The 50,620-nt window shown below is 33.5% G+C and overlaps 4 protein-coding genes across 10 annotated transcripts; 1 reads left to right on the top strand and 3 right to left on the bottom strand.

The window, feature by feature from the left end:
• Positions 1-267: 267 nt before the first annotated feature.
• On the bottom strand, positions 268-32,710 carry LOC110995992. Of its 6 annotated transcripts, none has more exons than XM_045633201.1 (11): positions 9,705-9,876; positions 9,257-9,553; positions 7,995-8,288; positions 5,842-6,575; positions 5,491-5,668; positions 5,312-5,369; positions 4,660-5,228; positions 4,288-4,379; positions 3,341-3,673; positions 3,150-3,266; positions 268-1,393 (listed from the first exon to the last, which is right to left on the bottom strand). In XM_045633201.1, the coding sequence occupies exons 1-11, from the start codon at positions 9,741-9,743 to the stop codon at positions 1,069-1,071; spliced, it is 3,036 nt and encodes a 1,011-aa protein (XP_045489157.1). In that variant the 5' UTR covers positions 9,744-9,876; the 3' UTR covers positions 268-1,068. The 6 variants fall into 6 exon arrangements, 3 of the variants coding, with proteins under 3 accessions (XP_045489157.1, XP_045489158.1, XP_045489159.1); XR_006750966.1 differs by lacking the exons at positions 268-1,393; positions 3,150-3,266; positions 3,341-3,673; ... (6 more) ...; positions 9,257-9,553; positions 9,705-9,876 and adding exons at positions 19,492-19,778; positions 20,107-23,365; positions 23,458-24,352; ... (6 more) ...; positions 31,562-31,855; positions 32,491-32,710; XR_006750965.1 differs by lacking the exons at positions 268-1,393; positions 3,150-3,266; positions 3,341-3,673; ... (6 more) ...; positions 9,257-9,553; positions 9,705-9,876 and adding exons at positions 19,492-19,778; positions 20,107-23,365; positions 23,458-24,352; ... (6 more) ...; positions 31,562-31,855; positions 32,495-32,710.
• LOC110995993 lies at positions 11,246-17,859 on the bottom strand. Of its 2 annotated transcripts, XM_045633205.1 has the most exons (9): positions 17,737-17,859; positions 17,233-17,586; positions 16,711-17,004; positions 15,028-15,761; positions 14,677-14,854; positions 14,327-14,384; positions 13,404-14,245; positions 13,037-13,116; positions 11,246-12,002 (listed from the first exon to the last, which is right to left on the bottom strand). In XM_045633205.1, exons 1-9 carry the CDS (start codon positions 17,773-17,775, stop codon positions 11,726-11,728), a joined length of 2,856 nt encoding a protein of 951 aa, XP_045489161.1. In that variant the 5' UTR covers positions 17,776-17,859; the 3' UTR covers positions 11,246-11,725. The 2 variants fall into 2 exon arrangements, with proteins under 2 accessions (XP_045489161.1, XP_045489162.1); XM_045633206.1 differs by lacking the exons at positions 14,677-14,854; positions 15,028-15,761; positions 16,711-17,004; positions 17,233-17,586; positions 17,737-17,859 and adding an exon at positions 14,480-14,667.
• Positions 32,711-33,865: 1,155 nt separating the features above from the next.
• Positions 33,866-47,643, bottom strand: LOC123689112. Its single transcript, XM_045633204.1, has 13 exons — positions 47,431-47,643; positions 46,199-46,492; positions 44,865-45,598; positions 44,548-44,725; positions 44,101-44,158; positions 42,817-44,015; positions 40,828-40,937; positions 39,729-40,043; positions 39,002-39,183; positions 37,760-37,964; positions 36,294-36,477; positions 35,493-35,666; positions 33,866-34,682 (listed from the first exon to the last, which is right to left on the bottom strand). The coding sequence occupies exons 1-13, from the start codon at positions 47,515-47,517 to the stop codon at positions 34,515-34,517; spliced, it is 3,888 nt and encodes a 1,295-aa protein (XP_045489160.1). The 5' UTR covers positions 47,518-47,643; the 3' UTR covers positions 33,866-34,514.
• An 807-nt stretch (positions 47,644-48,450) lies between these two features.
• On the top strand, positions 48,451-49,973 carry LOC110996005 (28S ribosomal protein S35, mitochondrial). The gene is made up of 2 exons (XM_022263484.2): positions 48,451-48,766; positions 49,138-49,973. Exons 1-2 carry the CDS (start codon positions 48,557-48,559, stop codon positions 49,942-49,944), a joined length of 1,017 nt encoding a protein of 338 aa, XP_022119176.2. The 5' UTR covers positions 48,451-48,556; the 3' UTR covers positions 49,945-49,973.
• Positions 49,974-50,620: the final 647 nt, after the last annotated feature.

The following is a 50,620-nucleotide window of genomic DNA, read 5'->3' as shown; positions in this document are numbered from 1 at the left end:
CAAAGCTACAGGTGTGTCAAAGAGCGATGGAACGATGTATGATAGGGAAAACAAGAAGAGACAAAATAAAGAATACAGTATTAAGGAAAATAACTAAGGTAACAGATGTTACAACAACGATCAAGAAGCTAAAGTGGAAATGGGTGGGACACATCGCAAGAGGTACAGAAAAGTGGAGCAAAAAATTGGTTGCCTGTAAAGTCGGTATACGGGCGAAAGTTTTACGTGACAACGACTTTGAGTGGTAAAATAATTTTAATGTGAATATTCATTCGTATAGTAGGAAGAAGGATGAAATAATAGTCACAATTTAAAACATTTATTTATACAAAGAATCTCGCACTGAATTTCATATTAACAAAATTTCATTTTTACCTTTACACATACATACGTATTTATATACAAATATACATACAATAACTTGCAATACATTTGCGTACAATGAAACAGCGTTTACTACAACTTAACTTGTTCCTATCTGAGTGATTTTGTTGAGGATAGGGCGATGATAGGAGAAATATGAAATGAAAGGAAGTGTGTGCTGTAATGTGCCTAGAAAATGTCAAGTCAATGATTGTTCCTTTTAACGTAGTAGACTTAGACATATCTGATACGCAATCAAGATTAAACGTATCTTTAATGAATTTGAGAAACTTGTCATCAGACTTCACGTTTTGGTTGAAGTCACCGCATGGAAGAATCGGCATATTAGGATCAATTTGCAGGAACGGTGGCACGTACTGGCTGTTATGCACGTATGGAAGAAGTGCCTGGTGTAGCAACATTCCAATGTCTTGTACACTTGATCCTGGATGAATATAAACAGCACCAAGCACAAATTTGAAGGTAGTATCAGCGGTAAAGCAAGTAACTTCAGCCAAGCACAAGTCACCGCAGGTTTTGATAACTCGATCAGTGTCTGTGACCGCAACATCGATCACTTTTCCTGTTGATATTGATGATAACCTACGATAGATCGCTACTTCACCTGCTGCGTTGGTGTCTGAGTTTGTTCGATTATTCTTTGATATGCACTCATAATTCTTGATTGGATGTGGTTCACAAGTGTTACTGGGCAGTAACTGTTCTTTCCACTACCACCGGAGCAGACACTGTGGCTGACTCTAGCGTGCCGGTGTCAAGAGCTGAGTTGGCGAGTCTACGTTGCTTGCATCTACGTTGCCTTTCGGCGGCTGCTTTTGCAAAATCTGCTGCCTCTGCTGGAGTTCTTTCTGCGGCCTTACGTTTTCTATACATACTTTGTCGTCGCGCTTTGCCGTTATGGGGTGTGTGTGGCACAGCGAAAGGTATGGCAGACGTTGGTGGCACGATATCATCAGTCTCCATCGGTGTACTGGACGTTGAAGGAATTTGTACATCTGGCTCCATTGTACTAAAATTGAACAAATTATAAATTATTGTTTCTCATATTTTTAAATGTTTTCAAATACAGTGTAAACTCTTTATAACATCATTCTTTATAACAATAAACTCTCTATAACATAAAAAAAAATCACAATTTGGTTGGTTTACCTTAAAACCCATACATTGATACACTCCTCATAGCGCAGCAGCCATTCTCTATTACGAAGAAATGTGTTTATATTTAGACACAGAAAACCGTCATTATCGGTGTTATTGTTTATGTTATCTTATCAAGTTACAAAAGACGCCGACTAAACCTTTGAGGTCCCGAAACTGCTGAGGTCGTAAACAGCCGTTTCGCTTTTGTTATTGTTAATTGCCTTGAACACGTGCTAGGTTTGCTTGAAAATGATGGTCTCGAACTAAACATCTACGAATCGTACCTATTATCAGAAGTACTGGCAAAGCAAAAAACGTCAGGCAAAGTTAACTGACTATATGTATTAATTTTATCAAAAACATATTAAAGATTATAGTTAATTTGGTTGTTTTTCTTTCTTCACTCCATATAACAATAACTCTCTATAACGATAAAAAAAGATCGGTCCCTTGAGTTACGTTATAAAGAGTTTACACTGTACTTATGAATATGAATAGTTACTGGGCAAATGAACAAAATTTGTCACGTCAAAAACTGCTTAACTGGTGCCCAAGGTACAGCAAACGCAAAAGAGGAGACAACTGAGAAGGTGGATTGACCACATTAAAGAAACGGCAGGTGGTACATGGCAGAGAGTGGCACAGTGCAGAGAGGAATGGCGGGATTTGGAGGAGGCCTTTTGCCAAAAAAGGGCACACAGATGCACCAGAATTAGATTAAAATGAAAATTTGTTTAAATGTATATAAAATATATAATGTAAAATGTATCTGAATAAAGGCTATTATTATTATTTAACTATTCAATAAGAAAATGATGACAGCTAAGATAGTAGGAACGTAATTGATCTAGTAACACACGTTCTATCACCGTAACCACTACTGGTGTAGCGGGTGGCCGGCGCGGCGCCGGGTACCGGAAAATATATTTTCTGTATTTGTGCGCCATGGGGTGCACCGGTGACCTCAGCTATGTATTTGACTGTAACTATGTAACCCATGTACAGAATTGAATAAAACTTATTTTCTATACGTATCGTAACATAATAAACAAATTACGACCAAAAGTATTTTTACGATTTTTATTTTTTTCTATCGGCGTTTAACGTATTAAATGAATCTAATTTTACATTTACTGCCAGTTCTCAAATCAGGGCGTAGAACGGAAGAGAAGAACTGGCAATAAACTCTCCGCCACTCTTTTTAATCGCCAAGTTTTTTTACACAATGTTCGTAAGGAGCTGCAACCACTACACCATGTTCCATATGACATATTGAGAAATAAAGAATAAAAAAATAAAAAACAAAGATTTGTCCTATATCAGCAGGAGGCAATTTCATTTCCGATAGTTTAAATCCATTTCCGGATCCGCTTCTTCCTTTATTGGAATAGTATCCCACGTGATTCCGATATCGACATTGTCTCGATTTTCTGTTTTGCTATTTCAGTCGACATCTAACGCACACTAAACACTGAGTAGAGAGAAAAGGAAGCTAGACTAGGCGCCGTAACGCGTTACGTAACGAAGCGGTTTACCCTCCCATAAAAATTTATCACTTCAAAATTGTTATTTCACGTAAATTATAATTCAATATTTGTTTATATTATAATAATTACAAAATTAACCTTTCTGCCTGCGCTTGCTGCGATGTATTAGGCGATTCAAATCTTCGCCTTGCTCTAAACCTGCTTTGTCGTTGTTTGTTTAAATATCGTTTTCGTGCAAGTTCAGCCTGGTCCACACTACAAGATAAACCAAATAAGGCATATTAGTTCGGTTAAAGATTCATTTATATGTAATAATATAAAATTATTACTTTTGCAGTCGATCCATACTGGATGTACGGGGTGTATTACTTTTATTTTGCTGTTGTTCACGTAATGATTTTCTATATTTTCTTTGCCGTTCTGCATTCGACAGTGATTGATGTTTAACAATTTGAACATCATGTTGTGCCTGAACCTCGCTGGATTGATTGAATGTAGCACATGCATCATCTGCATCATGCATTTTATCAGCTGTTCTCTTTTCTCTGTATCTTCTTTGGCGTTCAGCATTTGAATACGGTCGTGTTTGTGTTGATTGTATATTTGTTTCCGACTGTTGCTGATGCTGATGAATATCTGCAACGACTTCCATTTCAATAGAGCTAAAATCATGATTTGTAAGTAAGTAATGACCATTTAAATACGAAATAGAGAAAGAAAACCGGCCTCCGCGTGTTTATTAGCACCTGTAATTCACACATACAACAGCTATATATCACGCAAAACCTAGTCGCATGGATGGTATGACGTACTAAACTTACAGATAAAAAAGTTGAAAGATGTTTATCGAGGCGAAAGAGTAGTATAAACTTTCTGTATATGTGCAGTAAAAATTCGCTCGCACTATGAAGAAAAATTTGTGAGGAAATCGGCTTGCCCGAAAAGTCGACGGCGTGTGTTATGTACAGGGCTGATCACCTACTTGCCTATTGGATTGACAAATGATCATGAATCAGATACAGAAATCTGAGGCCTGGTTTATCTTTATTAAAGGAATGTAGGGCGACATTTAGAAGATAGAGGCGAGAACTATGACTATTGACCGTATATCAAAATCCAAAACATTTTGTATTTTCGGAAGTCAGAATATTACCCTCAGCCGTTGTAATTAAAACTGTACATTACATTTAAATTAAATAATTATCTACATTCAGACTGTAATATTTCATTTAAGTAGAACTAACTATGAAACAGAACAATATAAAATAGAACTCACTTTCCCATCTTCCTGTGTGATCGGTTCCTTTCATCATCGCTATAATCATCGGTATTTAAAGTTACATTCGGTGAGATGGTGATCAAATGCGACTGAAATTTATAAGGTTTAACATAATTATAGGTTTGGAATGTTTCAGCCATTGTCAAAAGGTATCGCTGAGATGGTAGGACGAAATTTGCCTTGTGGATTTGAAATATTGAAAATAATATATATTCGTTGGAAACAAATATTTATTTAAATGTTTTGACATTTGAAAAAAAATGTCTATGCTACAGATTATATTTGCTAAAGTATATTCAGTTTTTGTATTCGAGTCATTTGTCTTAGTCGAGTTATTTTGTCGTTTAGTTCAGACGTTTTATAACTTACATTATTCGCAAAGCTGAACCAATACTTGCTTTGTCCCTTTAGATCGAATTCATTAATTTCCTGCTTAACATCAATTTCGTTTTCACCGACATTACTTAAACTTCTGATATTTGATAATTTGAAATGCATTTCCGGATCAGCTTCTTTCTTTATTGGAACAGTGTGCCATTGGATATCGATTTCGTCAACAGTTTCTTCAAATTTTTCTACCTTTATCCGTCCTGATACTTCTGACTGTTTTGGAGTAATTTGTTCTAAATTTTTAGATGTATCTAACGCTACGTCTTTTGTGTCTTTAGGTATTTGGATTACCATCGTTTTACATTTGAAATCATTTTGTGGTGTATTATTATGTTTTGTTTCAGATGTTTGTATTTCATTTTCAAGTGGTTCGGATTTAATATTAGCAATGACACAAGGGAGATCATCGTTAGGTGCGTCATCAGATGGTATAACAATAACTTTAGGGACATTATCAGTAATGATGACATCATCATCAGCTCTATCATTCGCCGTAACTTGAGGATCATGAGACAATAAGACAGTATTTATTTGACTATCAACCGTTGCTGAAAAATTTAAGTTTCAATAATGGTTATGATATAATTTGATTAAATTTTCAGTAAAATTTATGTTTTACAAGAATACTCACAACCATGTTTGTCTGGCGTAGATTTTAATCTATCTACTATGGTTTTTGGGACGGAAATCTGAAATCAAAAGTATTTTAATAGGTAAAGGCATGACATGAATTATGCTAAGCATAATAATTTGCAGCCACTAGGCCAACTCTGTTTTACCGTATTAAAGTAATGAATAATTAATACTTACAAGATCATAATCAAAATCGCGATTGGAATGATAAAACATTTTGTGGTTTTTAATCTGTTCCAAGTCAAAGATTATAAAAAATTTACAGGTGAGGCACTTATACGCCAATCCATAGTTCATCGTATGACGCAGTGCGTGGAGATGTATTGAACAAGTATTTACTATTTTCAATTTGCATCTAAAAAAAGAAGAAGATTATAATTACTAATATTACTACTACTATTACCAGTTCTAGTCAGTATATATAATAGGGATCTGTTTTCGGGGGAATTTTATAGGGGTTTATGTATACCCCATTTTATATTAGTGTTTTCTGTACTTTATTTATAATGGTAAAGCAAAACAACTTACACAGAGCAGGTGAAGTTCCATTCGATCTGATGGACTGCAGCACTGTTTTCGGTGACCCTTTTCTTACACGCATCACACGTCTTGACATACCCTTTAGCTTCACAAACATGATCATCTTCATATGATATCAGGTCCTTGCACTTCTCACAAACGGAACAGCCCGGTATGGGCACATCAGACCGCACAGAATGCCGCAGTATCATGTGTTCTATACTGTCCTCCTTTTTGAAAAAGTAAAACCGACACAGGTGACATTTGAATATCTTCTCTGCTGACGCGAAAAGGTCCAGATGCATCTTCTTGAACTCCTCGCAGTACCACTGGTGTTGGCGTAGCTTGCTGCACGTGTAGAACCGTTTCTTACATCCGACACAGTTCTTCAATTTCGTATGTTCGGACGCCTTTTCGCCGCATTTCCAGCATTTTCCTTCTATGTTTGCGATGAACTTGTTCGCCGATTTGGTGTAGTAAGCGACAATATTGCACTCGACGAAGTCATTCATCTCTAGAACGACGCGGAGAATCGAAGGTTCGTGGGTTCGTATGTGGTCGCGGAAGTGGGCCAAATGCCACCACGCCATATCGCAGATGTAGCATTTGTAGAATAAAGGGGGATCTTTGGGTTCCTCTGTGAGGGAGGCCCAATCGCACCATCGCGTGAATGCTCGGTCTAATAGTTTCTCGTGAGGCGTTTTTACAAATACTTTTACGTCCGGTTTGCAGGTGTTGAGGACCTGACAATTTATAAAAAAAGATAGAAACAGATATTATGTTATTGGCAAGATCAAAAATGTATTGAAACTGTATCTTAATTCAGGATTCTTGCTTGTACTATCAACATATGGAGAGAACAGAATAAGAAAACAATATTTAGTAATAGTAGCAATATTCAAGATGAGATTGTGCTTTCACAGCTCTTAAAACTAAAATTTAAATTTGAGTGACATTCTAGAATGCTAGCCTAAACTTCGTAATATTTTTGCATGATTACTACTAATGTTTCCTTGAACCTGGCGAAATACATATTTTAAAATACCATAAAAAACGGAGAATCATTCATTTATTAACACTTTGTTACATTACAATTAAAAATTGAACACAATTAAATGAAAAGGAGAGCAACTGGCGGCCTTAGCGCTTTCGAGAGATCTCTTCCAGGCAACCACTGTGAGTGAAGAAAAATTTATTAAATTACATAAGGTAGGCAATAAATGCAAAAATAGATATCACATAAATGTAGTTATTAAGAAGAAACTAAACAGGAATAAAAAAAAATTAACTGATACTGGATACGTGAAAAGTAAAAAGTGTACGATGCTACTTATTTGTATATCAAGCTGTATCTTAATTCAGGATTCCTGCTTATACTGTCGATATATAGAGAGAAAAGCTTCATTTAAGTTAGAATAATAAGTATGTGTAATGTATAAAATTCTCGTCTCACAATGTTCGATCCCATACTCCTCCGAAACGGCTCGACCGATTCGACTCGCATAATCAGTAAGTCTAAGAATCGCACAACATTTATTTTTCATTCCCCTAAATATTAAGGTTGGTCCCACACCAAAATTTTTATTTATATTTATACAACCCTTAATTGTCACCCCTGTACGATCGACTCCAATTTTTTAATATACTCAATATTTATTGAACTACAAAAAATGTTTCCTAGAAATAATATACACGGCAAAACGACGATTGCCGGGTCAGTATTCCTTATAATATAAATGACTCCACAATCCAGGGTTTCAAGAAATTTATTTTAAAATAACTTTAGATTTGATTTATATACTCAATGTTAGTTATAGATGACAATTAAAAACAGCTTGAAGAATGTCAATCTAGGTTTCATTTAATGATTCAAATAAAAATAAAAATTGATTTTATAATAACAATGAAGTTTCTGTTAAAGGGGTATATTTCAACTACCTAAAGAATACCTACCTGAAAAATATAGAAAATAAATTTGTAAGAAACATAATCAGGTCATTTGACAAAATAAGTGTTGTCAAATCTATAAACATTTATTTTTTATGAATCAAACTCGGGCATTTCAGATTATATGTGCCACCATAGATCAAATATCTGTTCAAACAGCAGTATTATGTGTTTAATTATATCGAAATTAAATAATTAATATTTTCAAAACTTACCTGTCCATGTAGAATTTTATCACATATATTATTTGATTGAAGATAAATTTCAGTAGATTTTTTCACAATTTCCCTCCAACTTATTATTTCATGCTGTTTTTCTATTGCATTCTTAACAACATTTTCTACTTTTACCTTAACATCAAAATTCAAAGGCATAATATTACTTTGGTCTGGATTTACTTCCTGAATGGAATTGGTGTTTGTTTGAATAGTTTGAGTAGCAAAAGCTAGTGCAGGGAGTACTTTTTTACATGGTTCTTTAATTCTTGCTAAGGTACTCTCCACAACACTCTAAAAAGAATTATAAAAGAACTGAAATAACATGTGAATTTATAAAATATGGTAAATAAAAATGTTGTAAGATGATTATTTAATTTCATTATAAATCAGAAATCCAAGGCAAGATTCATAAAAACCAGGGGTACAGAAAGAAATTGCCTAATAAATAAAATAATTATCCAATTAATTGTCTAGCATTGTTAAATCTTCTTACTTAAAATTTCCAGCATTGCAACATTCTTATATCATCCAAATTTACTAATGAACAGTGTAAAACACAATACATTTGCTATTAAAATATTAAATCTGTAAATAAAAGATAGGATAGATGCACCCACAAATATGTGCAATAAGTGTTTTAATCACTTTAAATAATATTTTAATAATTTAATAATGATAATAAAAAGTTTAGTAAAATACTGGCTTATACTTTTGAATTACCTACATAACTTATGCAGAGTGGAGCAAGCTTTGTTTTTCTACATTTTTTTCCATCATTATCTATATTTTATGTCACATACACAAATCAATTCACATAGTGAAAATCGTGACAAGACAAAATAATAGATGATGATGAAACACATAAATATAAAAGTTTTTTATTAAACTGATTCATTGATCAGACCGACTGAAAAACTGACCCATTTTTTGTTTCTCTTGTTTTTTAACAGATATAGAAAAATAATATTGAAATATCACTTAATTCAAGAACATGCAATGTCAATTTTAGTGCATGCACAAAGAGGCGCCCCACTATTCCTCCTTACAGTATTATCAGTTTACAGTACACACGCACACTACTGTGAATAGACGAAACAGGAGAGTGTCATGTTCAACGTGAAAGATGCTCTAGTTAAATTTTATAGACCAATATCATATTCGTCTAAATACATTTTTCGTAGTCTTACCCTTCTCTTTTTCATAGGTGATGTAAAAATAGAAGGATTTCTGACTACTAAATTCAAATACGACGTACTCACTTTATTTTCATCTTCAGACTCAATATCCTCTTCTGTAGTCGGCTCTGTTGTACGCTCTGCACTTGGGACTATAGGAACTATAGCATCCGTCTCCATTGTAATATTTGATTCCATAGTAGATACTGTAGTTTGCTTGTTACTACATTCCTTTCTTTCGCGCAGAATTCTAGTCACTGTGCTTTCAGATACTCCAGCAGCCTGTGCGGTTCTCCATCGAGCATCAGTGAGTTTTTCTGCATAATTTTTACTAGCTTCTTTTTTCATAAAATTATAAACTTTAGAAATAATTTCTCTTGCCTAAAAAAACCATAAATTCGTTTTACTTAAGTACTTTTAAACATGAAATGAAGTCTTTTAGTAAAATTTGTTATTTTCAAATTATATTACTTTCCTTTGCTTATTTCATGTGTTTTAGCAACTACAGACGTCTATACAATAATTTACATACCTGGCTTTTCAGTACAACACGCTGAGATTTTCTCGACATTGATAAAATATTAAGTAGAGCAAGTTTTAGTTACGAGTCTGGCTTTTCGCAATGTAGGATATTACGAAATAATAGTGTGCATCAAACCGCTGACGATTCGCAACTGAATAGTTGACTTTTGAATACTCAATACTGATGACAGATGGACTGTCAAGACTCAAGTGTCAACTGACGCTCGCCGCATGGAGATTGGAGACTGGAGAAAACTCGCACCCACGATCCCCTCAACCAAAAATTGCTGGGGCGCGTCTTCGTGAATGGCCCTATCTATAATTCTGTAATCCATAGTATATCTTCATTCTTCACTCAGTGGACGATGTCGCGTGTTTAGGCAGATCTGTGGGTACTGGGCAGTAACAGCGGGTAGTCAGCATATAGTGCGTTCAGAAATAAAATTTAAATGTGTTCCATACCATTTCTCCAAAATCAAACGTTATGAAACGTTTCGTTTTGTTAATACCCTATATTCATATTATGTGGACTAATGCTTTTAAAGATCGTTTGTGTAAAAAGTGTGCCTAACATTTTTGTTTGTAGCGACTTAATAAACTAAAATCATTTATTTTGGGATAGTGATAGTAAGAGTAAAGATTTGATAATGAAATCAATCGATTTTAATTTTATACTCCTATAAATATACCTAGTTATGGTTAGTATGATGTGAATGGGAAGAGAAGGCTGTAATACACAATATACATATTATTATATTGATTAATAAATGAATATGGTTTCATTTCCTTTGATGAGCAATTATAAACTGCATTTTTTAACTGCCGTTGGGACTCAATTCTTATTTCCGTTTATGACTTGAGGTCCTGTGCTAGTAGTTCATAATTCAATAGCAATTAGGTGCAATGATGAGACAATAATAACCTTTGGAACCTAAACTAATTGTTATTTTTAAATAAAAAAATCTCAAATTAATCAATTTGAAAAACCCGCCAAAATGCATTTCTTCAGCACCAGTCCCATTGACGTAAAATGTTTACTATCATTCTCAAACTCATTTTTCTATAAAAACAGTCTTACGAAATGAAACTCCAGACAAATCAGACAGGCGTAAACATAATATTATCTAATTACTGACGTGTAATGTCATATGTCAATGTCAATTTGAGTAATCGGTAACAATTTTGTATGGTTCTTACAGATAAAAATCAATTATGCAATCTTTGATAAGCCTTTTACTTAAGTTATTTTTTTAATTGACTGATCACAATATTGGTTTAAATTAAAAATAATTATAGCGCTACAACCTTTAATAACCATATATTTTAATAAAAAATTTGAACTTTGATCAGCGTTCTGTTCCTGACACAAGTCGATTTTGCCTAAGACATGCCAGAGTTTTAACGATGTTTGCCTTGATCGTATGGGCATTACGCACGTACAATGAACGACCATTGATGCACAGGAAATCGCATGAAGTCAGGGTTAAGATTCGTAATAAACAAAACACTAATCAGTTCATTAGGTTAGTATTGTTTTTATTAACATAACTTTTACACATTTAAAGAAAAACACTTTTTTAACGGATTGAAGTTATGTAAACTTATAATTATTTAAACATAATTTTAAATTTATCCGCATTTGCGTGCTTTACAGCCGTGACCAGTACAAACAATCCAAATCTCCGTAATCATTAGCGCTTGATAGAATGTTATATGCTTCTTGCAGATTGTGGCAGGAGTGAAGAGAAAAAAAACGCGTTTGCTTATGACCACACGACTAAAGTAAAACTTCTTTAGCTCCATCTGTATGTATATGTGTGTGTGTGTGTACAATAGGTACATATACATAGATTAATTTTCTACAAATATTTAAATTTATTATTTTTTTAGGTAAAAAATAATAAATTACAATAGCATATAAATCTTGACCGCTTTGCTGCTCCAACAGTATTTTCTTTGCTCTAAGTAAGAAAATATAAATAAGACTTCTACGAGCCTTCAATGACATAAGTATTATATTTAAATTAATATTTAAATTTTTTTTCTCTTTCGGTATTCTCGCATGCGTTCAGCTGCAGTTTTCGCCTGTTTTTTTGATGACTCACTAACGCCTCTTTTTTTCTCTCTCCAACGCCGTGTTGCCTCTGCAGACTTTGCTCTTTTTTCTATTATCGTTATTTCAGAGGGAACTTGTTTTTTTTCTAATGGACCTGGTTCCTGTTGTTGCTTACGTAGTTGTTTAAGCAGTGCTTTTCGTGCTCTGAATTCTCGACCACGTTCTGCAGAAGTTTTTGGCGCTTTATTCAACCTATAAATCCATTATTTTAGTTTGGTAAATTTAGTAAATTATTATTAGAGTCAAGGATGATCATAAAAGTAAAATAAAAATTAATTTTTTCGGTTTTTGTACATGATCTATAGTCAGATTTCTATCATCAACTTCCATTTGATTATTGTCATGTTCAATCATAATGTCACCAATTATTTGTAATGGTAAGTAAACCTCTACAATTAATAAGTATTTTATAATTAAGCTATTAGTTTCAAATTTCAAATTCAAAATTTATTTATTCATGTAGGTAACAATGTACACTTATGAACGTCAAAAAAAGAAATATTAAATGAATTTAATTTTACATTTACTGCCAGTTCTTAATTTTATGTTATCCTATTTTAAAACTTTGCTGAAGTAAATTGTAGAAACGTGAGGCCAAAATACGGAGGAGTAACAAGGAAAAAGCGGGAGAAAAAGAGAAAGAGAGACAAGAAAAGGACAGAGAATCAAACGCGCCCCAATCTGGAGAGTAGAATGCCGCGTATTAGAGGGAGACAATAGTCAAGGATGAAGCAACGCTGCATATGACGCTACGACGCCAGCAACGCTCTTCAAAAAATAAGAAAATCGTAAAGTAATATTGAGGCATATATAACAATTTGTTATAATTAAATATTAAATCAAATTACATATCCATGTAAGATTTTTCTGCAATACATTGACGAAATTTTCGAAAGAAAAAATCCTTGAACTCTTTGAGCGTACACGTGAAGAAATATTATAGTATATAAAAAGCCAGTTTGTTTCGTATATCTATACGTTTTTTTTATTAAAGGAATTTAGGAAGAGATTCCGAAGATAGCCTAAGGGCGAGCTATGACTATTTACCGTATATCAAAATCCACAACATTTTGTATTTTCGGAAGTCAGAATCCTCAGCCGTTCACGAATAAAAATTGTAATTAAAACTGTACATTACATTTAAATTAAACAATTATCTACATTCAGACTGTCGTTTAAGAATATTTCATTTATTTAGTAATTACAAAATATAATATGGAACTCACTTTCCCATCTTCCTGTGTGATCGGTTCCTTTCATCATCGGTATTTAAAGTTACATTCGGTGAGATGGTGATCAAATGCGACTGAAATTTATAAGGTTTAACATAATTATAGTTTTGCAATGTTTCAGCTATTTTGGAGTCAAGAGGTATCGCTGAGATGGAAGGACGAAATTTGCCTTGTGGATTTGAAATATTGTAAATACTGTATATTTGTTCGAAACAAATATTTATTTAAAGGTTTTGACATTTAAAAAAAAATATGTCTATGCTACAGATTATATTTGCTAAAGTATATTCAGTTTTTGTATTCGAGTCATTTGTCTTAGTCGAGTTATTTTGTCGTTTAGTTCAGACATTTTATTACTTACATTATTCGCAAAGCTGAACCAATACTTGCTTTGTCCCTTTAGATCGAATTCATTAATTTCCTGCTTAACATCAATTTCGTTTTCACCGACATTACTTAAACTTCTGATGTTCGATAATTTGAAATCCATTTCCGGATCAGCTTCTTTCTTTATTGGAACAGTGTGCCATGAGATATCGATTTCGTCAACAGTTTCTTCAAATTTTTCTACCTTTATCCGTCCTGATACTTCCGACTCTTTTGGAGTAATTTGTTCTAAATTTTTAAATGTATCTACCGGTCTAGCTTTTTCTCGTTTCTCTTTATTCAATTGTGTACCACTTAGGCCGACTGTCATTAGTTTCTCTTCCTCCACCACGTCTACACTATTTATAACTTCGATTTTCACATCTGATTCTAAATTCCGTGACACGTCGGTTGGCAGAGTCTGTTTAGTTCTAGGTTTCAACTTTTTTATATGATCAACGGTATTTACATTATATGTTCTTTTAATTTCATTAATACCTAATGCTTTATCATCATTAATTCTGTTTTCACCTGAAAGGCGTTTAAATACGTCTTTTGTGTCTTTAGGTATTTCGATTACCATCGTTTTACATTTGAAATCATTTTGTAGTGTAACATTATGTTTTGTTTCAGATGTTTGTATTTCATTTTCAAGTGGTTCGGATTTAATATTAGCAATGACACAAGGGAGATCATCGTTAGGTGCGTCATCAGATGGTATAACAATAACTTTAGGGACATTATCAGTAATGATGACATCATCATCATTTCTATCATTCACCGGATCTTGAGGGTCATGAGACAATAGGAAAGTATTTATTTGACTATCAACCGGTGCTGAAACATTTAAGTTTTCAATAATGGATTGAATATAATTTGTTGTATTTAAAAAAAAATATGTTTTAAAAGAATACTCACAACCATGTTTGTCTGGCGTAGATTTTAATCTATCTAGTATGGTTTTTGGGACGGAAATCTGAAATCAAAAGTATTTTAATAGGTAAAGGCATCACATGAATTGAAGTAAATTAAAAAAATGTGTAAATTAAAGGCAGTATAAAAAATAAATACCAAAATCATCCATCCGTTTTACATCATTTCTAATAAGCAAGTAGCATCCTTGTGGAGCTGTCACAGGCCGTCACAGGCCGTACCCTGGGGTCTTGGCCTCCTTGATCACCTAGTCATGGCACCTTCCTCACGATAACCTGAAGCCACTAGGCCATTTCTGTTCTACCGTATTAAAGTAATGGATAATTAATACTTACAAGATCATAATCAAAATCGGAATTGGAATGATAAAACATTTTGTGGTTTTTAATCTGTTCCAAGTCAAAGATTATAAAAAATTTACAGGCGAGGCACTTATACGCCAATCCATAGTTCATCGTATGACTAAGTGCGTGGAGATGTATTGAACAAGTATTTACTATTTTCAATTTGCGTCTAAAAAAAAAAGAAGATTATAATTACTAATATTACTACTACTATTACCAGTTCTAGTCCATATATATAATAGGGATCTGTTTTCGGGGGAATTTTATAGGGGTTTATGTATACCCCATTTTATATTAGTGTTTTCTGTACTTTATTTATAATGGTAAAGCAAAACAACTTACACAGAGCAGGTGAAGTTCCCTTCGATCTGATGGACTGCAGCACTGCTTTCGGTGACCCTTTTCTTACACGCATCACACGTCTTGACATACCCTTTAGATTCACAAACATGATCATCTTCATATGAGATCAGATCCTTGCACTTCTCACAAACGGAACAGCCCGGTATGGGCACATCAGACCGCACAGAATGCCGCAGTATCATGTGTTCTATACTGTCCTCCTTTTTGAAAAAGTAAAACAGACATAGGTGACATTTGAATATATTCTTAGCTGACGCGAAAAGGTCCAGATGCATCTTCTTGAACTCCTCGCAGTACCACTGGTGTTGGCGTAGCTTGCTGCACGTGTAGAACCGTTTCTTACATCCGACACAGTTCTTCAAATTCGTATGTTCGGACGCCTTTTCGCCGCATTTCCAGCATTTTCCTTCTATGTTTGCGATGAACTTGTTCGCCGATTTGGTGTAGTAAGCGACAATATTGCACTCAACGAAGTCATTCATCTCTAGAACGACGCGGAGACTCGAAGGTTCGTGGGTTCGTATGTGGTCGCGGAAGTGGGCCAAATGCCACCACGCCATATCGCAGATGTAGCATTTGTAGAATAAAGGCGGATCTTTGGGTTCCTCTGTGAGGGAGGCCCAATCGCACCATCGCGAGAATGCTCGGTCTAATAGTTTCTCGTGAGGCGTTTTTAGTAATACTTTAACGTCCGGTTTGCAGGTGTTGAGGACCTGACAACAGCTTCATTTAAGTTAGAATAATAAGGTTTATGCAAGAGATTTTAGATTAATAATCCATATTATATAATATAAATGACTCCTCGATCCATGGTTTCAAGAAATCTATTTAAAAATAAATTTAATTTGTTTTATACACTCAATGTTAGCTATAGATGACAATTAAAAATGGCTTGAAGAATGTTGATCTAGGTTTCATTAAATGTTTTGTCTAATGTGATGTCGTAAATAATTACATTTTTTCCGCTTACATTGCAAACGCAGGCTGAACCCTACGAGTTTTATCAAAATAATGTACTAAGTATTGTACACATTGAAAAGGTCTACAGAAAAGTCACTGATGGTATATGTCTATCTCTTATGGATAACCCACAATAACTTTTTTTGTCATTTACTTTTTACGACAAATAATGGCTAATTTTCGAAGCGATTTTAACCAATACAGCATTAATCTTTAACCAATTAAATACCTTGAATACATTGTTTATTTAATATAGATCTATACAGCCCATTACAGCTTATTTAGCAGCGACCGAACGCGTATATTATCGGAGCTTTCCAGTGACGGAAAAAACAATACATAATAAAAACCTGCTTTTCATCAGCATTGCACCCGAGTGAAGCTGGGGCGGGTCTCTAGTAATGTATATTTTAACTACCTCAAGAAATGAAAAATATAGAAAATAAATTTGTAAGAAACATAATCTGGTTATTTGACATAATAAGTGTTTTCAAATCTATAAACATTGATTATTTATGAATCTAACTCGGGCATTCCAGATTGTATGTGCCACCATAGACCATAGATCAAATAGCCGTGCAAACAGCTGTACATTATGTGTTTAATTGTAACTAATTAAAATTAAATAATTAATATTTTATTATTAATAGCTGTTCAAGCAACTAACATACACAACAACTAATTAATATTTTCAAAACTTACCTGTATATGCAGTATTTTATCACAAATATTATTTGATTGAAGATAAATTTCAGTAGATTTTTTCAGGATTTCCCTCCAACTTATTATTTCATGCTGTTTTTCTATTGCATTCTTAACAACATTCTCTACTTTTACCTTAACATCAAAATTCATAGGCATAATATTACTTCGGTCTGGATTTACTTCCTGAATAGAATTGGTGTTTGTTTGAATAGTTTGAGTAGCAAAAGCTACTGCAGGGAGTACGTTTTTACATGGTCTTTTAAATCTTGTTAATGTACTCTCCACAGCAGTCTAAAAAGAATTACTTATAAAAGAACTGAAATCACGTTGTAAGATGATTACTTAATTTCATTATAAATCAGAAATCCAAGGCAAGAATCATAAATACCAGGGGTACAAAAACAAAATTGCCCAACAAATAAAATAATTATTCAATTAAATGTTAAATTAATTGTTAAATCTACTTCAATTTTATACGCCAATATCATATTCATCTAAATACATTTTATGTGGTCTTACCATTCTCTTCTTCATAGGTGATGTTAAAATAGAAGGATTTCTGCCTACTAAATTCGACGTCTTCGATTCATTTTCATCTTCAGACTCAATTTCCGCTTCTATAGTCGGCTCTGTTGTACACTCTGCACTTGGGACTATAGCATCAGTCTCCGTAGAAATATTCGATTCCTTAGCAGGTACTGTAGTTTGCTTGTTACTACATTGTTTTCTTTCGCGCAAAATTCTAGTCACTGTGCTTTCAGATACTCCAATAGCCTCTGCGGTTCTCCATCGAGCATCAGTGAGTTTTTCTGCATAATTTTTACTAGCTTCTTTTTTCATAAAATCATAAACTTTAGAAATAATTTCTCTTGCCTAAAAAAACCATAAATTCATTTTACTTACTTTTAAACATGAAATGAAGTCTTCTTTTAGTAAAATTTGTTATTTTCAAATTATATTACTTTCCTTTGCTTATTTCATGTGTTTTAGCAACTACAGACGTCTATACAATAATTTACATACCTGGCTTTTCAGTACAACACGCTGAGATTTTCTCGACATTTAAAAAAATATAAAGTAGAGCAAGTTTTAGTGACGACTGACGAGTCTGGCTTTTCGCAATGTAGGATATTCTTAATTCTACTAGTGTACAATATACATCAAACCGCTGGCGGTTCGTAACTGAATACACTTGTCACTTAATACCTAGTCATTAGTCAATACTGATGACGGTGGAGTGTGGACTGTCAACTGTCAACTGATGCTCGCATGGAGAAAACTCCCCACGATCGTGCGTTCAGAAATAAAATTTAGATCTGTGTTCCATACCATTTCTCCAAATTCAAACATTTTGAAATGGTTCGTTTTGTACCCTATATTAATATTTAGTGATGTAATGATTTGTCTAAAAATGTAGCAAGTGAGGCCTAGATAAAACCTCAGTAAATTCGACTAGACAAGGAATGAAATAACCTTTCGCAATTTCAGTTTCGATTTGACTTTGCAGTCACTAATTATTTGGGTTCTAATCCATAAACCTGTAGGTCTCTCGGAACCTCTTGTCATAAAAGTTCAAAGCTTATCGTAAAATAAAGGAAATAGAAGGAGTAAATCAAACCGAATCTCTAATTTAAAAACGCGTGGTGGCTGGTCAGTTGGACTGAGTGGTTGTGTTACTTTTAGTTTATTTTATATTTTTCTTAGTTTCCAGTAGCACTATACGATCTATAGTTAAAAAGAGGAGAGACCTTGACCGTATTCATCAAAAAGCGATTTGAATCGTTGACGACCAGTCACTTTCCGAGCTGCTTGATCCCTTGGCGTTGCGTGAGAGAAATGAGATATGGGGTCTCTCTGCATCCATGACTATAGTTTGCGCGCTCCATCACTATGTGGAACCAGCAGCCCACTAAAGTATTTTGAACCAATTCGACTTAGGGTCCTTTGAGAAAACAGCTTACCAATTTTTAAAAGGTCGGCAACGTACTTGCCAGCCTTCTGGCAATGTGAGAGTTTATGGGCGGCGGTATAACTTTACATCACAGCGGCATCTAGCCCATTAGCCATCTCCATATATTTTTACAATACAACAATTTAGTTGAAATTGCACATACAATACAGTGACATATGACATTATACGTCAGTAATTAGATGGGTTGTTAGGATTGTCACCTTCGGCTGCGCCTCGGCTCGGGTACAAATTCGTCGGAACTCTTTGCAATGACAGGCGTTCCGCACTTGTAATGAAATATACAATACTATCATTTTTAAACTACACATATTTCTATAAAAAGTCTTACGAAATAAAACTTCAGGCAAATCAGACAGGCGTATACATATACATTATCTAATTACTGGCGTGTAATGTCATATGTCACTGTCAATTTCGTATGAGCAATACGCACATAAAATCCATTGATGCACAGGAAAATTATCGCAAATCGTCAGGGTAGAGTCGTAATGAACAAACCACTTAACACTTCATTAATTTATATTTTTAAATACATTACACCATATATGCTTAGCTTATCTAAGGATACACAAATAAATATCTACAATAATTACTGAAAAAAGATTCACGAATCTGCCATTTGTAAGGATTTACACAGTAGGTACCGGTACGAGTTTCGATACCAGACAATAATATAATGGCTAGCCGACTTCCACATGACTTCATAATTAATAATAATAAAATAAATTAAAAACAAATATTTGGCCTCTATCAGGAGACATGGTGAAATAGGAGCACCACTTACATTCCTGTGGGAATAACACGCAAATACATAGTCGAAATAACTAACATCACATCAACAATTCAAGTCCGACTAGTCACCACAAGTACACTCACTCACGAGTATGACGCACTCGTTCACGAGTATGATGCATGGCCAGCTATATTGCTCTGGTTCAGACTTGACATTTACACTTTCACTATCGGCATTTGTGATAATATCTGGCGCTTTCCTTTTATGCATTGACGCCAAATGTCGTTTCAAATCAGACTCTTTCCGATATTTTGCATCTAATAAATTGCAGTCTGCCTCAACCTCTCTTTCTCTGTGTACCTGGAAATTATGTTTATAAACAAATACTTAATTTGTCGTGGTTCAAAAAAAAAAACGCGTGGCACTCAGGGACTGCCGCGGTAAAGCAATTGCATAGAATTTTCCTCAACTTATGCAATTATAATTATGTAGTTTTTTTATATTAATTTTAGTTACACTTTTTTGAGCGATAAGAAAACATTTTTTTAAATTAAATACTGTATATAATATGTAAATAACTGAAATGAGTTAGGTTTTATTTCGTTACGAAATTTCTTGATTCGGTATCGGCTCTCAAAGATAACATTTATGCAATAGCTTAAAAAACTATATACATAATGAAGATTACCTGGAGTATTGTTTTAAAAATACTCTTATCTTTACTTGTCGACATTTTGAAGTCTATTTTCCATCACAGTCTATCGCAAATAATACAAGAATGAGCAAATGAATTAAAATAAAATCCCAATCTTTATAAGAATTAATATAACTTGTAATGTGTTTATATGACATTTTTTGGTAACTGTAACATCACCATCAACAATAAAATCCATAATATTTTCACCAATTCGATCTTCTCTATCAATCTCAATTTTATTTTCATGATTGTTAAGGTGTTTATGATTATGTTATGTTCGATAGAATCTTCATCATAATTGTCACACAATAGTTGAATATTAGCATCAACATGGGCTTCATTTTGGGTAGTGTCTTGTATTGCCTCTAATATGTCAAAAATACTTCATAAAAGTAAGTTTAAAATGACAAAATATAGTGTCTTGATTCTTTGTAGTTATGTCGTAAAAACAATAATGTACACCAACATTTTGATTGTACATTTTTGAAAATAAATACAATCATTCCAAATCTCCACAATCATTAGCGCTTGATAGAATGTAATATGCTTGTTGCTGATTGTGGCAGGAGTTCAAATAGGGTGTATCGCGTAACTGATTTCTGAGTACGCAGTTCATAAATTTGAATTTGTTGGCTATGAAATTAATTTTCTTGTAGCGTTACAATTTCTATATTTTCAACAGCCCTTCAGTCATAAGAATCTCTTTCATGCAATATATCCAAAATTCTTCGTGTTCTTGTTGATTTTTATCGTTTTCTCCGCACAACTGTCTACAAATATCTAAAGTTTTCTCGATATCAAAATTTGATTCAAATTCTTTCCTACGTTCTTGTATCGTATCTTTGTTGTTCTCGTATATTTGAATGAATTTATTTTCAGCAATAATATCATTTTCTTCACTTTGAAATGGAACGTGCAACAGAACCATCTCACGCCTATAATCGTTGTAATTGTCGGCCATATCGTAGTTCCTGTATCTTATTATTCTTGCAGTATCTCTTTTAGCGTAAGTCCCCTTTTTATTTAGGTAATATTTTGCAACAAATTGTGCTAACGTAACATCGCGGAGTTCTTCAGGTCTTTTCTCGTACTTATTAAACCAATTCTCTTTCCAAACGTTCGCACAATCATCATCTAGAGTTTCAAGTTCCTTCATAGATTTTCTCATCCTTGCGCGTTCAGTTGGATATACCGTTGGAATGTAGACTGTCACCACCGATGACTTAGCCATAGGCTCTCTTAATAAATACCAAGCAGCTTCTTGTGCCTTCATTTTAACAGATTGGAGTATGTCAACACTAATTTTTTTCGTGATATCGACAATGTCGAAATCTGGATGCTCATCCACTATATCAATTATTTGTCTTTGCAAATTACTGATGCATCTATTATGCTTATTGACATATTCAACAACATATGTTGCACAAGCATATTCATCTAGTATAATCTGAAAATTCATGTTCGATTTCAAATGATGTAATACGAATGGATTGAAAGTGTTGTGCCATTTTTCTGCTGGTGTTCTTTTATAGAATAATGTCGGTCTATTGATACCAGCACGAATAATATTGTAGTAATGATCATCAGAAATAATACCATTATGCGAGTAAAATTCATCAAAATTAGTGTAGTCAACATTTTCGAGATTATGTTTTATAAATTTAAATTGTTTCTTATATTCTACGAAAAGTGCTTCCGAGTAATCGGGTTCTGTGTCTTTCATAGGTATCAAATAAATAGTTTTTTTTGTTGGCATAAAAGGTGCACCAACTCTACATTCTTGCTTTTCATTAGGATTATTTTTTTTATAACACGTTAATGAGTGTTTGTGTGTTACGAGTTTTATATTTCCAGACGCCTCTGACGCTGACACAGAAACTAATTCGTCGATTAATTTAATCACTTCGGGATCATTGCTTGATAAATCTTCAGGAACATTTTCCAACCAAAGAAGAATATGAGCATGTGGGCTACCACAATGTTGAAACTCTATTCTTTTGAAATAATGTTCTACTCTATATTTTCCGAATGGACTTCTTTTCTTTGATTGCAAAACTTTTACCAGACAATTTACCATTTTATTAAAATAAATAGCACAGGTTACCGCATCTTCATTCACAAGTTGAGCTTTATGTACATAATTCATTTTTGATAAAGACTCATCTGAAATTTCCGCTCCATCGTTTTTCAATTTGTACAGTAGTTTCAACAAATTTTCCCAGCCAGTTTCATTGGCGCTAAGTGTCATAAAAGCAGTCGGTGGCCCTAATTGTCTGATCATTGCAAAAAGATCTTTTTTGCGATCTGACCAAAACCAAGCAGAATTTGGTATGTAGCGAAGAAATGCGAGATTTGTTTCTAAACAATTATTTATATATTCTTCAGATTGAATGGTCTCTTTCGTAATTGATGCACCTTGTCCAACATGCTTAAACGCAACGTTGACACATCCACTAACCCGCAACCTCATGATTTTAGCAGCGATATATAAAAGATGTTGAGGATCAGTAGCACGCCTATCAGTACGCCGAAGTTCGCTGGTAGCTTGCATGAATGGAGTAACAGTAACACCATCTCTGTATGTTCGAAACTGACCGCCGTAGATTGTCGGAAAAGATAGTTCTTCCGCATGTTCATCCATTAAAATACTGATTGGCTTGTTATATTCACCGGGTGCTAGACTCAAAAAATAATCATCATTCCACATGAGAGTTTGTTGTTGCGCAACTAAATTTTCTTCTATTGGCACATGTTCACTTATTTCATCCATATTCAATTGCGAAGCACGTTCATTGGCGGTAAAAAAAGATTCATCGATTTTAATGGCATGATAAATATAAAGAGGCGTAGAGACTAAATACGACAGCCACTCTTTAATATCGCTCTTATTAATAAGTTCTTGGACATAACTAGTTTTGTGAATCATCTTTTTTTTCAAATGCACATAAAAGCAATGATCATCTTGAATGCTTCTTGGCAATAGTTCCACCATTGTATTAATTTCGACGGGAACATTAATTATCTGGCCATAAATACCGGACTGGCCATTAATGTGCCTTAACCTACGAATTTGCATGAACGGTATTATCGGTGAAATCAATCGTTGCTCGATAAGGTTTAACGTTGGTAAATGTGATGGAATTTTAGGGTATGCAAAACCATTGTAGGTCGACATGAGAGGAATTCTTCGTTTTTCCAACGATGTATAACACGTAGAGCAGACTTGAACAATTTCACCTGGTGTGTAATTCTAAAAAAATCCAATTCGTATTATCAGGATATAGAAAGAAAAAGAAATATGTAAAGTGAATAAATAAATAAAAACTATATAATTAAGATTACCTGCATTATTGTTTTCAAAATACTCTCATGTTTACTGGTCGACATTTTCAAGTCTCTTTTCCACCATAGTCTATCGCAAATAATACAAGAATGACCAAATGTATTAGTCGTGAAGTCTTTATAAAAATCAATATGACTTGTAATGTGTTTACGATAATTTTTGTAAACTGGAATATTACCATCAACAATAGAATCCATAATATTTTCACCAATTCGATTTTCTCTATCAATCTCAATTTTATTTACATGATTGTTCTTGAAATTTTGTTCATGATCTTCGATAGTATCTTCATCATAATTATCATGCAATAGTTGAATATTGGCATCAACATGGACTTCATTTTGGGTAGCGTCTTGTATTGTCTCCAATAAACCTGATACTTCAAAAAAAGGTGTGAAATGTTGTTCAAGAAGATGAAGATGAATCCAGTTTCGTGTATCATTCGCTTTAAAATGACAAAAGATAGTGTCTTGATTCTTTGTAGTTATATTGTAAAAACAATAATGTACACAAACGTTTTGATTGTACATTTTTGAAAATAAGTACAAACAATCCAAATCTCCGTAATCATTAGCGCTTGATAGAATGTTGTATGCTTCTTGCGGATTGTGGCAGGAGTTTAGATAGGGTGAATCGCGTAACTGATGTCTCAAGTCACAAGTCTCAATTTGAAGTTGCAAAACACTTATGAGCGAGTGGAATAGACAATTACCATCGCCAGGAATTCCTGTGTTCCTGTGTAGAATAACTTCGGGAGTAATGCATTCATTACGCTGTTCATATATTTGAAGATGTTGGCTGTTAAATTGATTTTCTGGTATGGTTACTTTTTCTATATTTTCAACAGCCCTTTTCACGACATTTACTTCATTACTGTCAAATTTTTGTCTTTGCCTGTGAAAAAAATGAGGAAATCGTAAAGTAATATTGAGGCATATATAACAATTTGTTATAATTAAATATAAAATCATATTACATATCCATATAAGATTTTTCTGCAATACGTTGACGAAATTTCCTTTGACGTTCAGCATTTGATTTCGGTACTTTTTCTTTCTTTTGTCTTTCTTTTTTTATTTTCTTTTCATTTTTCTTCAAAAGTTTCTGACGATGATAATATGCCCTTTGACGTTCACGATTTCTTTTTCTTTTTAGCTCTTTTAGTTTTTCTTCTCTATAAAAAAAATAGCTAGGTATAAATAGTGTACACACCATTATTCATTCAAATAAGATCGGTTGTCTGTAAAGTCGGTTTACTGACGATAGTTGAACGTGAAAACGTCATAAGAACATAGTGTTGTAATGGTTGCATTTTTTCAAAAGAAAATTTTAATTTGTTTGATAGATATTTTGTATGGATATAGAGAAGGAAGTAAATGGAAATCACAATTGAATTGATCAAGTTACATTTATTTGTAAGCATAAATACAATTATGTAAATTTATATATGATATTTAATTTCTTACAATTTGTGTTTTAGAAAATGAAAATCGGCTTTATGTAGAACGTTGCCAATACTTTTCTTTTTAGAAGTAATCTCCGTTCCTCTCTACACATCGTCGCATTTGATGAAACCAGTTAGCATTGGGCCAATTCTTCCTTGGATGGCCCTTCCCAAGGATAATCTATCGTTCTTCTGGATTAGTTGTTTGTTCAAGTTCACAATACTGCTGCTTTCACATTACATTGCTGCTTTCTTTACCATCAAGAATCCTTGTCGTGGGACGAATCGGTGAACATCATCGACGTTTTCGGCACCATTCTCTCCTACCAACTGTTGAACAAAGGCTGTTCTGGATTCTTCTTCCCGCAAATTACTGTTGTCTTCATTTTGCAAAGTCATCATCGCTTCAAGTCTTCTTATGACGTTCTCAATGTTCAAATTTGACTCGAAGTTCCATGATCTCGTCTTTGTCGCCAAATAATTGGAGAAATTCATTTTGATCAACAATTTCTAACGCTTCATAGCGAAATTGTATGTACAGTAAAACCATTTCTCGCTTATAATTGACAGTTTCGTCCATGTCGTAATGTATATACAGGATTAGTCGTCTACCATATTGATTTTGTGCTCTTGACCATCTTGCTACGGATACACTTTCTAGATCTTCTTCTCCATCCACGTGCACGTCATCCTCCTCGTAAATCATTAACCACGATGTAAACTCAGCCAAATACACTTGTTCTAAAGATGCAGGACGCTCTTCATAGTTGACGACGTTTGCGGCAACTTTGTCTTTCCAAGACTGTTCGAATGTACGTAACTTGACGATTTGTCTTGCTTATTGGTTGACGTAGGAGATACCATGCTGCTTCTTGCGCTGATTGCCCATTCCACGAGCTGATTTATTTACGTGTTACTCCAAAACATACTCTTCGCAGCTGTATTCATCCAAGATAACTTGTTATGTTAAGGGGAGTTGCCCGGTATCCTGGTGCGATATTGAGACAATCTTCTTGGTTCCATATCACGGTATGTTGTCTTGAAGCGAGAATCTCAGATTCAGGGTTCTGTTCTGCGAAGCTATTTTCTATACGGTTTGACGGGTAATCCTCTATTTAATCGAGGTCTGGCAAAGCAAGTTTCAGTCTTGAGAAGTCTACTTTGATTTCGTACAAACGATAAAATGGAGAGTTCTGCAGAACAGTAACTGTACTTTCGGACATATATCCGGTAATGTAAACAGATTTTTGGGCAAGATTTCTTTTAAATGTTAATATTAAAACCGTCGTCCTCATCCAACTGTCGCGGCAACCATTTTACCGTTTCTTGTACGTCGACTGGTACGTTTATCACTTATCCTATGAAAAATCATGGCGCAGACGACGCACTTGCATAAATGGTAGACGAGGCGAAATCAATCGTTCACTGATGGAATCTAACGGTGGCGGGTGGGTGGTGGTGAGAATCCATTAACTTTTACCAGCGGTGGCATCGATTGTTTCTTTAGTGACTTTTTGCAAGTGTTGCAAAACAGTTTATATTCTTCTCTGCTCAGTTGTCGATTTTCTTTGATAAACCAATCCGAAATTACCTTCAGCTGAGCTGCACTGATGGGTTTAAGGTCGTTTCTAAACCAAAGTCTGTCACAGACCGATCAAGGGTAGCCAAAATCGTTGTCCAAAAAAGGAGATTTGGATCTCATGATTGATGATGCCCATTTTGTGTTCCAAGTAAATTGTGCTTGAATTGAAGCTGATCTGAAGAAGTACTTGGTTGTACAGTAGTTTCTGCTGGTTCTGTTGATAAAGTTGGACGTTATTGGTCGGTAAGTTGTCGTTGAGTATCAATATGGACGGTGTTTAAACTTTGCTCTGAACGAGATGAGGATGTAGTTGTCGCTTCTAGAGAAGAATATACAGAGGCAATATCCAAGTCAGGAGCTTGGCGTAATCTGTTGTTTCTTTCTCTTACATTACGAGTTTCTCTTGCAGGTGCTGATTGTGCAGTTTTGTATGCAGCAATCCGCTGCCTGTACTCACGTTGTATTTGTGCCCTAGTTTTTGGAGCAGAGGTAGATGCAACAGCAAGAGATCCACTGGCAATAGCCAAGTTAGCAGCTTGGCGTAATCTGTTGTTTCTATCTCTTATATTACGTGCTTCTCTTGCAGCTGCTGCCTGTGCAGGAGTTTTGGATGCAGCAATCCGCTGTCTGTACTCACGTTGTATTTGTGCCCTTGTTTTTGGAATAGAGGTAGATGCAACAGCAGTTTTCGCTTCAAGAGAATCACTGGTAATAGCCAAGTTAGCAGCTTGGCGTAATCTGTTGATGCGTTGTCTTTCGTTTTTTGATTTTCTCGCAGCAGCCGCTTCAGCAGGAGTTCTAGATGCTGCGATACGCTGTCTGTACTCACGTTGTTTTTGTGCTTTCGATTTTGAAGCAGGGATTATGGGCTTCGCGAATGGCGTTGCTAAAGTATATGCATCAGCATCTTGAACCTCCATGAGTTCACTCATCGAAGGTAGTGGCTCATTCGTGAAATCATCTGGTTCGTCAGGTTGTTTTTCCATGGTGCGATTGTAAGCGGTTCTGCAAAATGAATCGTCGTTCGAAACAACTTCGAATTTTTCACAAAATTTTTCGTTCAGAAAATGTTTTAAAATTTACAAAATACTTGAATAAAATTTATTGTTTAAATTTCTACTGAACTGAAAAAATACTGCATTTAAATAATAATATACTAGTTCATTTTAGATTTTTTTTTTCTGCGTGCACAAACTACATGAACAACAAAGATTAAACGAATGCCAAAAATCTATTAGGTGATATAATTATAATATTATATATGTATAATAAATTAATAATCTCTACAAATCTATATCGCATAATTATCTGTTGCACTTTGAAAAGCAAGGCGTGCCGGAGTTGATCTATCCACAGTGCGGACAAGGGGGCATATCCTTGAACTCTCTGAGCGTACACATGTAGATGTATATAAAAAGCCTGTTTGTTTCGTATATCTATACGTTTATTTTATTAAAGGAATTTAGAGAGAGATTCCGAAGATGCGAACTATGACTATTGACCGTATATCAAAATCCAAAACATTTTGTATTTTGTGAGTCAGCATATTACCCTCAGCCGTTGTAATTAAAACTCTACATTACATTTAAATTAAACAATTATCTACATTCAGACTGTAATATTTCATTTAAGTAGAACTAACTATGAAACAGAACAATATAAAATAGAACTCACTTTCCCATCTTCCTGTGTGATCGGTTCCTTTCATCATCGCTATCATCATCGGTATTTAAAATTACATTCGGTGAGATGGTGATCAAATGCGACTGAAATTTATAAGGTTTAACATAATTATAGGTTTGGAATGTTTCAGCCATTTTGGAGTCAATAGGTATCGCTGAGATGTCTTTGATGAAAGGATGGGACGGGATTTGTCTTGTGAATTTGGAATGTTGTAAAAACTGTATATTTGTTGGAAACAATTTTTTTTTATAGAACAGGGGGCAAACGGGCAGGAGGCTCACTTGATGTTAAGTGATACCGCCGCCCATGGACACTCAATGCCAGAGGGCTCGCGAGTGCGTTGCCGGCCTTTTAAGAATTGGTACGCTCTAGTTAAAGATTTTGACATTTGAAGGAAAAATATGTCTATCGCGTGATACGGATTATATTTGCTAAAGTATATTCAGTTTTTGTATTCGAATCATTTGTCGAGTCTATTGATGTTATTTTGTCGTTTAGTTCAGACATTTTATTACTTACATTATTCGCAAAGCTGAACCAATACTTGCTTTGTCCCTTTAGATCGAATTCATTAATTTCCTGCTTAACATCAATTTCGTTTTCACAGACATTACTTAAACTTCTGATATTTGATAATTTGAAATCCATTTCCGGATCAGCTTCTTCCTTTATTGGAACAGTGTGCCATTGGATATCGATTTCGTCAACAGTTTCTTCTAATTTTTCTACCTTTATCCGTCCTGATACTTCCGACTGTTTTGGAGTAATTAGTTCTAAATTTTTAAATGTATCTACCGGTCTAGCTTTTTCTCGTTTCTCTTTATTCAATTGTGTACCACTTAGGCCGACTGTCTTTAGTTTCTCTTCCTCCACCACGTCTACACTATTTATAACTTCGATTTTCACATCTGATTCTAAATTACGTGATACGTTGGTTAGCAGAGTCTGTTGAGTTGTAGGTTTCAACTTTTGTATATGATCGACGGTATTTACATTATTTGTCGTCATACTTAGTGTATTTATAACTATATTAGGTTCCCTTTTAATTTCATCAATACCTAATACTTTATCATCATTAATTCCGTTTCCATCTGAAAGGCATTTAAATACGTCTTTTGTGTCTTCAGGTATTTGGATTACCATCGTTTTACATTCGAAATCATTTTGTAGTGTAACATTATGTTTTGTTTCAGATGTTTGTATTTCATTTTCAAGTGGTTCGGATTTAATATTAGCAATGACACAAGGGAGATCATCGTTAGGTGCGTCATCAGATGGTATAACAATAACTTTAGGCACATTATCAATGATGATGACATCATCATCATCTCTATCATTCTCCGTATCTTGAGGGTCATGAGTCAATGGGAAAGTATTTATTTGACTATCAACAGGTGCTGAAACATTTAAGTTTTCAATAATGGATAGAATATAATTTGTTGTATTTAAAAAAAATATGTTTTAAAAGAATACTCACAATCATGTTTGCCTGGCGTAGATTTTAATCTATCTACTATGGTTTTTGGGACGGAAATCTGAAATCAAAAGTATTTTAATAGGTAAGGGTAAACCACATGAATTGAAGCAAATTAAAATAAATGTGTAAATTAAAGCCAGTATAAAAAATAAATACCAAAATCATCCATCCGTTTTACATCATTTCTATTAGGCAAGTAGGTGATCCTTGTATAGCTGTCACAAGCCGTCACCTTGGGTCTTCAGTCACGGCAGCTTCATCACTATAAACTGAAGCCACTAGGCCAACTCTGTTCTACTGTATTAAAGTAATGAATACTTACAAGATCACAATCAAATTCGCGATTGGAATGATAAAGCATTTTGTGGTTTTTAATCTGTTCCAAGTCAAAGATTATAAAAAATTTACAGGTGAGGCACTTATACGCCAATCCATAGTTCATCGTATGACGAAGTGCGTGGAGATGTATTGAACAAGTCTTTACTATTTTCGATTTGCATCTAAAAAAAAAGAAGATTATAATTACTACTATTACCAGTTCTAGTCCGTATATATAATAGTGATCTGTTTTCGGGAGAATTTTATAGGGGTTTATGTATACCCCATTTTATATTACTGTTTTCTGTACTTTATTTATAATGGTAAAGCAAAACAACTTACACAGAGCAGGTGAAGTTCCCTTCGATCTGATGGACTGCAGCACTGCTTTCGGTGACCCTTTTCTTACAAGCACCACACGTCTTGACATACCCTTTAGATTCACAAACATGATCATCTTCATATGAGATCAGGTCCTTGCACTTCTCACAAACGGAACAGCCCGGTATGGGCACATCAGACCGCACAGAATGCCGCAGTATCATGTGTTCTATACTGTCCTCCTTTTTGAAATAGTAAAACCGACACAGGTGACATTTGAATATCTTCTCTGCTGACGCGAAAAGGTCCAGATGCATCTTCTTGAACTCCTCGCAGTACCACTGGTGTTGGCGTAGCTTGCTGCACGTGTAGAACCGTTTCTTACATCCGACACAATTCTTCAATTTCGTGTGTTCGGACGCCTTTTCGCCGCATTTCCAGCATTTTCCTTCTATGTTTGCGATGAACTTGTTTGCCGATTTGGTGTAGTAAGCGACAATATTGCACTCGACATCGTCAATCATTTCTAAAACGACGTCGAGACTCGAAGGTTCGTGGGTTCGTATGTGGTCGCGGAAGTGGGCCAAATGCCACCACGCCATATCGCAGATGTAGCATTTGTAGAATAAAGGCGGATCTTTGGGTTCCTCTGTGAGGGAGGCCCAATCGCACCATCGTGTGAATGCTCGGTCTAATAGTTTCTCGTGAGGCGTTTTTACAAATAGTTTTACGTCCGGTTTGCAAGTGTTGAGGACCTGACAAGATATCACAGAAAAGATAGAAACAGATGTGTAAGTAGCAAGATCAGACATTTATGGCAAACTGTATCTTAATTTAGGTTTCTTGCTTGTACTGTCCACATATAGAGAGAAAAGCTTCATTTAAGTTAGAATAATGTCAGTGACCTAACTGAGATTGAGCGCTTTGACTCCCACCAACCCAAAATGATTTAGTATTTTATAAACCCTATAAGATAGTATAAATATTAATCCATGTTTTAAAAAAAATTGTTTGAAAGTAAATTTGGATTGTTTTATATAATCTATGTTAGCATGAAGATGACAAAATCAAAAAAAGCTTGAAGTAATAGAAATTACAGAAAAAGAATTTGTATAAAACATATTTTGGTTATTTGCTATAATTAGCAGTCTCTTATAAATCTATAAACAACAACCAAACTCGGGCATTCCAGTTTATATAAGCAACCTATGGAGAATATCAATTAGCTGTTGAAACAACATATGCAACAACTATTTAATTAATATTTTCAAAACTTACCTGTCCATGAAGTATTTTATCACAAATGTTATTTGATTGATGATAAATTTCAGTAGATTCTTTCACAATTTCCCTCCAACTTATTATTTCATGCTGTTTTTCTATTGCATTCTTATCAACATTCTCCACTTTTACCTTAACATCAAAATTCATAGGCATAATATTACTTTGGCCTGGATTTATTTCCCTAATGGCATTTGTATCTGTTTCATTAGATTGAGTAGCAATAGCTACTGCAGGTAGTACTTTTTTACATGGTCTTTTAATTCTTGGTAATGTACTCTCCACAACATCCTGAAAAAAAAAACACAAAACTGGCTAGATTTCTAATATTGTAAACATCTGATAATTTTAATTCAAATAAGTTTACATTAACAAAATATAAATTATTATATTATAAGAAATGGTGAATAAAAAGCATTACGATAATTACTTAATCAGAAATCCAAAGCCAAGATTCATAAATAGCTCTAGTGATTTATTACTATTTACCCAGATCACTTCAATGTACCATACAGTATTGAAATACGCTTTAGAATCTTATTATTTCACTACCTTTCAATTATAATACTTTATTTTTAAGAATTAACTTTTGACACCCAAAAGTTAATTACTTGCAGGAACACACAGCAAGCAATATCACATGAAAAAGCCAGTGGTATAGTATGTATACATAGAGAATATAAAAACTTGTATATACATTTCTTAAAACTGCTTTGTGGATTTGGCAAGTTTAAATAAATTTAGTGTTAAGTTTATTTAACCCAAAACAATCTATTAATATAAACATGCATAATTTATAAATAAAAAATAGCCACCCTATTTTTTTAATGTTTATTATTGATTTTTTGTTTACTAACAAAAACAAACGTAAAATATTAATAATATTCAAAAATTGGGTAAAATAATGAATTACATTTTCGAATTACCTACATTACTTTTTAAGCAAGGTGGAGCAAGCTTCGTTTTTCTACATTTTCTTCCATCATTATCCATTTTTCATTTAATTTGAAAAAAACATACACAAATTAATTCACATAGGAAATTTGTCATAAGACAAAATAATAAATGATGCAAGATTCCTATAACTATGAAAGTTCTTTATTAAATCTGACACATTTTTTGTTAATCTTGATTTTTAACAGTTAATTGAGAAATCAAAATAGTAAATACTAAATACTAAAAGATCGCTTAACTCAAGAGAATGCAATGTCAATTTTGAAGGCTTTTTAATATATATATATATATATATATATATCACCACTCGTTATATTATTTATAGACAATGTTGCGTGCCGGTTAGACAGATAATAGAACGTCAAATGAGTATTAGCAATTACGTCATATAAATAGATATATGTCGCAGATCTGTGGATAGGCGATAGGTGGTCAGCGAGTACTTTTTTTTGGAATGGAAACTCGCTGTGTGCCCTAAGAGCCTAGCTCGGGCTGTTTTGGCGTGCCTGGGGATCTAGTCAAGACGGCTTAATTGTAGTTGTATTAAGACGGTGTATGTAGGAAGTCGAAAACTAAATTTGTATGAAAATGACAGCTAGTGTCGACAGTTGGTACCAACTACTAGATACTACATACACTACTGTTACGCTGTCTTGACTAGACCCCCGAATGGGAAGCGAGTAGTGCGTTCAGAAATTATATTTAATGATTTCTAAATGACACATTTAGAAACGGTTACTTTTGTTAATATCCTGTATTCATAATATGTATGAGGAAAACTCGTTTGTGTAAAAAAGGTGACTAACTTAACCAAAACTATTAAACAATCCTAAATTAAATAATATTATAACTAGATAATAATAATATATTTAATACGTATAATAATAACCTAGAACCTCAGTGAAATCCGACGAGACTATACTTGATATTATTGCGAAACGCGATTACATGTAGCTACACTTTGTCTTGGCATCAGATTTTTATTGTAAATTGCGCCATATATGCTTAGCATCTTCAGTGATTGTAAAAAGATTCACGATTCTGCCATGTATTTATACTTTATTACCTTGCTTTCGTGAGATTTCTTCCCGGCAACCTTAATGTGAAACATTTATTAGGATTTACACAGTACCGGTACGAGTCTCGATACCGAACACAATATAATATAATGGCTCAAGCTTGGTAGGCACAGAACGGCTTAACCAATTATTCAATATCTCGAATTTAAGTAACCTTGTGCACCTGGTAATAAAATTTAGTCTTAGACTTGAGTTACACGGTCAAATGCTAAATAAAAATGCTAATAGTAAATAATTTTTTATTGGACAAAATAACATGCAGCAAAATTACAAAAATATGAATTTCAAGATGCTCAATATATGTTATATATATATATATATGTTATATATATATATAATGTTTTTAAGGTTCATAGATAATAAAACTAGATGTCTCCAGCTGTCACACATGACAATGACTAAAAGCTGTGTGAGATCAGAAATGTCCTTACAACTGTCAAGGAAGTTCAAATTTAAAAATAATTTTGGCCGTAAAACAATATTCAGTGCTCAGTGTGCCTTTGTCAATTCACTGCTAAGTGATAAACTAAAACAAATAACATGTCGAAATTAATATTTTATTTATAATTTATATTTTATGTTCATTGTATGTAAAATGTGTCCTATGGAATGTAAAAATATAACTATCACTGATAAAAATCTATACAAACTTCATACATTAGTAAGGTTTGAAAAACCTTAAACGCAATACGGCCGTCAGATGTAGTCACACTAAAATGTACCTATTATAATAAAATATTAGTATTTTTTTTAATATCGCTTTTATTTGCCATCTGGGCACAAGGTACTTCGCCAGTGTCGTGTAGATGGAGAAGTAATTATTCATTGACTATGGGTCACACCAGCCATAGAGTGAACTGTCAAATTTATCCACAGATTATTAAGCTAACGAAAAATTATTCTATACATATATAAAACTACTCTGGTTCAGACTTGACATTGACAACATCGATATCGGCATCTGTGATAATATCAGTCGTCCTCCGTTTATGCACTGCCGCAAAATGTCGTTTCAAATCTGACCTCTTCCGATATTTTGCATCGCATAAATTGCAGTCTGCCTCAACCTCTCTTTCTCTATGTACCTGAAAATTGTGGTAATAAACAAATTCTTTAAAAAATCCTCGTGTTTCCGTTTAAATATTATGATTGATTAGAACAGTGGTCGTCTATATCGACTCCTAGGGGTTTATGACAACCTGCAAGGGGTCTACGACAGCGAAAAAAAATTTGGGGTCCATGACATAAAAATTGGGGGTCTACGATAGTGGATCTCAACACAAACACTGATTGTACCGATTTACTTACATCATACTATCTTATAATATCAAAACATATACATTATTTATAAAACTACATATGAAGTAAAAAAAATATTATTTTTATAAAATTGTGTAAGTTGGTATTCGCTTTGTGTTCGCAATACATTTTGAACTTGCAAAAATAAAATAAAATTCAATTAATAAATGTATAAATATATATATCTTTTAACACTAAACTTCACTACAGTTAGAAATTTACAGGATATAAATATCAGGTAAGTATGGGGTCTACCCAACACGGAAAAACATGGCAAGGGGTCTATCTACGACACAAAAAAGTTTGAGGAACTCTGTATTAGAACATAGTTCAGTAAGAATTATGTAAGTTAAAAATGCAAAATGTTTACTACTAAAAGTAACAGAAAGCAGTTTAATAAAATATTTTGTAGATTAGTAATATCTAAAACTTTTCACGGGATATTTCTGAACCAATTCGATTAAGGGTTCTTTAAAAGCCCTTGCGATTGTTTGCCCTGTAATTAAGTGTCCAATGTCCATAAAAGGCAGAATCCCTTAACACCAGAAGACACTCCTGCCCGTTTGGCCCTGTTAAAAAAATTAGTTCAAGCTTACATTCCACATATGGTCCCATTTGTCCCTCATTGTCGAAAATAGTTGACCGCACTGATGACATCTAAACCTGTGACTCATTGAATGGTATGCCCTGTAGTGTTTCTTGTATGCTGTTTTACAGACAAATGTTTTTTTACACTTGTCACATTTTATTATAGGAGTTATTTCGTGTTCCTGAAAGTGTAATATGAATTATTTTAATGGAGGTCATAAAATAAAGAACTGGGAGTATATTTCTCAAGTGATTAAGCTTATACATATATTCTATCGCGGGTTTTGTGCGCGGCGACCGAATCAAGAAATTCAGGAACGAAAATAAACCTAACCCACGATGACGTTGTATAGGTCAATACGCGTTAGAGCGGGACAGAACGCATACTGCGTCTCACATCCCTCTGGCGTCCGTGTAGCCGGTACACGTTGAAAACAAACTATATAGCTTTGAAAATAAATTTTAGGTCGATATAACTTTAAATATACTGATTCGTTTTTAAGTTTGCACTAGCGACTGTGCTAGACGAAAAACGACGCAACAATGAACAAGAATTCTGGCGGCTTGCTTTAGCGCGATAAAAAGTTAGTTCCAGTTTCAAACGCTGGGCGCTGGCGGCGGTGTCACGTGGTTGGAAAAGGTCGGTAACTAGCGATTTGGGCGGAAACGGAAGCGATGCACTCTCATAATGGACCTCGGACGTCAAACGGAACACATAATAACAAAATAAATTTCTCCAACTGAAATTATTTCTTTTGAAATAAATATAATTCAAATTAAAATTAAATATCACTTGTCTTATTACTCACCTGTATATGTTTAGCAAGATAGGCCTTATTTTTGAATTTCTTCTTGCAAATATCGCAGATCAATATTTGGAAATTGTGAACTTTCTTATGTTTGGAAAAGTTACTGGAATCACTAAATGTTCTATTGCATATTTCGCATTTGTACACCGGAAGACATGCATGCAACCGCATGTGGCCCCTGAACCTGTAAAATTTTAAACTATTTGTATAAATTATCGAGATTTGAAGAAATTTATTTTATTTCATTTTTTCAACTTAAGACAGCAAAAACTAGATCCTAGCGCTAGTTTAGAGCCTAGGCTGTCAATTTAACGGCTTATTAAATTATTTGGCTGCGATATAGATCTTACTAAGTATTTAACAGTACTAAATTGTGAATAGATTCAAATTACAAATTCAAATTCAAAATTTATTTATTCATGTAGGTAACAATGTACACTTATGAACGTCAAAAAAAGAAATATTAAATGAATTTAATTTTACATTTACTGCCAGTTCTCAAATCAAGGGCGTAGAACGGAAGAGAAGAACTGGCAATAAACTCTCCGCCACTCTTTTTAATCGCCAAGTTTTTTTTTTACACAATGCTTGTAAGGAGCTGCAACCACTACACCATGTTCCATATGACATATTGAGTAATAAAGAATAAAAAAAAATAAAGTGCATTATAATTATTATTAAGAGTATGTAATTAATGTTATTATTATATTCCCTGTTATTTATTTAATATCTTCTTTAATATGTTTATGTTTAAGGAACTAACAAAATAAAATATTTACATGAGAAACTTAAGATTAATATGTATACGCGCAATTTTAGTTTTTTTTATAGAACAGGGGGCAAGCGGGCAGGAGGCTCACCTCACCAAGTGATACCGTCGCCCATGGACACTCTCAATGCCAGAGTGCGTTGCCGGCCTTTTAAGGTACTAAGATAATTGGTACGCTCTTTAACATAGTTGTCTACTATGTTCACACTGACACATCTTTATAGCCTTTTTTATTTGTCAACCACACCAATATTGCGAAATCTAGATGGTAATTGATCAAATAATTGCACACCCTCATACAAACAACATCTTATATATAAAATTCTTGTGTCACGGTGTTAGTAACGGAACTCCTCCGAAACGGCTCGACCGATTCTCATGAAATTTTGTGTGCGTATTGGGTAGGTCTGAGTCAATTATCGAACAACATCTATTTTTCATCCCCCTAAATGTTAAGGGTGGTCCACCCCTAATTTTTTTTATTTATTTTTTAGACAACATTTTTCGTTTTTATTTTTTTACGGTACACCATACAAAAATACATGCAACCCTAAATTTTCACCCCTTTACAATATACTCCCTTATGTTTTTTTTGTTAATTATAAACTTTAATTTTTTGGCACAAAAACATGGCAAAACAACGTTTGCCGGGTCAGCTAGTAACATATAAAATCACGCACAAAAATCAAGTACTCACATATCAATTTTGTCGAACAAGTCCCCACAAATTTGACATTTCAAACCATTGAACTGGTTCTTGCTTGCGTAGGCATTTTTAAGAAAATGCTCAATTAAATGACGCTTGCAGTCATTACGTCTCTTAAAATTCCTCGCACATAAAACACATTCACGGAAATTCGTTCTCTCCACATCCATCAATTTTTCCGGGTTCAGGAATATATCTAAAAAAAATTTCAATAGAACAAGAGTCTCTCAATGGTGACCCTACAGAAGATCCGGGATTAGAAAAATATATCCTCATCTGTTATTTAGATGAAACAATTTTTATAAGCTGATTTCAATGTCATGAACTTATAAAAACAACCTTTGCCATCATAAGCCTGATGCAATTAATAGTAATTAATTAATTAACAACTAATTTGTTTTTTTAATTTTTACTTTCTCATGTTAGTTACATATAGTAAGTTACGCCGTTTATTATTGTACTTAGATTTTTTAATTGACATTTGAGGGAAATAAGCTTCATTTATTTATATATAGAGATGGGTGTCTACTACAGTGAGGTATATAATATAAAATATTGACGTTTTTAACTTACTACATGTAACTAACATGAGAAAGTAAAAATTAAAAATAAATTAGTTGTTAATTAATTAATTAATATTAATTGCAGCAGGCATTGCATTTGCGCACATAGAAAGTCAATTGGTGCACAGCCGATCGAACCTACGACCTCAGGTATGAGAGTCGCACGCTGAAGCCACTAGATCAACACTGATCGTAGAACGAAAATACAGACTTATAAATGTCAACCAACATATATATTTTTTAATTTTCAAATGGCACAAAAAATCACACAATACAAGGCAAACCCAATTATTCCAAATTCCTCAATTTAAGACCGACTATTTACGAAACTCGGTTATGTATCGTACTTACAGATTACAACATTAATTACCAGCTAATCGATATATTTAATGTGACTAAAAAATTCTTAAAAAAATATTTAATAAATTATATCTTTTACTAATAATGGCTTTGTTCTTTCATATTAAATATTATTATAATCTATCAATCAATTATTCTTAGAACTGTGTTTTATGTTTCTGTTTCAATGTGTATTCCGTTTTGGCTTTTGTGTATAATGTAATTGTTTAGTGATTAGCTATTGGAATACTTTAATAAAATACGTAAATGAATTTGAAAGAAAGCAATTATTTAATATTGTTAAACGCCGGTCCATTAAAAAACAGCTCACCCAAAGCCTTATTGACATCCAGTTCATCATCATCCAATCGGTCCAATGTCTGAAACCCGCGGGACAGTTGCGGTTCCAACTCTGATGATTTGAGGCGCCTATTTAATTTTTTTAGATCGAGATGCGTGTCCCAGTGATTTATGAAATCCGGCCGCGTGACGTCAGCATCGCACACTTTGCATCTGTAAAATCAGTTGATTCATTGGAGGGTATGTAGTCTGTGGGAAAAGTTTTTTTTTTATAGAACAGGGGGCAAACGGGCAAGAGGCTCAACTGATGTTAAGTGATACCGCGATGGACACTCTCAATGCCAGAGGGCTCGCGAGTGCGTTGCCGGCCTTTTAAGAATTGGTACGCTCTTTTCTTGAAGGACCCTAAGTCGAATTGGTTCGGAAATACTTCAGTCGGCAGCTGGTTCCACATCGAACGTGTATGGATTATGGGTATGCAGTTATACGAACCAATATGTTCTATTTACTTACACAAGTGATTCCCAAAGTGGTCTAAATCGACCCCTAGGGGTCTACGTCAACGAAAAAAAATTTTGGGTACAAGAAATGAAAATGGTGGTCCACGATAATGGATCTCAACATTTCACTGATAATTCAAAACAAATAACATAACACATAAAAATATATCTAATAACTAACTCTAAAATTTAATTATTAAAATATGATTATATATAATTTATGTTAGCTGTAGGAGTACTAAATAAATAGGAACTGACTTTAAAACTGGCGTCTTCATAGTGTCCTCAGCGTCCAGAGATCTATATGGAACAAAGAGGCTCTTTATATGCATCTTCACGTGTAGGCTCAGAGAGTTTAAGGTTAGGCTCCTTTGTCCGCACTGTGGGCAGAACAACTCCGGCACGCCGTGCTTTTCAAAGTGCAACAGATAATTATACATAGAATCAAAACTTTTTTTACATAACGAACAATGATAACTATAAAGGCGATTTGATTTTCGACATTCGTATCGTTTGTGTAGTTTGTATAGTCTGTGCACGCCTTTGAAGTTACAACGGATGCAGCTGTATAGTCTGTAACAAAAAAATTTAACAGTCCATGTGGATTCTTAATCTTTCGACGTTCCGCCTGAGTGATATGTTAAAAAATAGATCTTATAACGTGCCTCTATATGAATTTATCAAAAATACAGTAGGAAAATAAAAAACCAAATAAAACTACTCAAGAGTTGGCCTAAAGGTGTAGATACCAGGGCATAAACTACAAAAAAAAATCTTTTGACGGTATAGTTTCCCGCCCTTTAGATTTTTACATACACGCAAAGTTTTAAGATTTGCATTGCAATGTTAATTTGGAGTAGTGTTGGCGACTTATGGTGAGGTCTTAGGATCGATCTCAGGCACGAATGGACTTTCTATGTGCAAATGTAACAATAGCTAGAAACGGTGAAGGAGAACATCGTGAGAAAATCGGCGTGCCTTAGACCCAAAAGCCGACCTTTGTGTCAGACAGAATGATCACCTACTATTATATTGACAATGATCATGAAACATACAGAAATCTGAGGACTAGAACTAAAAAGTATTTAGGATGGGGTTCAGAGGCTTAGCGCGAACTATGAATCCCATTTGTTAAAATCCAATACATTTTGCACTGGAGATCAGAATATTACCCATAGGCCTTTTCGTACACAATTGTACTAAAACTGTACATAAAATTTAAATTCTATTAACATTTAGACTAAGATTAGTTAGTAAATATAATAAGAAAATTATATAGTATAATAATAAGGAAAAATAGAATAAAATTAAAATATAGAAAAGTATATAGTATTTATATAGTACATAAAAAACTCACTTTCTCTTTTGCCTGTGTGTTCGGTTCCCTTTATTACCAGTACTTATAGTTACATTCGGTGTGATTGTAATTAAATCATTCTCAAACTCATCATCACTTGAATGATGTGACTGAAATTATAAGGTTTCACTAAATTATATTATACTAGCAGACAGTGGTTTTTGTTATATTACATAGTAGTAAACTATTCAAGAGAAACGGTAGGAGAACTTATGTGAAACGTTGGTACTTTTAACACAGCGCCATCTGTTAGAATTGTATCAAATAATAAACAAATAATTTGCAATAAAATAAATTTGCGACTATAATTAAAGATCTAAGCTATCCTATCTCTTAAGTTGGACCAGACTGCTCTGACTGCTGAATTTAATTTAAAATCGGTTAAGTAGTTTAGGAGTCCACCGCGGACAAACATCGTGACAGGAGATTTATATATATTAAGATTATATACCAGCCATTTTGGAGTAAATAGGCATGGCTAGAGACGAAGGCAAGCATGCACGCATAGCAGGCAAAAAATAATGAAGGGATCAAATATATCTTCAGGCAATTTTTTTTTAGACTTTTCGGCTGCGCCTCTACTTCAAAGGTTCAAGTGTATTTTTTATATAGGAGGCAAACGGGCAAGAGGCTCAACTGATGTTAAGTGATACCGCCGCCCATAGACACTCTCAATGCCAGAGGGCTCGCAAGTGCGTGCCGGCCTTTTAAGAATTGGTACGCTCTTTTCTCGAAGGACCCTAAGTTGAATTGGTTCGGAAATACTTCAGTGGGCAGCTGGTTCCACAAAGTGTTTAGGTGCCAATTAAAATAAAATGTGTTTATTTTGGAATATAAGATACAGGTATCACAATATCAAATATAGCAAATTAATTAGAAGTAACCAGTCTAGCACTAGTGCCAGGACCTTGTATCAACTAAATTAAATAATAGTTAACTTTATAGTAAGTCTTTTTAGACATCTTTTCTTAAATACATTTCTTAAATTTATAAAAGCAGAGATAAAAGAGACTCTGGTATTTTATTATAGAGTATCCATTTTCCCAAAAAAGAATTACTAACTTTAGATAGTCTAGTACGGGGAAATTGCAGTGCAATTGCAATTATGCAACGGTAATTGATGACCTGGTGCTTTTCTCGCCCAATGAATAGATATCAAATCAATATGAATATAGGACAGAAGAAAAAAATGATTTAATTTTTAATTATCGAAGTGAAACTTCTTTAGGCTGAGGGCTAAATTAATTACGTAACGTCACGAAGATGTGCAGCATTTTTTTCGAAGAAAAGGGAGAGAGCTATTGAGAGAGAGTGAGAAAGGGAGATCGAGTTACATATTAGATCTTCAGATGGATGGATGTCGCATAACGTCTTATGCAGTAAACGCAGATTTTTTATTTATTTATATTATCATTAGTACATATACAATGTGTCAACAGTGTTACTGGTACTGGTATATATAATGTATAGGACCCATATATAAATATGGGTCCTATACCTTAGTAGTAGTTAATTAACAAAGAAGTTTCCTACATGTGTACTTTGTACGCACGCATTTTTTTATTATTATTACTGTGTATCAGTTACTGTAGATTATGACTATTGTCAATACTGTATATTTGTGAGTTGTAAATAAATATTTAGTTAACATGTCATTGATCGTGTCTACTAATGTTATTTATTTATTTAGTACTCCTAGAGGTAACATAAATTATATAAAATTACAAACAAATATACTGAGAATATAGCAAAAGATGGAATACATAGATGATACATATATTTAACAGCAAAAATATTTAAAAAAGGGAACAAACAAACAAAAAATATTTAATACATTTGACTAATTGTGATTTAATTTATTTAACTAAGCCTAAATTAGTTGTGTTGTGTGATGATGTAAAAGTGTGTGTACATAATGGTGTGTATGTGGGGTGTGTTCATGATGTGTGTGTTTTGTGATAATGGGCGTTTAGATTTTGTATTACTTACATTATAAGTAGATGTGTCTTGGTGCCAATTCTCACTTTGTCCCGTTAAATCAAATTCATTAATTTCTCGCTTAACATCAATTTCGTTTTCACCAACATTAACATCGATATGATATATCCTTCTGATATCTGATAGTTTTAAATCCATTTCCGGATCCGCTTCTTCCTTTATTGGAACAGTGTCCCATGGGACTTCAATTTCAACTACCCTCTCTACAATTTTTTCTTCTTTCGGGTCCGTAACTTCGGATTCATTTGAAGTGATTTGTTCTAAATGTTTAGTTATATTTGCCGGTGCTTCTTCTGGGTTTTGCGTATTCAATTCTGTATCACTTAGGTCGACTGTTATTAGTTCTTCTTTCTCCATCACGTTTACACTTTTGATAACTTCGATTTTCATATCTGTTTCTGAATTTTGTGAAATGTTCGTTAGTACAGTCTGTTTCAACTTAGGTTTGTACTGTCTCAATTTTTTAATTTTATTCGGTTTTTGAATTTTCTGTATCTCTTCAGAGCTTTGCGAACAATTCCTTTTTACAAACGCCAATGGTAGAATTTTTTCTACATCGACTTCTGTCTGATTTCTGCTTGAATTATTTATATATTTTTTCATGTGTTCCATTTCTTTATATGTAATATCCATTGATTTTTTAATATTAATCAATGACTTTGTGATATCTACCGGAGAAGCTTTTACAGTTTGCCCGTTTGATGTTTCTTTACTATGTACATACTGAGTTCTATGTGTATTAACTTTATTTACATTATTTGTCGTCTTTATAATTCCAAGTGAAGATTCCATGGCTATTCCATTCGGTTCACTATTAGGTTCCCTTTTAATTTCATCAATACTTAATTCATTATCATCATTAATTATATCTCCTTCTGAAATCCATTTAAATACGCCTTTTGGGTCCTTAGGTATTTGGATTACCATCGTTTTAATATCGAAATCACTTTGTGGATTATCAACAGTAATTTTTGTTTTAGATATTTGTATTTCATTTTCAAGTGGTTCGGATTTAATATTAGCAATGACACAAGGGAGATCATCGTTAGGTACATCATCTGATGGTATAACAATCACTTCAGGCACATCATCAACAATGATAACATCATCATCGTCTGAATCATTCACTACATCTTGAATATCATGAGACAATGGAAAACTATTTCTTTGACTTTGATGATCAACCGGTGCTGTAAAATTAAAATTTTGAATAATGGATAAAACAGGACGGATATAACATATATTATTATAATTTATGTTTTCAAAAATACTCACAATCATTTTTAGTGGGCGTAGACTTTAATCTATCCACTATGGTTTTCGGGACGGATATCTGAAACACTTATCACATGAATATATGAGCAAATTAATAAAGTGTTAATTGCGGTAAGGGCTGCATAAATAACAAAATGAAGGGATTCCAAAGGATGAAAATTTACTGTTCCGAGGGTAATTTTTGATCTGCTTTCTATTTCTGGCCACCGATGGACTAAGGGAACAATTATTTTACTGACAATTGAATATCCAATATCACATAAAATATTTTATTATATTGCTATATTATAAACTGTCTTAATGAATTTCTTTTGACGTTGCTGTATCTATTTCTTAAACATCTCTTATAGGCAAGTCGGTGGTCTTTCTGTAGCCAGCATACGCCATAGACTTGGGTCTAAAGCATGGCAGCCATCACTGTTGTGTATTAAAATAATGAATACTTACAAGATCATAATCAAAATCGCGATTGGAATGATAAAACATTTTGTGTTTTTTTATCTGTTGCAAGTCAAAGATTATAAAAAAATTACAGGTGAGGCACTTATACGCCAATCCATAGTTCATCGTATGACGAAGTGCGTGGAGATGTATTGAACAAGTCTTTACTATTTTCACTTTGCATCTGAAAAAACATAAGAATGTGTACTGTGCGTGTGAAAGGTGTAACCCTTCAGGCACCAAGATAGAACTCCTGACTGTACTTTTAGTTTATTTATAATGGTAAAGCAACAAAAGACAATACTAAAACCAAAACAACTTACACAGAGCAGGTGAAGTTCCCTTCGATCTGATGAACTGCAGCACTGCTTTCGGTGACCCTTTTCTTACACGCATCACACGTCTTGACATACCCTTTAGATTCACAAACATGATCATCTTCATATGAGATCAGGTCCTTGCACTTCTCACAAACGGAACAGCCCGGTATGGGCACATCCGACCGCACAGAATGCCGCAGTATCATGTGTTCTATACTGTCCTCCTTTTTGAAATAGTAAAACCGACACAGGTGACATTTGAATATCTTCTCTGCTGACGCGAAAAGGTCCAGATGCATCTTCTTGAACTCCTCGCAGTACCACTGGTGTTGGCGTAGCTTGCTGCACGTGTAGAACCGTTTCTTACATCCGACACAGTTCTTCAATTTCGTATGTTCGGACGCCTTTTCGCCGCATTTCCAGCATTTTCCTTCTATGTTCGCGATGTACTTGTTCGCCGATTTGGTGTAGTAAGCGACAATATTGCACTCAACGAAGTCATTCATCTCTAGAACGACGCGGAGACTCGAAGGTTCGTGGGTTCGTATGTGGTCGCGGAAGTGTACCAAATGCCACCACGCCATATCGCAGATGTAGCATTTGTAGAATAAAGGCGGATCTTTGGGTTCCTCTGTGAGGGAGGCCCAATCGCACCATCGCGTGAATGCTCGGTCTAATAGTTTCTCGTGAGGCGTTTTTAGTAATACTTTTACGTCCGGTTTGCATGTGTTGAGGACCTGACAAGTTATCAAAGAAAAGATAGAAACAGATATGTTAGTGGCAAAATCAGATATTTATTGCAAACTGTATCTTAATTCAGGATTCTTGCTTGTACTATCAACATATAGAGGGAACAGCTTCATTTAAGTTAGAATAATAATGTGAGTGACCTAAGAATAAAATTTATGAACTAGATTGAGCGCTTTGTCTCTATAATATAATATGAATAAACCCAAAGCCTGATCAAAGTCAATGATAAAAAATAATTTTAAAAATTAATTTGGATTTATTTTATATAATCTATGCTAGCAATGTAGATGACAATTGTCGAACACAGCTTGAAAAAGTAAAAATAGGTTTCATTTAATGGTAAAAATGAATATCAATGAACATGATTACAAATTACAATCAATTTTCTGTTAAAATACAAAAAACCATTTGTATGAAACATTCAGGTTATTTGACAAGTTGGCTCAGTGTCTTAAAAACTATAAGCAATTATTATGAAGGAATCAAACTCGGGCATTCCAGTTTATATATGCCACCTATGGAGACGATCAAATAGCTGTTCAAGCAACTAACATATGCAACAACTAATTAATATTTTCAAAACTTACCTGTCCATGCAGTATTTTATCACATATATTATTTGATTGAAGATAAATTTCAGTAGATTTTTTCACTATTTCCCTCCAACTTATTATTTCATGCTGTTTTTCTATTGCAATTTCGTCAAAATTCTCTACTTCTATTTTAATATCAAAATTTATAGGCATAATATTACTTCTGTCTTGATTTACTTCCCGAATGGAGTTTGTGTTTGTTTGAAAAGATTGAGTAGCAGGAGCTACGGCAGGTAGGCTTTTTTTACATGGTTTTTTAATTCTCGCTAATGTACTCTCCACAACACTCTGAAAACAATTAAAACACAAGTGATAATACATGTTTAAGTATTTATTGTTTAAATACTATTCTATATATATATTCACGGAAGAAGTTATAAAATTTAATTAACAAAATACAATTCTGAAATGGTGCATAAAGATGTAATAATATTGATTACTTTTAAGAGCAAATAATTGAGAAATCCAAGTATTTAAATTTATGTTAATGATTTAGAATGTTATCATTTGTATTATTAGTAATTATAATAAAATTAATAGTAATTTAAGATTATTATAAATTTTTTTTATAAATAAAATTAGTTACTAAAAACTTAATTAAATGTTGCAGGTACATGGTGCAAGCAGTATGTCATAATATAGCCTAAATTAAGACTGTTAACAAATTTTGTCAATTCATTAAAAAATAATTATTAATGATTTATTTATACTTGCTTGATAAACCTAGATATTGGTACATTATTGTGTCACTAAACATTTATAAAGCAAGATTAGAATGTTCTGTGAGTTTCTACATAAATGACAATTTTAATAGGAGAGGGTACCTAAACAATTTGAGTTATAAATAAAAAAATTGTTCAATAAATTGTCTAGCATTGTTAAATTATTTTGTTTAACAATTAGAAATCCATTTTTTTACTAAAAATTTCATTCAAATTTACAAATCAACTGTTCCAAAAACAATACAATAATAACAATAAAATGTCAATAAACAGTCTTTAATATAATAGTATTATGTAATCAGTAAATGAAAAAAGGGTAGGTAGGTAGGTAAGCATAAAAAATCAATACCTAACATATACCAACAAATATGCACAATAAATGTTTCAATAACTTTACACAGAAATCAATAAACAATTGAATAATAATATCCAAAAATTTGTTAAAAGGTTGGATTACGTTTTCGAATTACCTACATAAGTTTTAAAGCAAGATGGAGGTACTACCTGCAATGCAAAAATTTCTTCGTCGGATTCATTTATTTCACGTGGAACAAGTTTCGTTTTTCTGCATTTCCTTCCATCATTATCCATTTTTTATTTCATTTGAAAATATATACAAATCAATTCACATGGTGAAAATCGTCACAAAACAAAATAATACACGATTGAAGATACCTATAACTATGAATGATCTTTAATAAGTCGGTTCATTGAAAATGTACAGCATGCTTTCTTACAACTGACACGTTTTTTGTCTCTCTTGTTTTTCATCAGTTAGAAAAAGAAAAATATCGAACCACCTCATAAGTCGTCAATATCAATGGCAATGTCAATTTCGAAGGATTGTAGTATACCTTCACTTGGTGAACGATGTCGCGTGTCCGGAATCGGCTAGGTAGATCTGTGGGAACAGCGAAAACTGCGTTGAGAAATTTCTTTTTTAAGATCAGTGTTTCTTTCCGGACCTCCAAATTCAAAAAAATAAACGGATGATTTTGGGTATACCTTAATTCATATGTGTATGCTCCAAATAGTTCGTTTGGTTAAAAAAGGCGAGTAACTACAACGACGGCTACTTTATTAATAAACTAAAATTTTATTAAGATTATTTAATTGTGACTTAATAATTTGTCTGAAAATATAACTTGCGAAACCCAGTGAAATCCGACCATACAACGTTTGAAATAACCGAGATTATTATTAGGTAATTGCTATCACTGCGGCTCGCGATTGATTTCGAAAATGTAGATTAATCTATTATATATATGTTTAGTTGCGTTAAACGCAAAGTCTCGTGCCTGAGTATTCCAATCAAGACTTAAGTCAAATATTCTATTACGTTTTTAATAAACGAATCACAGCGCTAAATATCGAGATAAGGCTAAGGGCTCTAGTCCATAAACATATTAAGGTCGTACGAATTTTATTTTTGGTCTCTCAGTATATAATGTCAATTTTCAATTTTCATCTGTCATATTTGTGTCGTCAGGGTTGACAACTGCCAAACAGATTTTGATATTTAACTCTTTTTTAAGATCTTACATTGCCTCAAATCTAACCTATTTCCAAATATTTTTAAAATAAAAATGAGATTTTTATAAAAATTCAGTAAATCAGTATTAAAGTTAACATGTCATTATTCATTAAACATTATAGGCCTGGATCAATATTCAAAAAGCAAATACTATGGCGTTTAAATTCAAGTGTGGCAGAAAACCACGAAAGCGAAGAGGAGTTTCGTGTTCTGGATATACTTAAAAAAAGGGATAAACAGCAGAAGAGAGTTCCTCGGAGGATAGATGTCCCTGCTGACAGAGCTGAGAAAATGTCTACAGATCAGGTTAAATAATTAAAACTGAATTAAACAGGCTGAGTTTACTTAGTGTATAATGAGTATAATGTTTGTTCTCAAACTTAAGATTTAATCATTATGATAGAAATTGATTTTAATTTTATTCTCTTAGATTATTAGTATAGTCATATAGTTATTACTATTCATACGGAAATCTGTATGAATAGTCTCTGTAATCATTTTAATATGAAATTTGAGATTTACTTTAATTAAGATTTATAAAAATATCTGAGCTCAAATAAAAAAAAACCTGATGAGTGAACTCTCTCATATTATACAATCCTCTAAAGTCTAATACATTTTAGGGAGAAGTTGGACATTAATATTAAGATATTTTTAATAATTAATTTCTTTTTCAGAATTGGGGCAATGTCTGGCCTGGTCCACGATCATTTCACCCATCTACTGTTCCTTTGCCCATTCGTCAAGGTTATGTTCCCAAAGGGCAAGTACCACCTGGCAAAAAGGCAAATGCTGAACTCATGAAAATACCAAATTTTTTGCATTTAACTCCACCTGTTATTAAAACTCAGTGTGAAGCAATTAAAAAATTCTGCACAGAATGGCCAAAACTTCTTAACTCTGAGGAAGTAATTGAAAAGCACTATCCAGTGGAGGTTATCACATCAGACTACTGCCATGCAAGCCCTACTATTAGAAACCCATTAGCTAGAGTTGTGACATTACGGATAAAGTTATCGACCTTGAACCTAGACAAACATGCTAAAGATAAATTTTTAAGGTTAGTTGGAGACCATTATGATGAGAAAACAGATTTAATTACTTTAACAGCTGATAGGTGTCCCATGCGCAAACAGAACTTGGATTATGTAAATTATTTGCTTACCGCATGTTATCATGAGGCATGGACAGTCGAAGATTGGGAGAAAGAAAAAATGGAATCTGATATGGAGTATTATGACTGGAATAATAATCAGTCTAAGAAGAATTTAGTTAATTGGTACCATCAGTGTATTAATAAAGATATTGCACTTGGTGAAGAGGAATACAAAAGTTATGATATATCTGTAATAGATCATGGAGAAGAGTATAAGTTTGCAGTGTCTAGTTTATTTAATGAGGGTGAAAGCGAAGACACAATAAACAATTATGATACAGCTGTAAGAAAGTTATTAGGTTTGCCGGAGAGGAAAGCTATAGAATAGATAATAGGATTAAATGTGTAGATTTCAAATTGTGTTTTACTCAAAACCTATGTATTTAACTACATTATATAACAATTTGCTATTAGCAAACATTTTGTAATCATTAGTTATATTGTTGTTTTGCTATCACAAAGTAATGATCTTACTCCTTCATATCAGTTCTATATTGTGACTATTTGGAATAGTCTTTACTAAAGTGCTAAAAAATGTTGTATAATTTAAATAAGTACAATAAAAAATCTGCATGTGCAGTGCTGCTGTGTATATACATAAATCCCTTCAGCTTAGTAATGCAGAATACATAAATTGCGCAAAAAACAAAACTGCCTGATCATTAAAACAAATACATGTGATATGATTTTTTATTCAGAAATAGAAGCAATATTAAAAATGAATCACTTAGTTTTTTAGTTAGTTATTAATATTCTTTTTTTGTTTTTCTCTATATAAAGGTTCTATATACCTTTAATTATTTTTTATATAACTTCTGGTTATGCACTTCTTGCACTCTTAATTTTTTTTCTTTTACTACGGTTGCCTGGAAGAGATTGCTTATAAGGGATAAGTTCAAAAAGTTATCTATTTTTTTATATAATAACAGATCATTTCCTTTTATTAAAATAAATAACAATTTGGAATCACAAAGAATATTCTCTTTTGCTTAGTCAAACAAATT

Source organism: Pieris rapae, chromosome 22 (assembly GCF_905147795.1).
Source record: "Pieris rapae chromosome 22, ilPieRapa1.1, whole genome shotgun sequence".
Classification (NCBI taxonomy): Eukaryota; Metazoa; Arthropoda; class Insecta; order Lepidoptera; family Pieridae; genus Pieris; species Pieris rapae.
Note: the sequence above shows the minus strand (reverse complement) of the source record. Positions and strands in the feature narration are given on the sequence as shown.

What these genes read in the sequence shown, in the direction of transcription:
- LOC110995992 (XM_045633201.1), bottom strand. Translation starts at nt 9,743, where the DNA reads ATGTCGAGAAAATCTCAGCGTGTTGTACTGAAAAGCCAG. An exon ending in AGTCTGAAGATGAAAATAAA is followed by an intron (nt 8,289 to 9,256) that starts GTGAGTACGTCG and finishes AATTCTTTTTAG; the next exon opens with AGTGTTGTGGAGAGTACCTT. An exon ending in TGGAACTTCACCTGCTCTGT is followed by an intron (nt 5,669 to 5,841) that starts GTAAGTTGTTTT and finishes TTCTTTTTTTAG; the next exon opens with ATGCAAATTGAAAATAGTAA.
- LOC110995993 (XM_045633205.1), bottom strand. Translation starts at nt 17,775, where the DNA reads ATGTCGAGAAAATCTCAGCGTGTTGTACTGAAAAGCCAG. An exon ending in CACCTATGAAGAAGAGAATG is followed by an intron (nt 17,005 to 17,232) that starts GTAAGACCACAT and finishes AATTCTTTTTAG; the next exon opens with ACTGCTGTGGAGAGTACATT. An exon ending in CCGATTTTGATTATGATCTT is followed by an intron (nt 14,385 to 14,676) that starts GTAAGTATTAAT and finishes TTTTGATTTCAG; the next exon opens with ATTTCCGTCCCAAAAACCAT.
- LOC123689112 (XM_045633204.1), bottom strand. Translation starts at nt 47,517, where the DNA reads ATGGATAATGATGGAAGGAAATGCAGAAAAACGAAACTTGTTCCACGT. An exon ending in ATAAAATACTGCATGGACAG is followed by an intron (nt 45,599 to 46,198) that starts GTAAGTTTTGAA and finishes ATAACTTGTCAG; the next exon opens with GTCCTCAACACATGCAAACC. An exon ending in AAGACACATCTACTTATAAT is followed by an intron (nt 40,938 to 42,816) that starts GTAAGTAATACA and finishes TTATAATTTCAG; the next exon opens with TCACATCATTCAAGTGATGA.
- LOC110996005 (XM_022263484.2), top strand. Translation starts at nt 48,557, where the DNA reads ATGTCATTATTCATTAAACATTATAGGCCTGGATCAATATTCAAAAAG. An exon ending in AGAAAATGTCTACAGATCAG is followed by an intron (nt 48,767 to 49,137) that starts GTTAAATAATTA and finishes TTTCTTTTTCAG; the next exon opens with AATTGGGGCAATGTCTGGCC.